Source organism: Phragmites australis, chromosome 19 (genome assembly GCF_958298935.1).
Source record: "Phragmites australis chromosome 19, lpPhrAust1.1, whole genome shotgun sequence".
Taxonomy (NCBI): domain Eukaryota; kingdom Viridiplantae; phylum Streptophyta; class Magnoliopsida; order Poales; family Poaceae; genus Phragmites; species Phragmites australis.
Window position 1 is genome coordinate 22,578,921 of NC_084939.1, and position 72,089 is coordinate 22,651,009.

At 44.4% G+C, this 72,089-nt stretch overlaps 3 protein-coding genes, 2 long non-coding RNA genes and 1 pseudogene across 8 annotated transcripts; 5 read left to right on the forward strand and 1 right to left on the reverse strand.

Annotated features, from left to right (window-relative positions):
• The first annotated feature begins 7,192 nt into the window (after window positions 1-7,192).
• On the forward strand, window positions 7,193-13,748 carry LOC133900415 (transmembrane 9 superfamily member 1-like). The gene is made up of 12 exons (XM_062341548.1): window positions 7,193-7,391; window positions 9,550-9,742; window positions 9,866-9,970; window positions 10,093-10,110; window positions 10,206-10,294; window positions 10,366-10,518; window positions 10,673-10,807; window positions 11,189-11,355; window positions 12,067-12,161; window positions 12,324-12,697; window positions 12,919-13,192; window positions 13,274-13,748. Exons 1-12 carry the CDS (start codon window positions 7,293-7,295, stop codon window positions 13,339-13,341), a joined length of 1,770 nt encoding a protein of 589 aa, XP_062197532.1. The 5' UTR covers window positions 7,193-7,292; the 3' UTR covers window positions 13,342-13,748.
• Window positions 13,749-16,214: 2,466 nt separating this feature from the next.
• On the forward strand, window positions 16,215-19,244 carry LOC133900272 (FT-interacting protein 4-like). Its single transcript, XM_062341378.1, has one exon. It carries the CDS (start codon window positions 16,215-16,217, stop codon window positions 19,242-19,244), a length of 3,030 nt encoding a protein of 1,009 aa, XP_062197362.1.
• An 8,738-nt stretch (window positions 19,245-27,982) lies between these two features.
• Window positions 27,983-29,776, forward strand: LOC133900642 (uncharacterized). Of its 2 annotated transcripts, XR_009906575.1 has the most exons (5): window positions 27,983-28,387; window positions 28,454-28,597; window positions 28,868-29,072; window positions 29,188-29,386; window positions 29,473-29,776. It is a non-coding gene; the product is annotated as an uncharacterized LOC133900642 (long non-coding RNA). The 2 variants fall into 2 exon arrangements; XR_009906574.1 differs by having other exon boundaries at window positions 27,994-28,597; window positions 29,473-29,774.
• Window positions 29,777-30,192: 416 nt separating this feature from the next.
• LOC133900602 (L-type lectin-domain containing receptor kinase IV.1-like) lies at window positions 30,193-31,252 on the reverse strand (annotated as a pseudogene).
• Window positions 31,253-41,700: 10,448 nt separating this feature from the next.
• Window positions 41,701-42,489, forward strand: LOC133901081 (dirigent protein 21-like). Its single transcript, XM_062342374.1, has one exon. The coding sequence runs from the start codon at window positions 41,789-41,791 to the stop codon at window positions 42,320-42,322; it is 534 nt and encodes a 177-aa protein (XP_062198358.1). The 5' UTR covers window positions 41,701-41,788; the 3' UTR covers window positions 42,323-42,489.
• Window positions 42,490-53,074: 10,585 nt separating this feature from the next.
• Window positions 53,075-56,127, forward strand: LOC133900007 (uncharacterized). Of its 3 annotated transcripts, none has more exons than XR_009906486.1 (4): window positions 53,075-53,445; window positions 53,532-53,584; window positions 54,186-54,486; window positions 55,798-56,127. It is a non-coding gene; the product is annotated as an uncharacterized LOC133900007 (long non-coding RNA). The 3 variants fall into 3 exon arrangements; XR_009906484.1 differs by having other exon boundaries at window positions 53,076-53,445; window positions 54,132-54,486; XR_009906485.1 differs by having other exon boundaries at window positions 53,076-53,445; window positions 54,191-54,486.
• The last annotated feature ends 15,962 nt before the right edge of the window (window positions 56,128-72,089 follow it).

Here is a 72,089-nt window from a genome sequence, read left to right on the forward strand (position 1 = left end):
ATAGGATCTGGCCCTATAAAAGATATTCTCTTGTGATGACATGTGTTTATTCTTCTGAAAGCAAATTCTATAGGACACTGTCCAAAAAGACGCTCGTAAGACCCCATCTACGTCATCCATCTTGTGATCTAATAGCTGGGCTGAAGAGAAGAGAAAGTGGACACGTGTCATTAAAGGGAAGAGGGTCTTTCGTAGGATAAGGTCCTATAAAATTTATTTCCACTCTCCCTCTCTCCTCATTAGTTCAGTCGTTGGATTAGAAAATAAATGGTGTAGATAGGGTCTTACGGGGGGTCTTTCTAGATAGAATCCTATAAAATTAGCTTCCGATGGTGGATGGGAATATGGTTTGAAATTCATTCTTCAAATGCATTTTCCTCTTAAATTATGCATCTATTTTTAAATCGGATTGAACCCCGTCGTTGTTTAGAATTAATGAAATACAATGAGATTTAATGTGGATTTTTGTTAATAAACGGCTTTAAATATATTATTTTAATAGTTCGAATATATCATTTCAACATTTATAATATATTGTTTCAACAATTCATACACAAGTGTTGAACTAGTTTTTTTTTTAAATGTCAAACTAAAAGACTACATGTCCAACAGTTAAGTGTAGCAAACATACATATGTGTACGATGGATTTGTAGTCTTACAAGAAATGATCGAATCTAAAATAATGATATACGTGATAGGGTAGTGGTAACATCAATTAAAGAAAAATTTATTCAACATCGGTTGAGATGGTTTGGATGTATCTAATGGATGTCTAAGAGTCACATGCGCATAATGTGATACTAAGGTGCGCTTATAATGTGAAGAGTTACAGGGGTCAACCATATCTAACATGGGAGAAATCTGTAAAGAGATACTCAAAGGAATGAAATATCCTTAAAAAAACTATCCACAGATAGAAGCATATGGAAGTTAGTAATTCACGTGTCGGAATCGTAACTTATGCATCAGTCTCATTCTATCATTATAACTTTCATCTTTTTAGTTGAATCATATGAGTTTCATTTCTAGCCTATCATAATTTGTTTGGGACAAAAGCTGTTGTTGTTGTTAAATTAGATTTTATATTTTTTAATTAAGTTTTAGAAAATGTTTAGTGCATTTTAAAAGTGTTTTAGTGAATTAAATATAAAATGTTGAACATGTGACACCAATTTGTTCAATTAGGTATGAAAGATAGTTGAATCAAATATTAAAATGCACAAAATCATAAAATATAGTGAATAGTAACTTAACCACAAAATGAGAACAAAATGAAAAGGAAAAGACGGCCTATTGTCATGGGCTTCCCGCGATTCTTCGAGATGGGATGTCTGATTTGGTGGAAGTTTCTTAGCATTTGTTGAACAACATGTTGATGGGCCTCGATTGACCAGGCTATTCAAAAGAAACTTTTGGTCCAGTGCTTCATAGGATGAGGTCCTGGCTTAGAGAGCATTATTTGGGCCATTTTTGTTTTGGCGGAGACTTTTGGTCTTTGATTGTTGGTTTTTACGAGAAATTTTTAAGTTCTCAGCACATCAAAAGCTAGAAGAATCACTCTCAATCAACTTCTCGGTTTTAGTTCATTTTATCAAAAACCAACTTTTCAAAACCTATTTGTTTCAGCTTTTAGCTTCTGAAAGGCTTCTCAGAAGCCATCTAGAAGCTGAAACAAACAAGTTCTTAGTCATCTACATTTTAGGTGTGAAGCTAGGATTTGGGGATCGAATGGGGGAGGGGGCAAAACACCAAGTAGAGAAGATCTTTTTTTGCATTATTGTTGTCGTGGATATCACATGTTCTTCGATATGCAGCTTCTATCATTACTGTTATCAAAGTATATGCTAATGTAAATTATTAAAGGTTGAACAATTTTAAAATATTTTTTAAGACAAATCTATCATTATATGCTAATATAAATATTAAAGTTTGAATAATTTAAAAACATTTTTTTAAGACAAATCTATCATTAGACATGTTCCATAGCAAACATAACACTTCTGTGCATTTTAGTGGTCAAAATTAAAGTTTGATTTCATGTTCTCTAAAATAATATCTATTTGAAATTGGAGCAAGTATATATAAACTATGTTATAGTATAGATTACAAAGCATAGCAATACATATGTCATTGGCATTGAAATTTGAAAGAGTGGAACTAGATCCATAATTTATCCATCTATCTCTATATATATATTATCACCATCACATCTAATTTTCCCATGTATATTGTTATAAATAATACCTATTAATGCTTTCTACCTTCTGGATTTCTACACAACAAATTGGAGAACTTGGTACTTACCTTAATGGCTTTTCTTAGTGATAACTATGGCTTGAGACGTAGCCCATTGTGGTCCTCTAGAGTTGCGCAGCTGTGTAACGGAGCATGGCACAAGTGTTGGGCGACAGTGTGAACGTCATGGCATGCTCTGAGAGACGAGAGAGAGAGAGAGAGAGAGAGAGAGAGAGAGAGAGAGAGAGAGAGAGTTGAACGGCAAATAGATGCGGAACGAACGAGAAAGCTGCTGCCTGGCTGTCCAATTGACGATGGGGAAAATGACCTAAAACATTGTTTGATTGGGCTCATTGGGCTGAGAAGTGCATAAACTTTTTTTGAGGAAGCCCATACATCACTTAAGCATGGTGATTAGCGGATGATTCCACCGGGTGCCGCCGCAGCCAACCATGTTGCTACCACCGGCCTTTTCCACCATCTGCAATCGACAACGATCTAATCCCAACCTAGCGCTTGTCATGCGCAGAAGCATGATCACAAGCAAGAGAGTTTGCGGGTGACTACTAAATAATGTTTTATGAACTGGTGTTGTAATTGTACTTATACTACATGCTTGATCTGACTCTAATAACCTCATAATCTCTGATGGTGATTATATCCAGTTGACTCTCGACGGAAACACGCAAGGGGAAAAAACCATTGCTCATTGAGAAAACTCGTAGCTTTGATAAAATTGGATGACCAAACTACCTACAACAATACTGCAAGCATGCATGAACAACGAGATGGTAAGTAGATGCAGTAGTAGCAGGTAGAGGAAATAAAAGTTTTAAGTAAGTTTACCGTGGGATGTAGAAGTGACAATAATACATGACCAAATAAAGTGATTCATCAAAAGTGACAATACTAGTTGTTCCCAAACATATGGGTCGGAGTACTTGATATCCACAGCTCTATTATTGTTTCATTGAATGGCCTTAGTATTTGTTTTGCAAGAGATGTGACACGTTAGCATGACTTATGTTTATTATTTAGTATGTGGCAAAAAAAGGTGCAGTCTTCGCGTAACTATATAATTATTTGCACATACGGTTTGAAAATACGGAACGCCTTTTTAACTATTTATACAAATAATTTGTATATACGGTTTTAGATTGGAGCCATCTGTACTGTAACAGTCTAAATGGCTTAAGCATGTCATTAAGCATCATTGACATCATGTTTAATTGCTTTGAGAAATTATTAACATGCAAATTCAATTAAGCATAAATTGTGAAAATTAATGTTAAGTGGTGCCTTGTGAAGCAACTCACATATTTGCTATACAACATAAGGATGGAAACAATTTTAAAATTAGTCCATGCAATATGAAGAATATAAATGAATTTTTCTGAATTTTTCTAAATTATTTTTTTGCATAAAAATTAGAGAGAGTTAGAAAAACTTGCATCTTTGGAGAATTTTAGATTGAAATTGGCTCAGACATTATAGGTCAAACTAGTTAAAATGGGTTGCACATGAATTATAATTTCACACAAAATTTGTCCCATAATTTTTGGACCACAGGAGGTGTTCTTTTGAATAGAAGAAGTAGAGGGGATATTTTTGCTTCGTTCGTCACTGTTCATTGGGTCCCACCTGCCATTCCCTTCTCCCTCACAGCCTCTGCCGCCAAAATCCTTGACTATGGAGGCCGGCCAGTCCATCATGCTATCAAGTCACGACCGAGCACCTTCCAGAGAGAGCGCCCACGCCCTTATCTGCCCTCCCCTCGCTGCTCTCTCCCTCTCCCTCGTTCTCTCTCTGTTCCTTCTCACTCGGCCCGCCATCCATTAGAGCAGAGCAGCCAAGCAGCAGCCGTCGGCCATTTCCACCATGCAACCAACGAGTTCCACCGAGCCCGAGCCACAGGGAGCACGAAGGAAGGTCGTGGAGCCTCCCCGAGTCTTTCCCACACGAGCCCCATCCTTTCCCCGGCCGAAATCGAAGCCGCACCGCTGTCTTCCCCAAATTCGGTGCCCTTTCCACCACCTCACCATCGAGTTGTTGTATCATTGCTTCTCCGCCAAATCAAAGCACTAGATGAGCTTCACCTCACACACATATACCTTTCGCGTGCGTTCATTTTGTTTTAGCCCGTCACCGGCGCGGTAGTCCGCCATGGCCGAGCCACCGCCGCCGCCTCCCCGCGCACACTGTCGGCCAAGCCGTCGTCGGGCCCTCTCGGCCGGGAGGCAGGCTGTTGTGTTCGCCGGCCCGCGTTGATGCTGTTGGAGCCCTCGATCGGGACGTTTTTGCTGTCGTTTGGCCGCACGACGTGTGGAACCGAGTCGCCAGCGTGCTGTCACCTCTGTGCATCGCTGCTGCTGCCCTCCGGTCATCACCGCTGGCTACCCGTGCCCCAGCCGGGTCCACATGTGCTTGCTGATGCTGTTGGTGCCCTCGGCTGGCCGTTTCCACCGCCGCTCGCCGCCGGCGATGCCAGGCCGTGCCGCCGGCACTGTGCCGTCCCGCCCTCGTCGATTTTGACCTGAGTCAAAATAGTCAGGTCCGTTGTCAATGACTGTAGCTGACTCGGCCTAGGTGCAAAAAGATTTGGGGCCCTTTTAATCCAGATATTCCGAAAAATACCAAATGGATTTAGTATATAACTAATAATTCAGCTGAAAGTTGTAAAATGTATAGAAAATAGAATATTGCTCCAAAAATAGTGAAACTAATTTTGTTGGATTCATCAATCCATAAAATATATGATAAAAAAACTGGGATCTATGAAATGTGTATTTAAATTGCATGGGTTAATAAAATAGGTTTGAGCTTCATTAATCCATAATTAATTACCGGTAGCTCCATAATTGATGAAATCAATTTTGTAAACCTTGTTAATTTATGCCTGTTCAGTAAAAATACACACACTCATGCTAAGCATAGTTAATTTTCTAATTAGGGTTAAGTTTTGTTTTAAGCTTAATTAATCCAGAAAAATAGTAAATGTTTAACAATAAGTAAAGTTAAGGAAATTGTTAATGCTTTAAAACTCATATCATGAAGCATTGCACATCCTTTATGCTCATCATTGCACGCGTTCTTCTTTAAGCGAACGAAGGTCCAGAGCATGACACGAGTGTGATCGCACACCACTTCTGCGAGTTCTGTTCGTGAAGCATCGGGCAAACTCCAAAGTAGCAAGGCAAGCATCTAAGTATACTGCACCCATTGTTCAAATTAATTAGAGTCTAAATTGATAAATTATGCTTTATGTATATTTGCATGTGTTGAGTCTCTAAATTGATAAATTATGCTTTATGTATATTTGCATGTGTTGAGTCCAGTGTTGAGCTGATATGAGTAGAACCTATGTTGATGCATTGTCTCTATCTTAATTTATTGATGAATCTTTATCCTTATAGCCTTGATGATATAGTTGGTGTCTAGCTTCAAGGTTTATTTAAAATGCCTAGCAATGCTTAGATCCTCGGTAGAAGCCGAGCGACGATACTACCGTTGTTCGCGAGCTTAGGGCTTAATCACTGTTCACAGATACAAAGATAAGGTTGAGATGGATGGTTGAGATATGAGATTGAGGCGAGATATGAGCGGTGTTAGGGTATCTTCTGCCTAGGAGGAGTCCTCTGGGTAGTTCAAGAGATGAGCCTGGATGCCATAGACCGCTTGCATCGTTTAAGTTTATCCGTCGATACAGTTGGCTCTAGCACTTTCCGTATTCATCACATGCTGATCTAATGGTAAGGTAAGCCAATTATCACATGCCATGCCGACACTTGTCTTGCGGCTCTATGACGCGTAAGAGAAAAAGAAAAGGAGAAGCAAGGTGGCGAGGAGCTGGAGGTGTTTGGGACACGCTCGCGGTAACCCTAGTGCCATAGGGGCATTGCAAGTGGGTGGTTCCGGGTATGAGAAAGGTTGACCCGAGTACCCCTTGTGTGCACTTTCGTGAGTAGCACAAACCGAATGGTCCTCGAGTCGTGTGGGTAAAGTTGTACCCCCTGGAGGGTGTAAGAATAATTCGAATTGCCGCACTCTCGGTTATGAACATGCTATTATTTCATTTGTATCGATCGTAGAGTTTACGAATTTGAGATAAGGTTATGGTATGATGGTTTTGGTTGGTGGTTTATTGATGGGATACTATGGTTACTATACATACATGTTCAAGTTGTGGTTTACAAGGTAGAAATGTAGTTGTTTTTGGAGTTAAGTATGGATGCTCACAGATATGTGTTTAGGTTGCTTACTGCATATGTTTTACTTAACTTTGTGGCCTACTCTTGCTAACAGTTCAATCCATAATCCTTGGAGTCGAGCTAAGTATATAGGCTCTATATGATTTAAGTCTTGCGAGTACTTTCGTACTTATGCTTGCGCTTTCAGGTTCTGCTGGTGGGAGTGATGCGGTATTTGGCTACTTCATTGCCGCCGATGTAGGTCGTGAGCAAGAGTAGTGCATCCTACTTTGGTGAGATGTAGCTTTTGGAGTGGAGCCTAAGGGCATATGACTCCACTCTCCTTTTGTTGTTGTTAAGGTTTTATTCTTCCGTTGCGTAGTTTCTCTTTGTGTAAACTGTTGTAAATGGTTGCATGCTTAAGAACTTGTAATATAACTTTAACTACTCGCTCATTCTTAAGCTATGTGTATGATATGAATGTTGGAAATGAACGTGTTCTGATCTTAGGCACAAAACACGTGCCGAGACTACTGAGATGTTATTCTGGTTAATCATTGAGATGATATTTATGAATAATGATCCTCTTAATAATTAATTAGAATACTGTTTAGACGATTCCTAATGTACTTAATTGAATAACAAGATGAAAACACAATATTACATGGAGCTAAATTAATATTAAATTAGCTAGATTTTGAAAAGGGCCAAAAATTTCCTTTCTGTCCTCACGAGAAAAAATCCTGAAATACCGCATTCGCCAGGGTCCTCTCCGCAAAAGTGCGGCCTCTCTCCAACCTTCGTATGAGGAAGCAGCTCGTGCTCGTTCGAGACTGAGACACCTCCGCCCAGATCTCGTCGCCGACGAGATGTTCCGCCGCGGCGTCCTCGCCCTCATCCTCCTCGCGGCCGCACTCATCACGGTCGCACGCTCGCCCCTCGCGTCCGCCTCCGAGGCTGACCACAAGGTGCGCGTTCTCACCCACTCCTCCCCAACCCTAGATCTGAACACCCCTTAGTTGGATCCGTCGAGGCGCCGCAACGGATCTGCGCGCGGCGCGCGATCCAGATGTGGCCGTGGCCGTGGCCGGGTTCCATGCCGCGTGGTCGTGGGGGAGCGGTGCGAGTTGGACGCTTAGTTCGAGGCGATGGCTTGATCTGTAGCTCTGTGAAGCGAAGGATTGGACGCTTGCAAATTTGGAGGTTACGAGGGAGCTGATGATTTGAGGGTTGTTTGAGAAATTGGTTGCTTTAGGATGCCGCCTGATCTCGGTTGCTGTGGAAGTGCGGGGAAGAAATTGTGACAGCCGCATTCTGACAAAAAAATGATTTTTGGTTGTATTCAGTTGCGAAAAAATACTACATTTGTGCAGAGAAACAGCTGTTTGTATCATTGTAGGCAGTGAATAAGATTTAAGATACATTGGTGACTTTCCCTCGCTTACCTTGAAGCTTCAAAATTGAATATTTTTTAGGGTTGCATTCGCATTATGAGATGGTGCATGTCATGTTTAGGAAACGGTGCAATGCATGCAATCTTTGTGGACTTTGAAGTCCTTATGTTACACTTTGATGTGGCAATTTTAGTGGGTGTTTCAGTAAAGCCTCCTTATCAGCAATATTGGGGAGAATGCTGGTTGAACATGCTGTATGCCATGTGACTTGATAGTTCAAAAGATGAAAGTACATCTCCACTCGTCATTGGTGTGTCATTTTTTGAGTTATTGTTAAATATCTGAGGTTACTTCACTGTCCCCACTATCTTACTCATAGTTAGGGACGAATTGGGGATTGGATTTAGCACAGCGACATCCAAACTATCTTACTCATAGTTAGGGACCAACTAGGGATTAGATTTAGCACAGTGACAGGTTCTTGAAATAATGTCTTGGTGGTAGCTATTTGATTTTGACATTAATTTATTTTGTGCTGAGTGCAACTGTGTTTAGTCCTCCCAGAATAATTACTTGTATATGCTTCTATATGACGAATGTTCCCGGTTGGAGGTGATCTGTACTTATTGAACTCTGGGGCTTAACATCATTAGCTAGAAACCTGCGACTAGTAAGATAAAAATTCTATATATGTGTGAAACTCACTTGTCCTAGATTATTAGTTTGTTAGAATCCTAGTGTCCGACGAAGTATGGACCATGGCATCTTATGGTGTCCAATTACATATCGTTGATGATAACCCTGCAAGCATAGTTTTATTCAATCTCTTTACTTGAAATTTATATGGTCAAAGTGAAGCTTAAAGTATAGCAGTCCTGTATATCATGAGAAATATATAGTTGAAGGGCCTTTTATACGAGTAACTCCCAATTTCACATTTTATATATCTTCTAAAAGAAAAAAAATGCATAATAATTTTAGATTTCTTAACTAATTGGTAACTTCCTTTTAGAACCTTCGAAAGGAATTTAGCATATTCCGGCTAGAAGGCTTCTTTGTGTCAAGCATATCGAATTTTAAGTTTCCGAAGATTGGTGATCACAAATGATGGAAACCGTGGTAACTAATTGTCAAAATTATATGAAGGATGATTTAGTCAACCATGAAAAGGGAAATGTTTTGAGGACTTACTTTCATAATATATATATATATATATATTTTGTGTGTGTGTGTGGGGGAGGGGGGGTATTATCACAAACCATTGTGATGGTGGTACCTAAGGTTGCAGGTGTTTCTTCTATTCTCATTACGTTCGATAACAATCCCAATTCATTGCCTTTGCAATCAACTAGTTACTCATGGACCTTAAGGAAGTTCAGATTTTTTTTTGATTTGGTCATGAATTCTGCACGAGTATTCCAAAAAGCAATAGGTGCTAGGAGGGTGGATGCCTAGTCGGGCTAGGCAGAGATTAGACGCGAGGTGGGAGTGTGGCGCCTAGTGCCTAGGCGGTCTAGGAGGTATTATCATTAACTGATCATGATCCATGTTCTTCTCTACGGCTTACAGTTCATGTCACAAAATACAGATTCAGAAAACTTAGTTGTTTCCTATTTACCAAATTATATGTTGCTGTGTATCCAAAATAAGTTCCACTTATTTTCCAATCATGCTGGGAACACCATTTTTGCTCTACTGAAGCATTACAACCTCTTATTTTTCTTATGTGCAGTACAAAGCAGAAGAACCGGTTAAGCTATGGGTAAACAAGGTTGGCCCTTACAATAACCCTCAAGAAACATACAACTATTACAGCCTCCCATTTTGTCAACCGTCTGAAAACCCTGCGCATAAATGGGGTGGTCTCGGAGAGGTCCTAGGTGGAAATGAGCTGATTGATAGTCAGATCGATATAAAGTTCTTAAGTATGTTTTATTTTCGTATCGTCCTTGGTTTTGTTTAATTTTGGTTGGATCATGCATCAATTATGTTCTTTCCAATTAAGCAACTTATCTGACTGACTATTTATGTCTTCTTTTTTTTCTTAGAAAATGTGGATAAGGGCTCCATTTGCACAATTGAACTTGATGATAAAAAGGTTCAACAATTTACTGATGCCATTGAAAGCTCATATTGGTTTGAGCTTTTCATAGGTATGGGAATCTGTATTTAGTTTGATGTTGCTGCAAGTGTTTTTCTTGTTTTGGATACTATGTGTTGTTCTGACATTCTCTGCATTCATCTCTCTCCGTCGCTTGCTGTGGTCAAAACCTAGATGATCTGCCGTTGTGGGGTACATAATTCTAAACCTAAACGCCTATTTCTGTTGCTTAACTTCTTCCACCCTTTTTAGTTCTTTTGTAATGGGTTGTGTTGTCCTCTGAGCAGGTTTTGTTGGGGAGACTGACAAAAACAATGAAAACAAGCACTACCTGTACACTCAAAAGAACATCGTTGTTAAATACAATGGTAACAGGGTATGTACTTGCATATAACCCTAAAAGATTAGCTGAGACCTACATGTTGGTTAATTAAATTTCCTTTGTAGATAATTCATGTCAATCTCACTCAAGAGTCGCCTAAGCTTCTTGAAGCTGGTAAAAAGTTGGACATGACATATTCAGTAAAGTGGGTGCAAACAAATGTGGCATTTGCGCGGCGTTTTGAAGTTTACTTGGACTACCCATTTTTCGAACACCAGGTAATTCTTATTCGCGCCATAGGCAATGCAACATTTTTCTAGGATAACTTTTGGTGTTTCTTCTTGCTCTACGTTGATCTGACCTAGAGGTAAACTTTGCATTCTGTCTGAAGGAATCACAAGATGACTAACTTGTTATTTTTTCCATGTCCAGATTCATTGGTTCTCCATCTTCAATTCTTTCATGATGGTTATTTTCTTAACTGGTTTAGTGTCAATGATACTGATGAGGACCTTAAGAAATGATTATGCAAAGTATGCACGTGAAGATGATGATCTGGAGTCGCTTGTAAGTTCTGAATCTGAATTCTATATCACATTTGCTTTCTTACATATTCCCTCTAGTAACAGAACTCATCATTTTTACTTTATGTGTCTCCTAGATTCAAGTTTTGCCCATTAGTATCACATCACATTTATAGTAGTTATAAAATTTTAACACTGTAATTTCTTTTTACACGAATCTATTCATAACTTCCATGGGAACAATCTAATATTCGGAAGGAAATAGTTAGTTTTGAGTCAAACATCAAGGTGAACCCTACATTTCCCTCAGTAACAAGTTTTCTGTGACCGGAGGAATTATCTAAATATTTGTAGAAATTCGTCTGCACAATTTTCATCTTGTTTCACTTGATTGTTGTGTTAAAATATGATCTTCCTTTTTCAGGAGAGAGATGTTAGTGAGGAATCTGGATGGAAGCTTGTCCATGGAGATGTATTTCGGCCTCCTTGCAGCCTAATGTTTCTCTCTGCTCTTGTTGGTATTGGCACTCAGCTAGCTGCTCTTATCTTGCTTGTGATTGTATTGGCCATTGTTGGCATGTTATACGTTGGGTAAGCTCATAACCAGCATTCTTTATATCCCTTTTTATTCATTAAATGTGCAAAATGTAGGTGTTTAAGCGATAAATAGTTTTTTTGAGTCATCTATTATTTGTCTGTAGCTGAAGATCATGAATGAGAAGGACTGGGTTTTAAAATATGCCTTTTTTTTTACATTTAAGTAAAGCATGATTTTATGGGGTAAAATGATATGGTAGAATTTGTATCTTCTGTTTGCTATTAGCCACGTTATTTAACATTTGATTTATGTCCATGCTAGGATCTCGGTGAAATGATTGTTTTTGAATAATCCAATAGCTACCCTAGCCCTTCTGTATTAACTTTTGGAGCAGTGCACTTCCCTGTTAGTCATGTGCACAACTCTAGCTGCCATAAGGCATGTTGCGCAGGAGTGAGTAATCCAAAAGTTTGAAGGAAAAAAAATCATCCATTGTTCAGACTCGGAGATCATGGAAAGTTTGTAACAGGGGCAAAATTACTAGTATGCTGCTTTCATCATTATGTGCGTATGTCAGTAATTTAGCATGTAAAACTATTCTTAGAGATTAGCAATTATGCTTTATTAGTCCAAAGAGGAGCAATCATCACAAACTATTCTTATGGAATTCATTTCTGTGTCAACAGAAATATTTGTTCAGCTTGTATGAGTTTGCATTAGCTTTTTTCCCCTGCCTAACAAAAAAACTGTGCTCTATTTGTCAGACGAGGAGCTATCATCACAACCTTTATCGTGTGCTATGCTCTTACATCTTTCATTTCTGGATATGTTAGTGGTGGCCTCTACTCAAGGAACGGTGGTATGTATGGTCCTGTACGATTTTTTTTTTCTTTGTAGTATATCAGTCGTGGAACTCCCCCATGTTATTTTACTATCCTGAATTGATTCTTGAGTCTGAAATTACCTGTTTCCCTCTTATTTATCTCTAGTTCACTGAATGCTTTACTTCATTCCATTGCAGGCAAAAACTGGATAAAGGCTATGATACTTACAGCATCCCTTTTTCCATTCTTGTGCTTTTCAATCGGATTAGTGTTAAACACCATTGCTATCTTCTACCGATCATTAGCAGCTATACCATTTGGCACAATGGTTGTCATATTTGTGCTTTGGGCTTTCATCTCCTTCCCGTTGGTGCTATTGGGAACTGTTGTTGGTAGAAACTGGAGTGGTGCTCCCAACAACCCATGCCGTGTAAAGACGATTCCACGCCCTATTCCTGAGAAAAAGTGGTACCTTACACCTTCTGTTATCTCATTGATTGGTGGGCTTCTCCCCTTCGGCAGCATCTTCATTGAGATGTACTTTGTGTTCACTTCATTCTGGAACTACAAGGTAAACAAAAACAATATATCGGTGGATGTTCTGCTTCTCGAAAGTACCTTTTATTACAATAAGTTGAATTAGGAAAGATGTATACTACTCTCTTACGCAAAGCAGCTTGGTAGATTCTGACTGACGTTAATTCTCTAAAGTGATTCTTTTGAAAAAACTTCAAAGTAAACGGGTCTATAAATCGAAGTTAATATTGAGTCCATTTGTCGGTGCTTTGGCAGGTGTATTATGTTTATGGTTTCATGCTGCTGGTCTTTGTCATCCTCATAATAGTCACCATATGTGTCACTATTGTGGGTACTTATTTCTTGTTGAATGCTGAAAACTATCATTGGCAATGGACATCATTCTTCTCTGCTGCATCTACCGGCTTATATGTATATCTATACTCCATATACTATTATCACATGAAGACAAAGATGTCGGGCTTTTTCCAGATGAGCTTCTATTTTGGCTACACCTTAATGTTCTGTCTTGGACTCGGGATACTTTGCGGTGAGCTTTCGAACTTACTATTGTTCGTCTCATTTGAAGCTAGCATTGATCCTTGTTGTACATCATTTTATGTGTATGTAGGTGCTATTGGTTATCTGGGCTCTACTCTTTTTGTGAGGAGAATCTACAGGAATATCAAATGCGACTAAATTTCTGCTCCTTGCTGGTAGAGGCTGCTAGCAAATCATGTCTCGATGTCGCAGGTTCGGTGCGGAGTACTACCTATGAGATTCTGATTAACTTTTGAAAGTACACAGTAGGTCGCTGGCCCTTTGTTTATCTTTTCTTTTACCCTTTTTTGGCTTATCTATTTCTTTCATGGAACTGCCCTGATAAATGTATACCTATGTTAGTTTGGGAATTAGTCTGAGCACTGGAAAGTACATGTAGTTTCTCTTTTTGTGCGGCCACATTTGGTCAGCTGTAGGAGTTCACTGATGGATATTACCGCGGTGCAGATTACAGTGGGCTAGATTTGCCCCTCTTATGAATTGCAGCATCCAGTTTTCATGTACCCATGTAGTATAAACGAGTTAATATATTGAAATTTCATATCCTTATCTGGTCCGATTCAGCTGTGATGTGGTTGCAATTCAGCACTGTTGAAGCAGAAATTCCACAATATGTTTGTTTCAGTTTTGAGTTTGCATACTTGCTGGGTTTTTTTTTTTTTTTTTTTTTGCCGAATGACTATTCTAAGCCTACCTTGCCCGAGTTTGTCAGTTTACTTTGCAGTGACTATGTAAGGTCATATAGTGACTTGGCCAATTCGGGATTCTAGTGCACATATTATCGCTGAGGGAAGCGGCAGTGCTGTGCTTCTTTACACCTGTTAAAACTAACTCATGCACCGAAGCAATCGAACCTGATGACTTGAAATATCCACTCATATAGCTTGCTTGTTACTTGTTATAGACATTGTGCTGGGATAGAAACTGAAAATCCAAGGAATACAATCAAAAGGACCGCTGTCAAGTGATATCAAAGTAGTTCTTTTTCACTCCCTCAAAAGTTGAATCCCAAAAATGAATTGAGGACTTCATTTGCAACACCTACTACTGCCCTGAAACTTTTGTGCAGTTTAGTTTCAGCGAGCAAAGGAGCACTGCTCGATATTTTGTTTTGTAGAAAAAATAAATTAGCTGCTGGTGTAATTGTAGTAATGGACTACCTGGAACTCACCAGTGAAGAGAGAGAAAAAAACATAGGCTTACCAACTCTTATGATGTGTCAAACCTATCTTGCCTGATTCTTTAAAAACAATTGGTGTTATGAATGAAACATATATTCATTTCCTTGAATATAGAAATGGAGTATCCATTCGCTTTCGTGGAATTGACTGTCCTAGTAGGATATGCGCAAGAAATTTCTTGTGCCGGAGTGGGCAGCCAAGATAACGTTTCTTTTGGAAGACCAAAGCATATGAGCATATGTCAATCGAAAATACATTTTATATTTTTATATTATTTGTTAAAATGTCGTTGTCCGTCCAGAGTCTTTCGTAGGCTTGTAGATTTCTTGCAGCATCCTCCCCGGTTTATGCGCAACTTATGGTTTTGTTTATTTATGCCTGAAAGATGAGCTAAAATGAATAGCTTAATTCAGTGAAAAGAGTGCAAATGAAGATATTCTAAGTCGGAATTTTTGAACTACACGAGTGGACCTGCAATCTTTACCAGATTGAGAAACAAAAATCCATGATTCTTGAGTAATATTGTTGCCTACTGGTATGTCTACTCTGTGTGATGCAACTCATAACCAAATGGCTTCACATCGAGAAATGGATTTAGAGATTAGGGAATTGGTGAACACACCAATTGACTGTTGTGCTTAGGAATTGTGATTATTCAAATAAAGTTGGATAAGTATCATCACTGTGACGTCACAGAATGACGGCATTTTTTTAAAACTGAACTGGCAGGATAATTGACTGTTATATTAATAAAAAGAAAACTTAATGGGATGAAGTGTTCAGTTAATTAAGAAAAACCAAGTAAAAAACACACAACAAAGTGGGCTAAGAACCTAGCTAAAGAGCTAGACCTATAGCACCACGATAACAACAACAAGCGATTACAAGAGCTAACAAAGAGGAGAAAAACTGCAACAACACCACTTTGGAGCGATACGCAAAATCTGACGACTCAAGTGATTACAAATAAGCTTGAAGGCCGGTAACTGAAATGATCCATGAGAGTATAAACAGTGGAGGGAGGCGCTCCATCAAAAGCGGCTAGGTATTTCCAGACAAGGGGAGCAATTCAACAGACTCTTAACCAACCATAAAACTTCTTGTTGCGTCTTGTCGGTGCCACTTTCGGTAGTGAAGGTCACATGGAGTGTAAGGGGATCCTCGACCCTCACAAGAGGCGAATATTCAGGAACATCAGAGAAGACTAGAAAAGGTGTAGCAAGAGAGTGCAAAGAGTATTCCGGGATCTTCGACTTAAACACGGTGAAGGTTCATTGCCAACAAGGAGAGATAAGCTTTAGATGGTTGCTCAAAAGAGGGACGCAACCTCCGATGAATGATGATCACCACACATGGACAAGACCAATTGGTGTTGACTTGGCTTGATTAGGAATTGACAGTTGAATTAAGATTGCATGATTGAACCCCAGATTTTCATTAGCTGGCCTTTCTTGTCATCAACTGGGTTTCTTGGTTTCGGTCTTTGCTAGTCTTGCTTTTCTATTCGCCACTGTCCTGTCAAGTCCATTTCCAACCTTGCCAACAGGGCAATACACTATGCATGTCTCACCGTCAGAGACATATGTTTTAGCCAATAGATTACGATTGCATGATCAATTTGCATCAGAAAAAGACGTCCGCCCCAATCAGATCGAAGCATCATGGACTCCAAATTGCAGCATGATGTTGGATTGACCGGCAAGCAACGCCCCCTTGATCGACTATACATTTTCATGTGCATGATCCATGCAAAGAGTAACATTTCACATCAAACCAACCACACCTCAATCAAACACTCGATCCGACCGGTCGGAGATGCTTGCACGCTCCATGAAGCTCGTGGTCGAGGTCGTCGGCGCGCACGACCTGCCGGCGAGGCGCAGCCGCGGCGGCGTGAGCCCGTTCGTGCAGGTCAGCTTCCGCGGCCAGCGCTACGCGACGGGCGTGATGCCCGGCCAAGCCAGCCCAACGTGGAAAGAGACGCTTGTGTTCGTCGTCGACGCAACCAACGGCAGCCGCGGCCGCCTCTCGGACCACGCCATCGAGATCGCGGTCTACCACCGGCGCGCCTCCGGCGGCAAGAGCTGCCTCGGCCGCGTCCGCCTGTTCGGCGCGGCCGTCGCGCCGTCCTTCGAGGAGGCCGTCCTCCTGCGCTGCCCTCTCGACAAGCCCAGCTTCTTCGCCCCGGCGCGAGGCGAGATCGCGCTCCGCCTTTACATGGCGCCGTACGCGTCGTCCACTTCCACCGCCGCTGCTGCGGCCAACGCGCCGGCGGGGAACGTCTACTCCACCACGTATGCTACAACCTTCCAGGACACCGCCTCCACGGCTGGCCCAGAGACAGTCGTCGGAGGCGCGAGCACGCAGTCAGCTCCTGTAATGAGAAAGAAGAAGAAGAAGAAGGAGGAGGAGGAGCCTGTGCACGTCTTCCACGCCATACCAACACAGTCCAGCACCGGGTCACTAATCATTCCGCCACCGCCACCGCCACCATTCATGCCGCCGCCGCCCGGAGTCCCAAAAGGCGCCAAGAAGGCAGCAGCTGCCACCGTCGAAGATGCCAAGGCGGCGGCGCATCTCATGGTCGACCGATTGGAATTCTTGTATGTCAGTGTAGTGTGCGCCAGAGACCTCCCTGGCATGGACCTCACATTGGGTGTCGACCCATATGTTGAGGTCCGGGTGGGGAACTATTCTGCGGTGACCCGGCATCTGGAGAGGAGCCATAACCCCGAGTGGAAGAGAGTGTTCGCCTTCTGCAAGGAGAAGCTCCAGGCAGACAAACTAGAGGTGTTCGTCAAGGACAGGAAGCTCGTTGTTCGCGACAGCTTTGTTGGCAAAGTTGAGCTGCCCATCATCGAGATTCCAAGCTTGGCTCCTCCTAATCGCCCTCTGGCCCCTCAGTGGTACCGACTGAAGGGTGCCAAGGACCAATGGACAGGCGGAGAGATCATGCTCGCCGCATGGAAGGGGTCCCAATCCGACGAGGCTTTCGCCGGTGCATGGCACGCCGACGTGCATGACCTGGCTCCAAGCGCCGTGCTTGCCACTCAGACCAAGAGCTACTACGCGCCGCGGCTGTGCTACCTCAGGTGCCACGTCATCGCGGCGCAAGACGTGGTCCACCCTGACCGGAGCCGGTCCAGGCCCAACGTGTTCGCGAGGGTGCAGCTCGGCGCGCAGAGGTGGGAGACCCGGACGTCGCCGAGCCTCAAGTGGGACCAGGACTTCTTCCTCGTCGCGGCATGGCCGTTCGATGAGCCGCTGGTGATCACCGTCATGGACAACGTCTCGCCGGAGCGGCACGAGGTGCTGGGCCGGCTCGAACTCCCCAAGGGAATGATCAAGGTGCAGAATTTCGACAAGAGAAAGTTTAAGCCGCCGGCGCCATCATGGTTCGACCTCGAGCAACCACATTCCGACGGAAACGGCAACGGTGACGGCCGGGACAGAGGATGGCGCCACGAGTTCAGGAGCAAGATACAGCTGCGCGTCTACTACGACGCTGCATACCATGTCCTCGACGAGCTGACGGTGTACGGCAGCGACTTCCAGCCGTCGGCACGGCCGCTCCGGTCGCCGCCCATTGGCGTTCTCGAGCTCGGCGTCTTGCGAGCAACCGACCTCCTGTCGACAAAGCCGCCGAACGGCGGGCGCAGGACTGTCGACGCGTACTGCGTCGCCAAGTACGGCCAGAAGTGGATCCGGACACGCACGCTCCTCGACACGGCCTCGCCGAGCTGGCAGGAGCAGTTCACGTTCGACGTGTTCGACCCCTGCACCGTACTCACCGTCGCCGTCTTCGACAACAACCAGCTCGCCGGCGCCGGGGAAAGCTCGCGGCGTGGTGCGACCGACGCGCCGCTGGGCAAGATCCGCATCCGCGTGTCAACGCTAGCCTCCGGCCACACGTACGAGCAGCCGTACTCTCTGTTCGTGGTGCAGCCCACCGGGATCCTCCGGTGCGGCGAGCTACACCTTGCCGTGCGTTTCACGCACACGGCGTGGGCCAACATGATGGCGCTGTACCTACGGCCGATGCTGCCCAACCAGCACTTCGCGAAGCCGATCCCGCCGCACCTCGTCCCGACGCTCCGGCGGTACGCCGTGGACATTGTCGCCTCCCGTCTGGCGCGCGCCGAGCCGCCCCTCCACCCCGAGCTCGTGCACTACCTCCTCCGTGACCCGTCCGCACACCCGAACCTCGCCATGCCGGAGAACAAGGCGTACAGCAAGCGCAAGCTCCGCGCCGCGCTCGCGCGCCTCCGCGCCGTGCTCGCGGCCGCCGCCGCGTTCGCGCGCTGGTTCCGGGGCGTCCGCGACTGGGAACGCCCATTTACCACCGTCCTCGTCATGCTGCTGTTCCTGACGCTGACGTGGAAGCCCGATCTGATCCTACCGACATTCTTCCTCTACCTGTTCGCCGTCGGCGCGTGGAACTTCAGGTGGCGGCCGACGCCGCCGGAAAAGATGGAGCACTACACCGAAGGCGTGCCCCCGACCATGCTCGAGGAGGAGTTCGACATGGGGCCGGCGTCGGGGACCCCACCGGAGATCGTGGCGGTGTGGTACTGGCGGCTCCGGGAGGCGGCTTGGAGCGTTCAGGATTTAGTCGGGGACGTCGCCTCGCACGGCGAGCGCGTGCATGCGCTGTTCGCGTGGAGGGACGGCCGCGCCACAGTGATCGCGCTCATGGCGATGGCCGCGCTCGCCGTCGTGTTCTACGCGGTGCCGTTCCGCGCGGTGGTGGCTGCTGTCTGGGTCTACGTGATGAGGCATCCCGTGCTGAGGCGGAAGGGGCCGTCGCCGCTGGCGAACTTCTTCCGACGGCTGCCGAGCAATGCTGACGTCATGTTGTGATTGTGATGGACGTTCGCTTCTCTTCCGACGTCATGACGACCAATGTTGTCTGTATATTATAACTATTCGTAATTTTACACTTCTCAATCTGAAATGCAAAATTCTACTCGTATTCTCATACGGAAAGTGTCATCAATGAATTCAACAACTAATTTAGAGCCGCAGTTGAGGTTAGGCTTACAATATTAGGGTTTAGGGTGTGCGTGAGGCTAATACTTAGAAGGAGGGCTAAGGATGACGGCGGTTGGTCAGGGCATTGAAGAAGAAGTTGTGACGGCACAAAGCCGCCGGCTAGATAGGAGGGTGGGGGAGGCTGCTAGTGGCGAAGGTGATAGTGGTGGGCCCCACTACAGGAGGCGTCGAAGGAGGAGGAGGCCATGTTTCCACGGTAGCATATTGTTCCATGGAGGTAAGTAAGATGAGGGTGGAGGAGCAAGGGAAGGTGCCGACAAGTGGAACATAAAGAGTTTTTTGTTGAATGATGATCAAGGAAGCAGTCGATGGCGATTTGTTTGATTTTACCAGCATAATCTTCTTGCCACCACTCCACATCAAGTCAGAGGGTCAACAAGTTACCGATAAGTCACAAAAACTCTAAGACGCTGGCGTACCTCTCGGTATACTATTGGATCACTCATTGATCCACTCTCTAGGTTGCAGTACCTAGCAACACTTCTCTCTATGTCTAATAGCACTAATCACTCTCTAATAGTGTGCTAAATTGCTTTGGATGAACACTTTAAGTATTTTGATGACTTGGATGTCTTCTCAAGTGTATATGAGATTCTCTAGCCTCCAATACCTTCAAATGGCCAAGTGGGTGGATATTTATAGCCTCAAACTCTCCAACTAGCCGTTACCCCTAACGGCTTAGAAAACTATGAACACCGGATAATCCGGTTATAACAGTAGTATAAGCACTGGATCATCTGGTGAGTACATCAGAAAAACTAGCCGTTGGAATCCACTCAAACTCATCTGTGAACACTGAATTATCCTGTGACAACTCGCTGAACATCGAACAAATGTATCAGATTATCTTATGTGCATATATTCATTTTGGAGATCTCTGAAAAAAATAGTCCGATGTGTTTATTTTATGAACACCGGATCATCCAGAGAGACATAAGACTCTACTTCAAACTTTCTGTGAGCACCAGACTATTTTTCATTGTTCTCACCAGATTATCTGGTGCAGCACTAGACTAATTTTGATGTGAGCATCGGATTATCCGGTCAGGCAAATTTCAGCAGAACAACGTTATGTATTTTTGGTATAACTTTTGATTCCGAACTTCGATTTTGATGATGTTGGGCTCTATAGAAAGCTTGTGAAGAGCTCTACAATATTATATAGAAATCCATCCTATCTGATCACATAAAAATTTATGGAACAAGTCTTGTTCATTCCTCTTTTTGTTTCAGCTTCGATGACTTCTCTTTTATTGTATTCATAAGACATACTAAAGCATATACTTGATAAACATGTTAGTCCTATTGAATATGTTATCATTAATCCCTAAAATCACATATAAGTCCTAAAGATGTTCAACTACAATCTTCCTAAAGACATGTTCACTACAACAGCCCATAGAGTCTTTGGCTCTCTCCCTTAGTCCACAATCCTCGTTGTCGTCTCTCTCTCGCTTGCTCGCTCACCGTCGCGACTCACCCAACGCTAAAACTTCCAAGCGGCCAAACCTAGCCCACTGGCTGCCACCTCTCTCACTCTCAACGAGCCTATGCCGCTCCGGCATGGCAGGGTAGCAGCGTCCCATGTCTGTCCTCCATCTATGGCTCGCGAGCCTGACACAACAATGTGAGGAGCCGGCAACCCCGATGGGTGGCGACCCTAGGAGCTCCCCATAGGGTTGGAAATGTAGCTCGATGCTCGCGAGCCAACTCGGGCTTGAAAAGGCTCAACTTGGCTCGGTGGCCAAACGAGCCAAGCCCGAGCCACCTCCCCAGCTCAACTTCAAATCGAGCCGAGCCCAAGCTGGCTCGAGAGCAGCTCGTTGGCTTGCTCGTTGGCCCAGCCAACCGGCCGCCCATGTATAGCCCAGTAGCCCACGACCTAGTACCCCCCACGTGTGTCACTCGCCCACTTCACGTGACTGCATCTGTGTCTCCCGATTTCCGATCTTCGCTAGAGGTGCACCACTGCCGCCGCCACTACATGTCTCCGCCAGGACCAGACCCCCAGAATCTAGAGACGCGCCGCCAACCCATCGTCCTCCTCACAAGCTCTAGCCTCCAGGAATGGCTCCTGCTTCGCCTGTCGTCATCCCTCGCGCATGCCGTGTGCTCACTCGCCTATGAGCATGGCACCGCCGGCCCCTGCCCCGGCCGCCAAGAGGAAAGGCTAGGCCAACGCCTCCTTCTCCTCCTCCTCGTTGCCACAAATGTGCCATCACCCTCCTCAGCTGCCGTCGACCCACTACCACCCATCCGCCCACCTTCATCCCGCATTCCAATCCGTGCGCCATGTGCTCACCCACCCATGGCCACACCACCGCTGCCCCCCGCCCCAACCGCCAAGAGGAAAGGCCAGGTCGACGCCTCCTTCTCCTCCTCCTCGCTGCCACAAATGTGCCAACACCCTCCTCGGATGTTGCCAGCCTGCTGTTGCATGTCCGCCCACCGTCATCCCGCACTCTTGCACGCCCGCCGTTGCTCACCCGCCTGCGGCCATGCCACCACCGCCCCCTGCCCCGCCGTCAAGAGGAAAGGCCACCGTTGTTACCGAGGTCGTGTCGCACATTCATCGTCACGATGGCCGCATTGCTGCTCACGCTCGCTGAGGCGCTCCTACTCAGCATCGGCTCCGGCATCATGGACAACAGATTTGGCTCATGAGCCATATGGAGAAAGTTACGAGCATGAGCCGAGTCTTTTTTCCAGCTGCTCGGCTTGGACGAGGCGAGCCAGGCTCATTTTCATCCCATGCTCTGTAGCACCGCAATGTGTTGCAGGCTTGCAGCTGAGCGGTTCCCTTCCATTCCTCCAGCCTCCACGCTCACTGCTCCAGCCCTCCTATATCCTCCCTGTGAGACTGGTATGGTGTGACCCTGTGATGCATTTCTAAATTCCAAATTGGTTGAACTTTGAAGTCTCATTGGTTGAATTATTGGTTTTATTTTTTCGTATCGTGTTGTGTGACATGTATGAATGGTTTTAGGCATTTATGTTTTGGCCCTAGTCTTACCAAAATCATAGCTCCGTCATTGTACGTGCTAGTGTGTATACATGTGTCATTCCTAAAATCGAAAAAAGAAGTATGGACGGAGTTTAGACACACAAGAAAATATTGCCTGCTGCCAGCCAGCCTTATTTTTCCGTCGTGGTCCATGCACACACATGCCATACGCAGCCGACGACAGATCAATCGATCAAGCGTGATTTTGCTTTCATTTGGCATGCACAACCTCCGAGCGTGCACTCGTCCACACGTGCACCGAAGAACGCACACGCGCACGTCGTTCAGCCATGCACGTCGCCGTTTCTCCACTCACACGCGCGGCGACGCGCCGGCTGCAGGCCCGCGAGGTTTAAAAGCAAGCTTCGTAGGCGACGGTTTCGAGCACATCGACCACCCACATCTCCGGCGACGACCTGGCTCGACGTTGATCTCGCCAGCTAGCTCACACGTGGAGGAGTTCTGCTACCAGCTTAGCGCGTGATGCCATCGCTGACGACATGGTCACCGTGGCGGAGGAAGAAGAGGGCGAGCGACCCGGTGGTTCGGTCGCGCCAGGGGACGTCGTTGCTGCGGGCGCTCTCGTGCACGCGCCAGCCGTACTGCTCTCGATGGACTTGCTGTTGGTTGGCGTATAGAGAGCCAACTACCTACCGAGCGCTTGTGCGTGCGTTACTCTGTTTTCTGGGCGCGCACGCGTGTGAAGTCAAGCTTGTTGCGGCGGTTATTGTTCGTACATGTGTGAGACTGATGTATCTATATCCCGCTCGTATATTTTCGCAGTTCAGTTGTTATCAGTACTTTGTTTCTCTTTTATTGTTATGGCCAAGCAGGCTCCACCACACAAATGTGACCATTATTTCCTTCGTTTTAAAATCTGCTTTCAAAATTTAAGGAACATACAGAGTTTTGATCATTATTTTTTTCTTTTTAAAATTTGCTTTCAAAATTTAAAGAACATACAGAATTTGAAAGCTTGTTTCATAAAAACTTACTGGATTAAAATCATGTTTCATAAAAATTTAAATTGTTAGAGTATACGTTAAGGATCCGGAAGTATCACATTGTTATGGTAGAGTTAGATTAGAGTATCAAAACTACTAACCGGGACATGATAGGATTTGTCGGATTTGATCCTATGTTTTTATCTTATCTATAGGAGGATTTTTTCCCTACAAGTCTTGTAACCCTATATAATTCGGTCTCGAGGCTCAAGTAATACATCGACCACATTAAGCTAATTTCCTACTCTTTCATAGTATTATTTTAGGTTTCGGTCCTCGCTCCAAAACCGCCGCCCTGCCCCTGAGGAGATCAATCTCCGTTGGGGGCTGCACAACTCATAGCTAGGGTTTGCGTCGCCAATCATGTCTATCAGCCACCCTACAGAGTCTTTTACCCATCCGTTAATCGGATTTTTCTCTCGTTGATCGGCATTTTCTCTTTTGTTTTTCCAATCATAGGTGATCGGTTTTTGTCGCCCACCACCGTTCATCGTCCTCGTGCGCCTCTACACCGACATCAACATTGACTACACCAGCCTACTCCTCATCCACACTCGTGTGAGGGTCAGTTACGCGTGGTGCACAAGGGACGCCTTCACGCGCCACTGCCCACTGCCCCATTAGCACACCTCTATGTTGGCTATTCATCGTTGCCACCAATCAGGATGTCATCCAGTCTCCGATCCGGTCATCCCCGACACCACCGCCACCACCTACAATCTATGCGGCATCGTCCATCGCCGTCTCGCTCTGCGCCGAGATGGTTGTCCCATGTACGCGTGCATTGCCTCCGAGCACCAGGTTGCCGTTGCACACCCCCTCTCGAGACGTAGTGACATCGCCCGTGGTCATTGCCTCCAGACTGTTGTCATGCCCTCCCTGGCGTATCCCTATCTTTGATGGCTCCTGCCGTTTCTCCGCCTTGTGTATGGCCGCTATGTAGCCCCCTCGGGCTGTAGCGTCGGTGCACATGGTCTTCATCGATGTTCCCGCACACAACGACCCTCTGTCTGGGCTGGGCCACCTCTCTTGGTGTAGCTTTTGCCACCAGTCGTACACTTGCTTGGTCTTCGTCATGCTGATCGGGTCCTTCTCTGCCTACTTCGAGCACTGCTGCCTTGCTTGTCACACCCTAAAAACCCTAACCCAGTAATCGAGCATGCATACACATCATGACATCATGTTTCGTTCTTTTGGTTTTGTTTTAAGTATTTAAAAATATTTTGGAAATATTAGTCATCAATCAACGTATGTTTCCACCATATATTTTAAGTGAGAATTATTTGAAAATAGTTAGGAAGCCCTAAAACCATTTAGGAATAAAATGGAAAAGATTTGTTAGAAAGAGGGGAATAAAGAGACTTTCGGCATGTAGGCTAGCCCGCGGCCTCATCTCATCTGCGTTCCCCGAGCGAGCGATGAGACAGCATGGCGGTGTTAGCGAGGATCTCCAACAACCATGCGCTCTCCAACAGCCACGGCCGTGCGCCAGACTCGCGCTACGCACATGTGTCAGACTCCGTCACAATGACTCGCCTCGCCACAGCACAAGCGTTTCCGCACGACTCGGCTGGCTAACGGGCTCATAGGAATAGCTGTGTTAGTTGGTTTCCTCTCCATGTTATACATGCGTAAAACCATTGCTCGATGATCAATACAAGTGCGGCTGATCTCAATACTACTCTACAACAGCTTTGGAGCAATACTGTCGGAGGGTGAATTCCTATCGCAGGGATCCGGAGGGACCCCTTTTTGAGATTCGGCCGGGGGGATGATTCTGAATATGTTTGCGGGAGAAATAAATGAGCGTGAATGCAATGACAGGTGGGATGGAATGTTCTAATGCAGAATGCAGTAAATGCACTGGAGGGATTTTTAGACAGGTTCGAACCGCACTGAGCGTAATACCCTACTCCTGTGTGGATGCTATAAATGCCTTGAAAATATCTCTCAGGAATGTTGCTGGTTACAAGAATGTTTGTCTATCCTAGAGCTTCGGGCTCCTTGTTCTTCGGTGGTCTCAGCTTCTGTGCTTGTACTGAGGTGTTCTTCTGTCTTGACGTCTGTGTTCCAGAGTTCCTCAATCTCTCAGAGCCTGTCTCTATTCGTGCCCACCGGCTCTCTTAAATACTCGCCGGCGGTAGCGTGCCCCCAAAGGGAGGGCACGAGTTCCGAGGCGCTATAAATGGAAAAGCAGTCATTATGGGCTGCTGCGCGAAGTGACGGCGGGGTTGAAAATGCGCCCCCCGCCCGGTCTCGGACGTCATGATGGCGTTGGCAACGGGTGCCGTGGAGAGGGCCCACCGGGCAGCCGCAGAGCAGCCCGGCGTGTCCGCCCGGTCTTGTTCGTCTGACACAGCAGGGCGGTAGGCGAGGCGTCTCGGGCCTTACGATGCTATCCCGAGGCGCACCGGATGACGCGGGATGGGACCCGTGCATTAAATGTCCCCACGCCCTTCTGCCAGAATGTGGCAGGGACTGACACCGAGCGTGGCAGGAGCAGTTGGAGGTGACAGGCCACGCGCCCTCTTAAATGCGGTATTGGGCCTTTCACTGGCTGACACCTCACCGCTGGACCCCTATGGGGGCCACCGACAAAGGACTTCTTGGGCCGTCGGGGAACCGAGTGCTCGTGGGTCACTGTTCATATCCCCGAGCACTCTCTCCCGGAAACGCCCTCTCTTAGCCCTCGGAGAACTGAGTGCTCGGGGGCTACTATTCACGGCCCCGAGCACTCTCTTCCGGAATTGACTGTTCGGATTCTCGAGGAACCGAGTGCTCGAGGGTTACTGTTCGCAGCCCTGAGCACTCTCTCCCGAAACTACCTTCCTCGGGTCCTCGGGGTACTTGGGTGCTCGGGGGCCACTGTTCATGACCCCGAGCACTCTCTTCCCGGCACTTGGTCTCCGTAGATCATCGGAGAACTTGTACACTCAGGGACCACTGTTTATGGTCCCGAGCACCCCCTCCTGAGACTTAGTCTTCTCGTACCTCGCGGAGATGAATCCCGCGGGAAAGTGTCACATCGTAGACTGGTGGCCTGGCCTCAAAATTCAAAGACCTCTTGTTACTGATTCACCGACAAATACCATTGGATTTGCCTAAGACCGCATCGAAACGCACAAAACAGATGCTCTTCCTCAGGCTCATAGCCTCCTCACGGCACAACGCGCGCAAGGGGCGCACAGCCGCCCCCTCGCCGTGGCCGCGCGTGCCCAGGACGCCCGGACGCCTCCTCACCGTGGCGCGTGGGCGCGCGGGGAGCCCAGCCGCCGCCTCGTCGTGCCGCGTGCGCGCCCAGGACGCCCGGACGCCTCCTTAGCATGACGCGCGCTCGACCGGCATTCCCGCCTGTCTAGCTGCGGCCTGCGGGTTCCCCGCTGCAGCCTGCAGGTGCCAGACCGCGTGCGCACGGCCACGAGCTCCTCTTCGCGTGCGTCCAACCGGGTTGCGAGCACCAACCTGCGAGCACCCGACCGCGATTGGCTTCCAGCGGGTGCGCTGCAAAGTGCTCTCTCTCTCTCTGTGTGCGTGAGAGGCAAGCAGCAGTGGGAGCAAGGTCGGCGTCGCTGTTTAAAGAAACACGAGCTAGGGCAAAACACCCTGTTAACCTCTATTTGCGCTGGGCCATGATTATGTTAAGATGGTGCCCAACTAAGGGGCAAGGTGGCCAATTTTGGACTCACGTAGAACAAAAAAAAAAAGAACTTTTATGGTGAAAAATAATTAATGTGAATTATCTAATTTTTTTATCAGATGGTTTAGATCAATCTAATAATGCTTCTCTATATCATGATATTATTTATAGATATCATGGGATTATAAAGGTATTTTTGAAAATATAATAAATGATAAACTTATAAATAATAGGATTTAAATATATTAAAGTAGTATTTATAATTTTGACTTATTTTTTACAGGATTCATGTCCATCGGTTTATTGTGCGTTAGGGTTCTTCATAGTGTTAGAGTTTTTCATTTACTTAATCACTTGCCTCACTCCCAAGCTACTGCCCTTAACTCCAATCGGATCATCCGCCGTTGCCTCGCCTCGCCTGGCCGCGATGAACGCGTCGCAGTTCGTGGAGATCCTGCCGAGAGTCGTGGCTGATGCAGTGCGAGCGGCGGATGGAGAAGGAGGAGGATGCGGCGGGGGCGGGGGCGGAGGAGGTGGTGGTGCCGATCGACGCGCAGAAGCACGACCCGGCGTGGAAGCACTGCCTGATGGTGCGCTCCGAGGGTCGCGTGTGCCTCAAGTGTGCCTACTGCGGCAAGCACTTCCTCGGCGGCTGCATCCACCGCTTCAAGGAGCACCTCGCGCGCCGCCCTGGCAACGCTGGCTACTGCCCCAAGTTGCCCAACGACGTCCAGGACACCATGCTCCGCAGCCTCGACTCCGTCGCCGCCAAGAAGATGTAGCGCAAGCTCTCCTCTTCCCTCGTGTCCCACGACATCAGGCGCTTCGCAAACGCCCCCGCCCCCGCCCCCGCCCCCGCCGACGCCACACCACCCTCCGCCGGAGAGACAGAGAATCCCATCCACATGATCCCGCTCAACGAAGTGCTCGACTTCGAGCCGGTACCGCTCGAAGAGAGGCCTCTGGAGAGCACGGAGACGAGGACGAGGGGGAGTGTTAGTAAGAAAAAGAGGAAGGTGACGGTGAGTCACGCCTCTACTCCCCCACTTGCTCCTCAGACTCAGCAGCAGGCTCTTCAGCCTACTCCTCAGTCGATGCAGTTACGCACACCTCTGGGCCTTTCGGTTCTGCTGCCTTGCACAAGGAGCAGGTTCGTATGGCAATCGGCAGGTTCTTGTATGACGCCGGTGTGCCATTGGAGGCTGTGAATTCTATCTACTTCCAGCCAATGCTCGAAGCCATTGCTTACTGGAATATTATTGACTAGAGATGGGATAACCACACACACGGCCACTTCATTCAGCTGGTTTCTTCCTGAACCCCCTATTTTTTGAAGGAATTCGAGGTGACATATCAAATGGAATCTTTTCAGGAATGCTAGACTGCATAGAAAGGCTGGTTTCTGATGTGAAAATCCAAGACAAAATCCAGAGAGAGCTCAACATGTACCGGAGTGAGTCAGCAGAGGATTTTTGCAGGCAAATGGCTGTCCGATCTAGGCGTACTTTACCTCATGGTTAGTATTACAAAATTTCTTACGAACTAGTTTACCTGATTTGCCAATTATGACATCCTTAAAATATGAGTTACATTTGTCAGTTTTCAATCAGCCAAATGAGAACTCTATATCTGTTTTACTTTACTGGCAATCCTTGTTAGCCTTGTTTCAAGAATAGGAACCTTGTTAACCTTGTGTATCCTCTGATCTAGGTTGTTACAAGATGAACTTTGTTTGACCATGCTTGTTGATAGGTTTCATCTTTACTATTGTTAATTGATCTTGCAGCTGAGTGGTGGTATACCTATGGAGGAGCTTGCCCAAATTTGACACGTCTAGCAGTCCGTATTCTCAGTCAAACCTGCAGTGCTAGAGGATGTGACCGGACATTCATTCCTTTCGAACAAATTCATGACGAAAGACTGAATAGTTTTGAGCGTCAACGAATGCATCATCTCACTTTTGTTCAATACAACCTTCGGCTACAGCAACGGTAACTAAATCATCTTGTTCCATATAACTTTACCATTGATTATTAGAAGAGAACTTCTTCTGCTTGGTAATAAAACATGACTGGATTGAGTGATTTGATTAATAATTGCTCATAGACAACAACGCAAGGGGAAAGCATTTGATCCTGTCTCAGTGGACTACATAGACATAGTTGATGACTGGGTTGTGGACTGAATAGAGCTGCACTGTTCCCCATCCCAGCCGAGCAGCCAAACTGGATGGAGATTAATCAACCAGTCATCCGAATCACGTCCAGGGAACCAAATGAAGATGAATTCGAATCCTTCATTGAAGGTACATCCATATATATTTCCTTTCTTCCACTTTATCTGCAGGTAATGATAAAAGCTGAATATCAAAATCTCTGAACTTCCTTCCAGGAGTTGATGACGAAATGATCCAAGGTGTAGCGCAGGGCATCCAGGAAGATGACGATGACCCTGCTTGTGGCTGAGGCTAGCTATAGATGAACTAGTCGGCTAACCTGTAAGGTGATGTTGTATGGACAAAATCTGGCGTTGCCTGTCATGATTTTCCATGTAGCAGAACAAGTATATGCCTCTTATTCTGTAATTTATACTTACTGTCTGTTTTGGTCCTTAAGATATTTAGAGTTCAGATATCTTCCGTATCTTTGGTCAAGTCCATCACTGATAAAAAAACAGGCTTTATCGTAAAGTTATAGGTTCTCGTGATCTTTTTCTCATGGTAAGCAGGTTGCAATATCTTTCAGTTCCTTTTGAGCGAAGGTGATGCTTCACTTCTGCTTTTTCACAGAAATGATGTTACCGTATTCTTCGTTCTTTCGAGGCCGATTAACTGCAAATCTGAACAAAATTCACCTTCAATTGGTTAACATTCATGTGTTCACCTTTTATTGTCATGCAGTTGTCATTTGCAGAGTCAGTTCTTCTGAAAATGCACCAGGCTAATATGATAAATATGCGAGAAATAATTAAAGTTGATTGGTGTATCACTTCCTCAGCTGTCAGGACTGGAACTTCAAACATTATCTTTGGTCATCCCCAAAAATGGCTGACGATATCCTATGTTTACTTTTTTTTAAAAAAAAATTACACAACACCTAATCCTGTACCTATTCCATTTCCAACCCAATCAAACTGTACACAACACTGAAACTCGGAAATTTGGTGACGAGAGAAGGTGGCACTACTCACTACTCAGCCGGAGATCAGCTGCTGCTGCTCGTCGGAGTTTGAAGAGGACGGCTGTGTCGGTGACGGTGGTGGTCTCGGACGTCGTTGGGAACATGGTGACGAACTCGTCGGACGACTCGTTGTACCCGAATATCCTGCCGCTGCTGCCTAGATCTTTCGGCAACGTCTTCGGCAGTCGGCACCGGCGCAGCGCCTTCCAACATCTGTATCGCCTGCCTCATGCTCGGCCGGCGCCGGGGATCAGGGTGCGAGCAGAGCAGCCCGAGCTTGAGCACCAGCTCGAGATCGTCCTCGTCACACTTGCCGATCCTTGGGTACGTGGCATCTTTGATCCTTCCGCCCTTCCAGCACTCTAGGATGAGGTCGACGAGCCCCGGCGAGTCGGCGTTGTCGCTGTTTTCTGTGGGCCCACGGCCGCAGGCCACCTCGAGGAGGAAGGCGCCGAAGGCGAACACGTCGGTGCTCGTGGTGGCTTTGCCAGTCTTGCTCATCTCCGGCGTGAGGTACCCGATCGTCCGGACAATGCGCGTCATCTGCGGGTTGCTGTCGTGGTCGTACAGCAGCGAGAGGCCGAAGTCGTTGAGCTTGCCGTTCATCTTGGCGTCGAGGAGCACATTACCGGTCTTGATGTCACGATGCACCACCACCTGCTCCAACCCCTCGTGCAGGTACAGCAGCCCGGCGACGGCGCCCCGGACGATCTTGGCACGCTGCTCCCAGCTCAGCGCCGGCTAGCCGGCGGTGAACAGGTGCTTGTTGAGGCTACCGTTGACCATGTAGTCGTAGACGAGCACCGGCTCGCCCTGCAGTCGGCAGTAGCACAGGAGCGGCACCAAGTTGCGGTGGTGCAGTCGGCTCATGCTCGCGATCTCCGACATGAACTTGCGCAGCCCATGCTCGCGATCGATCCAAGTATCCGGGTTTATTACAACCACTTTCAGTTCCTACTTATTCGTGGCAAATAATTTCATTTTGTTGAAGGGCTTCCTCGGTCTGGCCGTTTCAATGCCTTGTTGGTTGTTGTTGATAAGTTTTCCAAGTATGAACATTTTATCCCTATTACTCATCCATTCTATGCAGCTCAGATTGCCAAGGTCTTTCTCGATGAAGTCTATCGCCTCCATGGGTTGCCACTACCCATAGTCTCTAATGACGATAGAATCTTCACTAGTCATTTTTGGCAAGAGTTGTTTAAGCTGGCTGGCCCTAAGTTTCGGATGAGTTCAGCGTATCACCCGTAAACCGATGGTCAAACCGAACGCTTGAATCAATATGTTGAAACATATCTCCGTTGCTTCGTCACTTCCTACCCAACGAAGTGGACTTAATGGATTTCTCAAGCAGAATTCTGGTACAACTCGTGCTTTCATTTTTCTCTGGGCAAATCACCTTTTGAAATACTCTATGGCACATCACCTCGCTAATTGGGTATTGACGATGCCACTGAATGTCGTGTGACTGATCGTCTGCTTGGTTGGAAGAGCGCAAATTGGTAAATCGTCTCCTCCATCAGCACCTGCTGCGTGCACAGATGAAATCTCAAGCAGACAAACATCGGTCAGAACGTCACTTTGCTGTAGGCGACATGGTATTCTTGAAATTGCAACCATATATTCAATCTTCAGTGGCAGTACAGGCTAATCATAAACTTGCTTTCAAGTTTTTCGGTCCTTTTTAAGTGCTTCAGAAGATTGGCTCGGTGGCTTACAAATTGGCCTTACCTGCTGCAAGTAATATACATCCCATCTTCCATGTATCTCAGCTTAAGGCAGCAATGGGCACTAAACACCAGGTCATTCCTGTTTTACCATCTTCTGATTAGTGCTTTCAGGTACCTGCAGAGAAGAATGGTGGCGCAAGGACCGTCCACTATTGCCCAGGTCCTGGTGAAGTGGTCATCGTTTCTGACTGAACTGGCAACTTGGGAGGATGCGGAAGCTCTTCGTCAACGCTTTCCTCACGCGCCTGCTTGCCAAGCAGGACCTCAAGGGGGAGGGGATGTCAGGACATCTACCAACTAAGACTCAGTACATGGCGGAGAGCATGCATCCCGTGTGCCGGAGTTAGAGCAGGAGACATCTGAGCCAGGTAGAGAGCCCAGGCGCAGCATGCGCAGGACCAGTCCCGACCCGCGTGTGATGGGCAAGGAGTGGATGGTCAGCTAGGCCCATTGGGCGTGCGTGTGAGTAGAAATATATTGGAGAGAACTCTATCTGAATACAAACTCCTTCCGCTATTTCCTCCTTCTTCCTCTCTGATTCTCTCCGATCCTCTCATTGATCCTCACACGACATCGGCGCCCGACCTCGGCAGCACCCTGTGGTACACGCATCCGAAGCCACCTGCGCAATGGGACGCAATTTAATCATTTAAGGAAATAATTATGAAAATACTCAGTCTAATAGACGGTTAGATTTAATCTATGATACATTAAGCTGTGGGTATCATTTTTCACTGTAAAGTAGCTAAAAAAATGAACATATCATTAGTTCGATTGGAATTAGCCCAGCAAGCAAAGGATGTTCTTTTCATTTAAAAAAGGTGTGATGATCCAACAGCGTTTACTTTATACATCAATGTTCGGGAATCCTCTGCAGATCAGATTCTCCAGTGACTTGGGCATCTAGATTGTCGAATTTCCCATGGCCAAGCGTAGATTTTCATATATGGCCTGAAACTCCAACACCTTGGACCAGGTCCGGGAATTCGTCACGGCTACCAATTTTTCCGCGACTTGGATGCCTCGGATTTTCCTACATCCTGGAGTCCATAATGTTACCGCAACTTGTTAAGTCCGGTCTCCAGGCTTAGTATGTAATTCTGTTTGGCACAAAATTATTTTTCTGTGGCTTGGACGCCGCTTCAGGCTAAGTCTTGATGTTACTGCGACTTGTCAGTCCAGTCTCCCGGCTTAGTCCGTAACTCTGTTTGGGCACAAAATTATGTTTACGTGCCTTAGACGACAGTTCAAGCCAAGTCCTTGATGTTACTGCGACTTGTAAGTCCGGTCTCCGGTCTTTGTCCGTAACTCTCTTGTGACGCCGATGCTCAGCTACATCCTCTATTTTAAGGATAGCTCTTTCCCCTCCAACACTCCTTCCGGACACTCCAGGGGGCTAACGATGGAGATATCTCTCCAGCATAATAAAGCTTGGATACATGAAGGGCCCAAAGGCACGAAGACACGTCACTCGAGGAATTTGATGGGAGACCCCTAAAGACCCGGAGGATTGGAACCTCCGGATCATTCGAGGACTCAGAGGATTCAAACCTCGGGTGTTAGAAGATCGTAAGGGAGTTTGCTGGAAGACACGGACCACATGCCATGGCCTTGCATAACAGTCGAACCTTACCTTACATATTATTTATATTTTATATTGGACTTTTTTTATCCTTTGTCAATAATCGGTTAACCTCATCGACCGGAGAGCAAGACTATTTTTTTACAAGACCATGTGAACAGCATATATATATATATATATATATATATATATATATATATATATATATATATATATATATATATATATATATATATATATATATATATATATATATATATATATATATATATATATATATATATATATATATATATATATATATATATGACCCTCCCATAAGGAAATTCAACTCATATTTAATCATAATACAACACATTCACAAGAACGACCCTAAAGGGCTCTCCTATCATGAAGACCTAGGGGCCTCACTAACTGGACGTAAGTGCCTCACGATCTCAAATCAGGATATATTTCGTGTCCCACTTTGATCCCTAGGCCCATAAAGAGGCCAAATGTCCCTTGTGTTTTTTTGGCTCCATGACATGTCACAATCCAAGTCTAAATCACGTGAACGCACCTACCGATGTTTGTTTACAACAATATGTATTGTTTAATTACCATAATACAGTGTGTCTATAGCTTGTTCATGACATTTAGAGCCTTGTGAGCGGTTTTAACAGAAGTCCGGATCAACGGACCATACAGTTAGTTGGACCTTGAGGAGCATAGGTGGGCGCCGGCGCATCGCACAACCGCACAAGCGCACCACAACGTGCACACGGGTAGACTGCAAACTAGCTCCCCTCCCGTGCAGCACCTCAGCCCCTCCGGGCTCTAGTTGATGCTCTTGCTTAGTTGCTCTTCTCTAAATCGATTTAACTTAGAATCAATAGCACACATTGAATTGAAATTAAATATGATTTTATTTGTATTGCATCCTGTAGTACATTTGTTTTAGAACTACATAATAAAGATGATCAAGACATTGGCATCTTATTATGGTCGTGCTCCTACTCCTGTAACACGGTCCAGCTACCCTCCTCCACCTCTAGAATCAGAACAAGAACCAAAATTAGAAATGTAGGGACCAGAGCTAGCAATTCTAATATCGAGCAAAATAAACTGTAGTTTATTTTCAAGAATTGAAGTGGCGTATGAAGAAGTTACTTTGACTACCTCCTGCTAGTGCTAGTGGTATGTTATATTCTTGATTAGCGGCTTATGTTGACTAATAAATTGTAGTTTTGCATCCCTTACTTTTGTTGACATGTTCAACTTGTCTTTGTAGGTTCAAGTTCACAGGCTATTGTTGATGAAGAAATGAGAGATTATTTGAATCAAAGCTTCATTAATTAGGCATTTAATTTTGTATTGCTTTATGTTTTTATCTAGTTTGTTGTACTGTCAAGAATGCACTTGAAGTATCTTCTCAAATGTGTCCTTTATGCTTTACTTTGACATAAATCGGGGTGTCACCCATATGGGTGCTTTAGACAATTAGTGACTCTAGTCTTGCTGAAAGCATAGCTCCGCCACTGTTGGGTGGAAATGGGCTGCTCACATCGGGGGCTTCGATTCGAGAGGTATTGGATCACCAAGCACCGGTAGAGTATCCGTAGGTACCAGAGGAGCATCGGGGTTATTTATTTAATTTTTTTAAGGCTGAAGCATGAAAATCCAATCACGCAAGGGAAAGAATTAAAGAGCACGAGCCATCATTTCCCTAGCAAAAAACTAAAAGCATGTTCCAACTAAATCAAACCCATCAATAAGTGTGGTAGAAAAAACTATATGTAGTTCTTTCTACCACACTTTAGATTCCAATCAGATCCTTTCATTTAAGACTTAGATTTTTATTTTCTTTAATCCATTTTTCATTCCTTCAAGGATTAATTGGAATTCCAGTTAATCATTTTGGTTGATTGTTTTTACATAAATAATGACATGATGTCTCGAGAAGAAATTCAAGAATTGGTAGCCTCCCAAATCAAACATATATTGGCACGGGTTGCTAACAAAAAGGCGCACTCAAATTGTGAAATATCTCAGCTATAGGATCACAGAAAGCCTTTTTGTTGAAAAAACACGGCAAATGATCACAGAAAACTCATTCCAGCAGTCTTTTTTCATCCCGTAACCAACCAGTTTTCCAACACGCACCATTCCATATTCAAAAGCCATCACCTCAAAGCCCACAAATCAAAAAATCACAGCGAGATTGCATGAATACCAATAAAATGAACACTAGCGAAAAATAACCCGAGACCGAAGTCTGGTAAAATTGACCATTCCTCACAATTCAATAATTTATTCACAAATTCGAAACACATTGGCAAAAGTTATCTATAGTATTATCTGAGCTGACATTATCCAAGAATCCACTGCTCATATCCATATGATCTATAAGAAATTATCCAAGTCATTTTCACCTCCTAACACACACGTCAAAGCTCAAAACAGGAGGATGTTATAGGGCTCAGAGGTGACTTCTCTTACTTAACGCGGACATGTTATTGGGTAAGCAGTCACATTATTGTTATGAGGAAGGCTACTGGCTCCGGCCATCACGTGTGTATAGTATATATAGATTGAAGTCAGGTCTAACGGTCCGGACTAATCAAATGCATCCAGCATTGGTGAGATCTTCGCGGCCTTCACCTTTCTTCGTTCTGGCATCCATTGTAACCCCGAGGGCTCATTATAGTTGAGAGAGCTTAAGATAGGCACGCCGCACGCTGTATCTAGGTTAGCAAGTACTCTTTGCTCCTCGAGTGAGTTTTAAGCTTTTCTTACTAATAGAAAGATTGATTTGATCGTGGTGATGATAAATTCTACCACCGCATGGAGGATTATTCTATGCCATCTTCCTTAACTATGGTTGTTCAAGTTCTATGGATGATCCTGAAGTGGAGAATTGGATTAATTCCACATAGTTTTGCTCATGTGGCTTGAACTATGAATCATCGTGCTTGATGATCAGCTAAAAATTTTACGTGTAATTTATAGATGATAGATATTTGTGAATAATTAATTCAAGGGTTGAGTTTAGAACATGTAAAAGTTATTTATTTGAGACACGTTAGAACCCACAATGATCTGGCTAATTCACTTAAGAGAGTTTCTTTTGCTCTAAGAGCCAATTCTTTTTCAGACGATTTTCTCCTAGGAATTAAGTTTTTCTTTCACATTATTTTGTTTGTTATATCACACAAATTGGTCCTTTCGTGACTATTTGCTTCCTCAGTTCTTTGTTTTTAGATAGAGGGAGTTTATTTCATCAAGCCAATGAAATTGTTCGACCTCTACATCCATAGATGTATCTGACTGCTCTTATTACAAAAGTTCTTGCTTTAGGATAGACTCCACCTACCCAATAGCCAACACACGACACCAAAACATAAGAGATTTAAACAAACAGGCATGTTCATCTTTAAATACTTAATCTATTGCTAAACCACCACCCAAACTTGACGAATATGTCCATCGTGGTGGTCTCCAACCGACAACATGCCGCCTTCATCACATCTCTTCCCTCCTCTTTTAGTAGTAATGACTAGAACCGAATCCAGTGCGTACTCCTATAGATAACCTGCATAGAAGAGTGGTTTGATTTTTTTTGTCAAAAATAATATCATTTCGACTAAGCCAAATTGCCCAACAGATGGCAACTGCTCCAATCATAATTTGTTTCTTGAGACATATCTAAGTTCCATTTAGCCATGACCCAAGCATATTAGCAACATCTGTTGGAGATCGTAGACCAAAATAAATGTGAACAATTCTCTATATGAACTTTGCAAATTCACAATAGAAAAAGAGACGTTGAATTGTCTCATTACAATTACAAAAACAACATCCTTCATTACCTTGCCAATTTCATCTAATTAAGTTGTCTTTTGTAAGTATCAACCTGCTATGTAAATACCACAAGAAGATCTTTATTTTTAATGGAAGGCACAAACACCATAAGAAAATTTCACATTGTATAATGCTAGCATTGATTGTTGTTCTATACATAGTCTTAACAGAAAATTGTCTACTCTGGTGTAAAGACCAGCTAAAACTATTAGGTTGATCAGTGAGTTTGATGGTGTTTACCTTAGCTACGAGGCTGTTCCAAGCTTCTAATATATTCCCAATCAAATATCTCGAAAATAAACATTGATCGGTTCATGACTAAGGACCTCCGATACATTAGCATTTTAATCTATTCCCAATCAAATATCTTGAAATGTGCTTCAGGGTCAGGGCGGGGATCGGAGTTCGGGGATCGGGACGGGGACGGGGAACACTCCCTCGGCCCCGCCCGGCCCCGTTGCCATCCCTAAGCACATCAGAACCTACATCCTTTGGGGCACAATATGATATTTTTGTGGCTAACTAAAAGACATGGTGTGATTGTTAGAGGAGAAGTTCAATGAGTCATGGTGGGTTGAGAGTGCCTCACCATTGTTGGGTCCCCCCTTATATAGGCATAAACAAGGTTGGTGTATGGACTGGATGTAGCGAGGAATGATCATGAGCTGGGGACCAAGGGTATTGATTCGTCTGTGTGGGCTTCTTATCTCATCTGAAAAGGCTATATTGTGCTATTATGGTTGGCAGTGTCCCATCTTGTCATCTGAAAAAGCTATTGATGCTATATTATGATTATGCTATAGGTCTAAAATGTTTTCAGTGAGGTGAGGAGTATTGAATCCTCTGTGCCAAAGCATGGTATTTTCATTTCTGCAGTGCCAAAGGCTATTGATGATGTGGTCATTTGAACTGATGTGGCAAATAGTGGCAGGCCAAGGACAATACATTGCAACTTGGTTACAAGACACTTAGACATTTCATAATGATGTAGATGAATACCTTCTACTATTATGGTACATTTTGGGATTGACCTTTTGTGAAATTGAAAAAATGCGATACAAGAAATTAATGCACAAAGTGAGGCCAACGGGTAGTAAAACAGTGCTTTTAGTTTTATTGACTTAGATTGATCTGTGAAGATGATCTGGACTCCCAGTAGACGGTACCACCATCCTGTGTTGTTGGTGGTGGAGGAGGAGCAACCATTTGTAGCATGGGTAGGGGCACCAAGGATCGAAACATACAGTAAGATCATCGATATGTATGACATGTTCATCCTCATTATGATGAGTTGGAATAGTGTCAACCTCATGCTGGAGGTCCAAGATATGGTCTCAAAAGTGATGGATGTAATAATCTTCGACTGTTTTCACTTAGTAGTCAGAGATCACACGTATTCTAAAGATCTCGAAAGCCAATGTTTCTCATCGTTATTATTCTTTGCTTCTAAATTAAGTCATCATTTACATCTCAAGTAATATCTTCTTTAATGGCCTACGAAGGACTGCATCATTTTAAAAGCAACTATGTTCAAATTAGTTCTGGACGACATAATGTCATTTTTCTCAACATATAACATATGTTCAATTTAGCAACGTTATTTACGTGACATCACGTCGATTTTCCTCATGCAACCCCGTAGCAACGTGCGAGATATTTCACTAGTTTCCTTAAATTAATGTCTCCCAAAAAAAGGGGGCCTAGGCTCTTTGGTACGCGCAGGCCTAGATCCACACCTACAACACCAGGATTCTTTCGGTTTCTGGGCTTCGGACAGCCTGCTCTGCTCGGCTGAAGATTCAGCAGCTCCTGATGCTTCTTACGATGAACTCGTAGCCTGTGGCTTTCGACCTGAGTCCGAGAGTATCCATTTGCCTTTCTTCTCCGAGAGAGATGAGGCCGATGACCATGGTTAACCTTCAAGAGCAAAGGAACATGACATGTGGGGTTGGTCAGCTACAGAACAAGCTAGGAAGAACATAACGAAGTATGAACATGAAAATTTCACTAGTTTATGTGGACGTATGACTTATCATGTCTGTTTATTTGTGTTGAGATTTAGAGGTGAAAAAATCACAAGATAGGTGAAAAAAATCAACGAATAGATGAGTATTAAATGTGTGGGATGGATGGCTGAGATATAACATACGGAGTGACATTTCCTAACGAAGTACATCTATTATTATCATTAAACTCATCAGTTCATCATGATGCGTTTTAGCAAACCTCTAAATCATACGGTGACTTGAGAAACTAAACAGAACGATCAAACACGGGTCTGGCTATAGGACACTTGATGCAAGTGCTTCTAAGCCACCCACCGATTGGAATTTCGGCTATCGAATCAAGATCAACAGCTCACATTCATCTTCAACCTCCGGGTCTTCTTCCTCCTTCCAACTCTTTCTTCATACTGGTGAGCCAATCCACAACGTGACACCCCTGCCCCATCCTCCTCCTTTCGTCTTCGGTAGCTTCGGCTGCTGGATCTGTTACCGCAACTTGCTGCCATGCTAACCCCACGTCGGAGGAAACCCCTCGGTAACCTTATTGGAGAAGGAGGAGAAGACAGAAGAACACAAACCTTGGCATGGATCCGATGCACAGAAAATCAAGTGCGTAATGGGAGAGAAACACTCTAACATAGAAATAGGATATTCCCATTTTGATAAAAAACACACACATGTAAATTGCCAAATCAAGCCTCGGACATATAAATAGGAGCCGGATGTAATTTTTATTTAATTGCATCCGCTAAGACTCGAACTCGATGATACATACACCAACTAATTGCATCCAAAAACTTAAGCTGATAAAAAATATAAATAATTTATTTATACTTCAACTAGAAGAACAACTCTATATATTTAAGCTGTCTTGGTTGCTGTAGAGGCTTGGCTTGGTATGGTAGGTCAGGAGATCCTCAATAGCAAAGACACTACAATACCAACCACTCACTACAGAACAGAGCCTCCAGGACCACATGAGTGATTGGTTAGCTACAACCTACAACGCACAACACACTAACAATGTACAACTATTATATTATAATCATCATCCTCATCATGATGTCGTTCCATCAAACCCCTAATCTGAGCGACGGGACCGATGCGGCGGGCGGTTAAACATAGCGATTTAACAAGATTGCACAGCCCATGCACACGGCGCATCTCGCTGGATGAAGAACATGAATCTTACAGACGTCGCGCGTGTGCCGGCGTGAGTGCGACATGTACTTGGGAGAAAAATGGTAGTTCTGAACACCTCAACTCTGCCGCGCGCGTCAAACGAATTCTCCAATCCCGTTCCAGGCCGCCGGGGCCTGTTTCAGACGTTCACTTCGAGCGCGTTGAAAGAACACCGATTGTTTCAGGCAATAGGTGTAGCTGGGCTTCCATGTAAACTTTAAGCTAGCCATTACTTGTTAATCAGTTCGGTTCGGTTAGACGTGGTCCTATTTGTTTCTGCTGAGAGCGTTTGTTTCTTAGAAGAGTTGATAAATTAATAAGCTGAAATAAACATTAAATTTATTATTGGCTTATGTATTTTTTGATAAATTGGTTTATAGTGAAATAAACTAAAAACTCATAAACAGGCTGAGATCAACTTTTCTAAAAAGCTGATGTGCTAAGAGTCTAAAAATTAAACCTATAAACTAACTACTTTGCTCAGAAGTTATAAGAACTTTTCAGATAAGCAGTTTTTCAACAAAAAAATCTATAAGTTTCAGCTGTACTAAGCAGGACTAGTCCAATATCAAATCGTAGGTGCTTCGTTGATCGAAACTAGCAATCATGCACGGATTTCACACACTGAATTAATAATATTGTGATGGGATCAAAAATTTTTATAGAAGAAATAATAATTAAAAAGCAAAAAGTGAGGATGCACCTTATAGATGGAAGAAAATAATAATATCTTAATATTTTTAATATTGATAGTACATATTAATTGTAGGTTTTTAATTTGATTTAAAATTTTTAAATAATTGAGAGAGGAGGAGATAAAAGACTAATTTTGATCGACCACTTCATCGTGTAAAATATAAGATAGAAATCATTCGAATGTATCCCCACTCGTTTTCTTTTACAGGAGTATAGATGATGCGTGTGGTCACCGCATGTTCGTTAGTGCTGGAACGACGAACGACTTTGACATTTAATAACGAAAGTTGCCATGCAAAGGAAGGAAAAGAGCGAAAGGAAGAAGATGACGATGGTGACAGCACCTACGGGCCCAATTATAGCAGGCCACCTGCCCCGAGACCGACCGGAGGAGATGCCACTCCACCAACCACTCCCACCACCACCCGCCGTTACATATCACCTGTACCTCATCTCCGTGGAAGTATCACCCACACCTCCACCACCAGCATCATGGCCAGCACGGTAGCCATCCTCCTCCTGTGCGCGGCGGCGGCGTTGGCAACGACGACCTGGACGCCGGTGTCCGCGGCGGACGCCGGGTTCACGACGTTCAAGCTCTACTTCCACGACGTGGTGGGCGGCACCAGCCCGACGGCGATCCGCATCGCGCAGGCGCCGTCGTCCAACACCTCCTCCACCTCCTTCGGCGCCATGGTGGCCATCGACGACCCGCTCACCACGGGCCCGTCGCGGTCGTCCTCGCAGGAGATCGGCCGCGCGCAGGGCACCTACACGTTCGCGGACCAGAAGACGTTCGGCCTGCTCATGATCATGAACTTCGTGTTCACCGCCGGGGAGCACAACGGCAGCAGCCTGGCCATCTTCGGCCGCAACGAGGTGCTCAACAACATCAGGGAGATGAGCATCGTCGGCGGCAGCGGCAAGTTCCGCATGGCGCGGGGGTACGTCCAGGCGCACACCATCGACTCCGGCACCACCACCGGGGAGACCGTCGTCGAGTACACCGTCAACGTCAAGGCCTAGCTAGCTACATCCATTTCAGGGACAGAGTCACGGAACCTTGCCATTCTTGCAGGATCACTTTGCTCCATCCATGGCTGCTGGCATTTTTTTTTTCGATCTTCTTTTCGGTTGTACCGTGTCATACTTCTCTGTGACATTGAGAATTCAGATCCACTGTTCGTCCCTTAGTTACCTGAGCAGTTGAGCAGAGTCTTATATATTTGCAGAGCTTAATTCTTGCAAAGAACAGACCGAGATTAATTCTCGTTCAAGTCAGGGAGAACAACAGAGCATGATTCGATTTGATCCATCGAATCAGATCCAGGGGCGGACCCACGTGGTGCACAGGAGACACCATATAGCTTTCATTTTTCAAGGATATATTATTTACATTAGACCATATGATATTTTTTTATCTGAATAAATAGGATATTTAGACGGACCGAACATGACACCTTCTGTCTGAATAAATTCGACACCTAAACGGATAAAATATATATAATCACATATATAAAATAACTGTTATTTTGATTCTGAATCCACCACTGATCAGATCGACAGTACGTAGTAACGCATATGTATGCGGCCGTTGAAGAAGGCATGGATCGAACGAACAATTGGCCAAGCAGAAATCAACATCCCATTCCGGCGAAAAGTAGTACGCGTAGTAGGTAGCGGCGGGTGACCGACGACTGACTCCAAGTCGTGCGTGCATGCCGGTGGTGCTGTTGGTATGTCGCTTTTACAGATGGATAGAGTCCAACGCGTGCCAGGAAAGAGGAGTCAGGCCGTCAGTGTGGTGTGCTGGTTTTTTTTTTCTTTTCCGAAATACTATAGGGTCTGTTTAGTTCTAAAATAGGAGTTGCATTGTATAGTACGAGGAAATCGTATAGCTCTTAAGAAGAGTGTTTTATCTGTTATATAAGTGGATACAATAGTGGATGCAGTGAATTTATAAAGGTGTTTAGTTGTCTGTATGAGTTGATGCAATTACCTTGTGATCTGAGATTGATGAGTAGGTCATATTGACACTGTAGCTCATGCAGTCTGTATCTGTCTAGTCTAAATGTGAGTGAAACTAGGTTTTGACGTATCATATAGTCATGATGACTCACGCAGGCTGCATCCACCATGCGGACAACCAAACAGATTTCTGTACAGAAATGTATGAGCAGATACAAATTTTTGTATATGCAAGTTCAGATGCAACAAACCAAACATACCATATATCATGAAACAATAGGGCAGGAGCTCTGCCCATTCAGAAATACTATATACCACGTGCGTATCCCACAACTGCCATGCTCCTTGTTGCCCTCCTCACAACGACACCGCTAGTTGCTTTCCTCTCTCCTCCTCTCGATCCCTCTCATAGCAACACTGTTGCCCCTCCTCCCTTCCTGCTCTGCAAACTAGCTTGTTCCTTCCACGCCGTTATCCTTGAGTGGATACAAGATTTTAGATCGATGGTGTCACAAGGCAGGGCCTGCTGGTATCACTCACTGCAGAATAGAAAGGGGTACTTGGGTCGGGCTGAAAGCCATTGGTGTCATGTGACACCAGCGCTTGAATGTTGGGTCTGCCCTTGCCGTTATCACAACACCACAATTAGAAGGTTTTGCAGATCGATGGAGTCCAATGCATGCCAGGAAAGAGGAGTCAGGTCGTCCAGTGTGGTGTGTTCTGGACTAGATGCAGCTAGGTTTTTTTTTTCTTTTCCGAAATACTATAGGGTGTGTTTAGTTGTAAAATAGGAATTGCATTGTATAGTCTAGGGAATCGTATAGCTCTTAAGAAGAGTGTCGGGGGAAAAAAATTCCTGACAATGATTCTGGGGTGTATCGGACGATGAATGCGTGAACTTTGTTCGGGAGTGCCTATTAAATTTGTTTGTGTATGTGCAACTCATGAACACCGAGAATTATCCAGGTTCAGGCCTCCCTTAGGGTAATAGACCTACATCCTGTGAATTCTTTTTTTGATCTCAGTTGGTTACAGATGATGTTCTAGCTCTCTCCTTTCGGAGCCCTCTTCTCTCCTCCCTTTATAGCCTAGGGGGGAAAGATCCTTACAAGTGGGTCCATCCAACTAACCTATCCCTATCTCGATGGTCAACAATAGGCTATCATTACGGAGCATTGCGAGGCATGTCCCATCCATCAGCTTCTTCTGTACTTATCAGTCCGGGTCGCCCGGCCTGCTCCGTCCCATCACCAGTTGCCCACACGCACCTGCCACACCCTTAGTGACGTCCGTGAACCCATCGTGTAACAATTAATGCCACGAGAGGGAACACAGAAGCTCTACATCCGCCCCAGTCGCCTCGGCCGGTGGGGTGCGCCTGGGGAAGGAAAACTGCATGGTCATTAGCATTAAATGAGAGTGGTTTGGTTTAGACGAGTACCTGCCCCGCGACCAGTAGGGACTAGTCATGGGAAATCCAGCGGGGGTCGGGAGTGTGGTCATGCGATGCCGAGTGGTCACGCGGTGGACCCTGTTTAGAGAAAAAGAACTAGCCCCGCAAAAACTGATCGTTGACGTCCGTCTTGGCAGGGGACCCCATATACCTTACACCGACAGTAGCCCTTAAGCTCCCCCACGGGTATGTTGGCCTGAACCGATCCTTACACGGATGCCGCTGGGTTTGGTCGTGCCATTCAAGCCCCGGACGAACTCAAGCCATGCCCGAGGAGTGGTCGGCGACGCAGCCCGTTTTAGCGATGGATTCAGAAAACCGCACCCCGAGGGGAGATTAAGTGCCCATAGAAAAAGGATAGTGGGAGAGAGAAAATAGGAAAGCATGCACAAGGGAGAGAATCGTGGGAGAGAGAAACCTTAATGGACGCTGGATTTCGAGGGAATTTCGGTTCCCCAGATGGATCCTCGGGAGCCGAGGCGACGAAACTGAGTCGATCCTATAAATGAAAGGACAGAAGGTCCCAGAAATCTTTCCGCCTTCCGAGCCCTTGCACTAGAGACCATCGCCTCCAATCCTCACCAGAGTCTTTCAAAGAACCACCACTGCATTCCCATGGCGCCGCGCACCGGAAAGGAGGATGATTTCCCCAAGTCCAAATGCATCGCCACGAAGCTGAAGTAGATGTATGAGAATCGACTGCTTCCGCATCGTCTATCCTCTGGATACCGTCCTGGGGGAGAAGTTCCTACTCCCCGCCAGGGGGAGATTGTAATCTTCGCCTTGTTTTTCTTGGCGGGTCTCGTCCCCTTCTTCTCCGAGTTCTTTTGTACCGTCATTTCCTTCTATGATATCTGCCATCTTCATCTAAACCCCAATTCCATTATCATGCTGAGCATTTTTGCTCACATGTGCAAAAACTTTGTTGGGGTCGAGCCATGTCTCGATCTCTTCAGGTTTTTCTATGTGGCCCGGCTGCAGTCAGGGCCGGCCACCAGGACCTACATTTTCTGTCTCCGAGATGGTGTTGCCAGTTCCTACCTGGAGATGAATCTTAAATCGCCGTGGTCGGGCTGGAGGGAGGAGTGGTTCTACCTTACGACCGACGACTCCTTTGACAACCTTTGCGGGCCGGAAGTGCCAGCGCGCCTTGCAGAGAGTTGGGCAAGCTCTCCCATGTCGACCGCCGATCTACTATCCCTTGCTGACTGGGTCAGGGCGCTTGCGAAAGCCGGTCTGTCGGGGTCAGATGTCGTCTGTGACTTCATCAAGCGCCGGCTGTGCCCCTTACAGCGAAGGGCGCACCTGGCCTACCTGTACATCGGAAGCAATGATGATACCCGGGAGAGCTCCGCAGGTAACATTACAGTCGTCCTCTTGCCTCGAGAGGCTTGATCAAGTGGTATTTTACTATTATTATTTTTAGATCTTCCCGATGAGGTCATCGACCTACGGGTCAGATCGCTGATGGCAGCGGTCGCTAGGAAATGTGGCCCTCTGAGTGTCCCTCTATGTGAGCTCCCCCCAGAGGAGAGGGCCCAAGTTAGGCTGGTATGTTTAGCATTTTCCCAGAATTTTCTATTCCAAGTTTTTCACTTGGTCAGAGTTTTATTTTTTGAGCTATCTTCAGCATCTTCCTGAGGTCGATGCCCTGAGGCCAATAATCTACGAGGTTGATGAGGCCCTTCGGGAGATTGATCGTGAAGTGTTTGCCCCTACCCCGGACATCCCCCATCCTGGTTGCGCTTTGCACCCGACTGGGCCGGGAGGCAGCCAACCTTCGCAGGGTCAGGTGGTGGTCAAGGGAGATGGCCTCATGAGTGATGTCGGTCAGTAGGAGGCCGACCAGGCACCCCGTGACCAGTCCAGGACTGACCTGGTGTCTCCCGACCAGACCGGGACCGACCAGGCGCCCCGCGACCAGCCCGGGACCGACCTGGTGCCCCGCGACCAGACCCACCCCGGCCAACCGTGGTCTGACCCCACCGCCGTGGGCCTAGCATCTACACGGCATGGGAAGAGGGCGGCGGAAGAATCATCGGATGCGGAGGCGTCAAAAAATCCCGTGAGACCCCGAGCGCTGGCGGCCCACTCGCAGGGTTATCATCTCTGACTGGCCAATCTAGCAGTTTCGTGAGGGCCAAGCTGATGCTCTGTCCTCCGTTGCTGAGGTAAGCTTTTTTGGGCAGGTGTAGATACTTTGAATCGCTCTTTTCTTCTTGATTCCGCAACTCTGCTCGTTTATCGTAGGCCCTTGGCGACCACCATGGCAACCCCTCCGACGGTGCCCCAGCCAGATACCTCGGCCCCTCTGCTAGTGTTGGCCTTGACCCTCGGAGCATCGACGGTGGCTCTAGGCCCTATGGTCTCGGTCGAGGAGTCCGTTTCGACTCCTGACTTGCTCTCATGGGTCGGTCGTTTCCCGACTGCTATCCGCAAGCTGGTCGAAGAGAAGGAGACGGTGACTAGCAGATGCGCTGAACTGGAGAAGCAGCTGGTCGAGCTGCAGCGGAGGTGCGGTGAGCTCTCCCAAGAGAAGGCCGCACTGGCCGCCAAGCGCTCTTAGCTCAAGGAGGATGGATGCACTACCCTCAGCATTCTCTGGGGAGCCTTCGAAGTGCTGGTGGATCCCTTGGGTAGCCTCGGACTGGGGGTTGCCGAGCTGAAAGATGACCGCACGGCCCGCACCTGGGCCTACGCCCTTAAGGTCCTTATGGAGCACTTCACTGAGCTCCTAGCTACCCTGGCGTTGAGGGGCGCAGAAGACGTCTCGCAGGCGGTGAGAGCGACCGCGGAGTATATCTTCTCGTGCTACCGCAATCGTGACCCCAACTTAGACCTGGACTTGGTCCGGGAGGGGGCTATGGTTGCTGGACCTGAAGCCGAGGAGAGACTACAGCGGGAGTGCTAGGGGGCGGTGGACTACATGACGTCCATTTTTCGGGTGGAGGTCACCGAGGAGTAAAAAACTTGATTGTAACTTTTGTTCTGTAACTTTTTTGAATGGAGGCCCCATGCTTTTGTTTTCTGATAAGTTTGTGTCATTGTGGTCATAGGGTTCCTAGGGTGTTCGAACCTTCTGCCCGAACTGATCCCCCGCCTATGCTGATTAGCTCCCCAGCCCTCACCGAATCTCCGACCATACCTGTCGACCACCCTTCCGACTGACATTTCTTGGAGGCGGCGGCCAGATGTGTGCGGGGGTCTGCGGTCGAGCAGGCGAGTACATTGAGAGACCTTCAAGGTGTGTTGCACCGACCACCTGCATCACGTGATGGTCCTAGGTTACACATGTAGGATTCGACCGGCTGACACCGGTGTAGCTTACGATCTATTTTTTTGACTAGCCTACCGGGAGGAGTTACTCGGGGTGCAGAGAGACCTAGAACGGGTGACCAGGGAAAGCGCCTAACAGAGAGAGGAATTCTACGACCGCCTTCGCCACTGCCGGGAAGATCTGCATGTGGTGCAAAAAGAACACGAGCGGCTGACCAAGGAGAGCGACGAGCGGCGAGTGGCGTTCTATGACAAACTCAACTGAGCTTTTACCCCTTTTGACTCATTGCTTCGGTCCGCCGGTGTCCAGGTTCGCCTGACCCCTGGGAACACCGTGACCGGTCATATCGAGTGGTTTATGGCGGCCTCTGAGGAGACAGGTGGCCTCGAGCAGAGGATTCGCGAGACCGTCAGAGACCATCTTTTCGAGGTCGGAGTCTCCGGCGCCTGCCTTGCCCTTTCCTGCATCTGTGACCACTTCCCTAACCTGGACCTCTTGCCAGCAGTTGGCGCTGGTTTTGAGGGTACTCGAATGACCACGGAGGAACTCGGTGTCCGTGTTGATTCATTTTTGTATGCCGTTCGTTCCTGTCTTTGGACCGTTCGGTTCGACCCTCTCAGGCGTATTTTTGGGTCCTAGTAAGAATGTCATAGGTTTGTCTGGAACCAGCCACCGGGCTTTGTAATGACAGGCACTGGCCTTTATGCGGGTCTTTTCCGTGTTCGGATGATGAGTAGCCTTCAGAGTGCCTGTAGCGCTTAGGGAGGAACGCATCAAGTCGCTCGCAAGCAACATTCCTGGTGCTGAGGGAGACCCTTAGCACGACAAGCCTTTCGGTGGCGACCAACGCTTGACCTGAGCTAGGACTTGTGCCCTTATGGTCGTTAACCCTCGGGCGCTTTTACCCTATCATCGTGCGAGTGGGTTAGCTTTGGATCTTATCCCATCAACACGGGCGAGCGGGCTAAACAAATCTTGGAATTTGGCGGGAGACCGCGTTTGTCCGTGGAGTCCAACAACATAGAGAGTTCGATTGCTTGGATTTGAAAAAACTTACAAGTCATGCCCACGCTCGTCCGGAAGGTCCTGCAAAATAGACAAACAGGCTCATCGTCGATCAGCCTTATACACAGAGCTGGCACTCCGCGAGCTGTATGATCAACGGCTGACCACCCCGACAAACCCGATCACGTGAGGCCAGGAAACTGGAGGTCGCTAGTGACCTGCAACCAGTTTTGCGCGTGGTGGTCACGGCCGTGCCTGAGGCCCTGTTAGGACCTGGCTGCCCGGGCTATGGAGTATGCTCACAGACCTATTTGCTCAAGTTTTCATCGTTGTCTTCGTCGGGGCCAACTGGTCGGGCCCGATTGGCGAATCGGGTTCTGTTGTCCGTATTTATACGACTTGGACTGCTAGGCCGCGTTGCCAGCACTCGTTTGAGCCTTAATCGTTGCTGTGGCGGTAATATTCCTAACAGGCTCGGCCTCAAACCTCCTTGTGAATTTGTTGATTGCCACGAGTAGAAATTTAGGATCGCGTGGGGCTTCAGAGAACGGTCCTACGATGTCCAGCCCTCAGATAGCGAAAAGCCAAGAGAGTGGTATGGCTTGCAGTGCCCGGGCTGGTAGGTTGGTATTCCGGTCGTGGTGCTGTCACGACCTGCACCTTTTCACCTGCTCGCGAGCATCCTAGAGGGCGGTATGAGGTTCGGTCTCCACATCTGTCTCCGAGGATGTTAGGGAGCGCTGTGCTCCCCCCATCCTGAGTGATGTATTTTAGTAAAAGGTCGTTGCTCCCTTGGTGGTAGAGGCGTCCCTCTACCAAGGAGGATTCTCGCGGTTAGCCTGTGTGACCTTTTCTGCTGACACATCGTGGTCAGGGGTTGCTTGATTCTAAAGGTAGTTCGAGATCTGATCCATCTAGGTCGTACCCGAATCGAGCAGGGCGACCACATGATGGCCACCCGAGATCGACGGCACTGAGGGAGGTGTTGCCTCCAAAGGTGTTGCCTCTGGTGTTCCGTTTCCAAGTGGAGCATCCCTTCCACGTCGGCCCGAGACCGCAGCGGGTGGCCGTGTGAGTCTTTTTTCCTCAAAGACTTCGACCGGGACAGGTTCACAAGAAGAGGCTAGACATGCCAGCCCATCGGCCAGGGAAGAAATCCTTGTGAGTGACGTGTGTAACTTCCCGACCGACCGATGGAGTGTTGCTCTAGCTTTCTCACTTTGGAGAGGTATGTCGCCATCGTCTGGTCTGAGTACTGAAAACCCCTTGGTGACAGGGTTATACCTAGTAGTGAGTCTCTCATCGCTAGTAGGCGTTTTTCCCTCATGCGGGTGATACTCGTGTTTCGGTTAAGAGGCCCTCATACTCCTCTTCGCATTTAATAATTGGAAAAAACAGAATTGAACCATGTACCTGACGATACATGGTCTTGTGCTCGCTCCTTCCTGGTCGGGGGAAAGTATGCCTCGCTTAGCGACTAGTACCTCGTCTGTGGCCCTTTGAAATCCTACAAGGTATGACAAGGATCCCCCCTTCTAATCGAAGGGTGGTCAGCATAGGGAAAGGAGAGGGTTACCTTTCTAAGATTCTGGTAAGCTGCCTTCCTTACTAGTACGCAACGGGGAGTGGTCATTACTCATACCAAAAGTTCGAGGTGTAGACCCTTTTGTTCGTCCTTGGGTTGAACCTGCTCGGATAAACGACACACGCGATTAGTTCCCGGATACTCTTTTGCTGGATCGAGTCATATCTACCCGATGATTTCGGTTCACGTCACGGGGCTAGGGGGTGGCAGTCCCGGCACGGCGAGCACTCTTCCGGGTGGGGCTGCCACCGAAGAAGCCAGTTCTCCCTGAGCTTGCGGTCCATGAGCTCTCCTTGGTGCCGGGAGCATGGATGCCTCTACTGCCCCCCGTCGCCTCCCGAAGCCTTCGGATCCTGATCCAATGTCCTGAGTTTGGGATATATCGGATCCGTCTAGGTCGTACCCAACGAAGAACACATCACAACAACTCGAATCCCAAACTCGGAAACATGCCCCCCTACCCGGCGCACTAAATGTTAGAGGAAAAAAAATCCTTGACAATGATTCCGGGGTGTATCGGATGACAGGTGCGTGATCTTTGTTTGGGGAGTGCTTACTGAATTTTTTTGTGTATGTGCAACTCAAGAACACCGAGGATTATCCAAGTTCAGGCCCCCCTTAGGGTAATAGCCCTACATCCTGTGCATTCTTTTTTTGGATCTCAGTTGGTTACAGATGATGTTCTAGCTCTCTCCTTTCGGAGCCCTCTTCTCTCCTCCCTTTATAGCCAAGGGGGGGGGGATCCTTACAAGTGAGACCATTCAACTGACCCATCCCTATCTAGATGGTCAACAATATGCTATTATTACGGAGCACGCACGCGCCGCGCCAGCTCCGGAGTGCTGCAAGGCCTATCCCATCCGTTAGCTCCTTCTGTACTTATCAGTCCGGGTCGCTCGGACTGCTCCGTCCTATCACTGGTTGCCCACGCGTGCCTGCCACGCCCTTAGTGACGTCCGTGAACCCATCCTATAACAATTATTGCCACGGGAGGGAACATGGAAGCTCTGCGTCCGCCCCAGTCACCTCGGCCGGTGGGGTGCACTTGGGGAAGGAAAACTGCATGGGCATTAGCATTAAATGAGAGTGGTTTGGTTTAGATGAGTACCTGTCCCGCGACCAGTAGGGACTGGTCGTGGGAAATCCAGCAGGGGTTGGGAGTGTGGTCGTGCGATGCCGAGTGGTCGCGCGGTGGACCCTGTTTAGAGAAAAAGAATTAGCCCTGCAAAAACCGGTCGTTGACGTCCGTCCTGGCAGGGACCCCATATACCTTACACCGACAAAGAGTATTTGGTCGGCTATATGAGTGGATACAATAGCGGATGAAGTGAACCTGTGAAGGTGTTTGATTGTCTGTATGAGCAGATACAATGACCTTGTGACTTAAGACTGACGAGTGGGTCATACTTACACTGTAGCTCATGCAGCCTGTATCCGCCCAGCCTGAATGCAAGTGAAGCTATATTTGGGTGTATCGTATAGTTATGATGACTCATACAACCTGTATCCGCCATGCAGACAACGAAATATATTTCTATACGGGAATGGATGAGCGGATGCAAGTTTCTCGTATATACAAACTCAGATGCAACAAACCAAACAGACCATATATCATGAAGCAATAGGGCATGAGCTCTACCCATTCAGAAATACTATATACCGCGTGCGTATCCATAACTGCCACACTCCTTGTCGTCCTCCTTGCAATGACACCGCCAGTTGCTTTCCTCCCTCCTCCTCTTGTCCCCTCTCATAGCAACACTGCTGCCCCTCCTCTCTTCGTGCTCTGCAAACTAGCTCGTCCCTTCCATACCGTTATCCATGAGTGGATCTACGATTTTAGGTCGATGGTGTCACAAGGCAGGGTCCGCTCGTATCACTCACTGTAGAATAGAAAGGGGTACTTGGGCTGGGCTGAAAGTCGTTCGTGTCATGTGACACCAGCACTTGAACATTGGGTCTGCCCTTGCCGTTATCACGATGCCGCAATTAGAAGGTTTTACGATTTGGTGTGGAGAATTCTAAAGTTTAGAGGGAAGGCCTGGGCTAGCGGCCAAACCGGTAGTGGACATTGGCAAGATGGAACGGTGAGACGACGGTGGCACCATAAGAGCTGTGGATGACAGAAACATCAAATCAACTGGTCGTCAATGCCACTAAAGATGAAGAGGCGAGCAAGATAGGAGCGAAGACAACGAGAAAGGTTGTCGGGGGCGAAGAATGAACGGAAGAGTGCATATCGGATCAGTGAAGAACACGAACAACTTCACAAAATACTACGCGACACATTCAAATATCACATCCAAAATATATTTACTACTTAAAATTTTTTCAATGAATTCTTTCGTCGGCCCACGTTTTTTCCGCCCGCTTCTCGTCTGTCCGCATCCTCACATATACAGTGCGCCGACAGGTGGGCCCTCTGCGTCCCGTACCGTGCGCGTACGCCTCCCCTGCCAACACCTCGACGCTCTCGCGGTCCTCCCCCTCCCCTCCCCCGCGCATCCCGTCGACCCCGCCGCCACCTCTGCCCGCTCCCCGCATCTCGCCCGTCCTGGCACCGAATGCGCACACTTCCGCGCGGTTCCCGTCCTCCCCCTCCCCTCCCCCGCGCAGCCCGCAGGCACGCCGACCCCGTCGTCACAGCTGCCCCCTCCCCCACCTCCCCCGTCATGGCGCCGCACGCGCACACCTCAGCGTAGTATCCTAACTAATTTTGCTGCGCGCCGCTGCCCCCCGAACTCGCCGCCACCGCATGCGCCCAGCTACAAAGGTCATCTCTTCGTGCCATTTTGTTGTGCGGGATCGACTTCCTCCTTCGCAGCCTTCTCCTTGGCTCGGCCATGGTCTGTGCCACCGAGGTGAGCTCCACCGCTTGCTACCTTCTCATTCCTTAGTTCTTCATGTTCTTCAGTTTTCCCAGTTGATGTTGTGAGATTTGTGCAAGGTCATCTCTGGAGTGTGCGGAGCTCTGGAGAGTGCTTGAAACGCAGTGATTTGGTGAGTATTTATGCTTTGAGAAATATATAACTATTCTCATACTTGGATGTATAGAAAATGGCTTGGAAAAATTGATACGGTTGCCACTATGAAGATAGGAAATGCTTATAATTTGTCATATACCATGTTTATACTGAATGGCACTGTGCCTCCATCTCAGCAAGCATCACAGACATCGCCCTCTGATACCTATTCCTTTTTGCTGATATTGCCGATATGGCTGCAGTTGATATTTAGTAAGTTTCAGATTCAGATTGCCTTCAAGCGAGTCTTTAGTGCAGATTCATGAAAAAAGGATTCCACAGAAATTCTATAAGCTGGACCAGACCTAAATGAATTTTTTTCTAACACCGATAATTTGCTAGAATGTAGATAGGAGCCAAGATTAACACAAGCAAGTATATATCTATCTTGGATCTACTAGCATGGTATGCTGAGCAAATAATTTTGAAGATGTCTATCCTTCTCCTTTAACACTGTCTAATTGTTTGCATGGCCTACATTGTTTTCCTTTTCCTGATCCTTGACTTCATTTTTTTTACTGCAGCCAGTTTCCATTCCAAATACCAGCAAGGATAACACATTTCTTGGTATTTTCTAGAGCAGTTGGGACGAAAGGATACGGCTTTGGAGCTGGGAAGGACAGTTGCTTAACCATAAAAATCAGCCCATGCTCACTGAATCTGTTTACTTCTGTTTGCATTGATTTCATAGCATCGTTTCTGTACAAAACCTTCTACATGTAAAGAGCTTTAATGTTATGGTTGGTAAGCGGCTTTACCATTTAACTGCAGGGAGGGCAGGTCGACGAGGAGGAGGGGAGAGGGGTCTTCTTCTCCATATAGGCTACTGGCCACCACTCGATTCTACTGGTCTGATTTGTGAACTGAGAAGTTCCGCAGGTGCAAATGCATACCTTCTGTTTCAATTCTTCTTTTCTTTTCTTTTTTGCATAGGTTCTATAATGTGGTAGATTTTGTTTCCTGTAGAATTGGATGAATGGTAGGCGTGAAGTATGCTGCATTTCTTCTTACTTTTTCCCCTGACTTCTGAAAAATGACACTTGATTCCCTTTCTTCATTTGTTTTAATCATTTATGTCCAGAGTTCTTAGTTCATTTGATATTCTCATGTAACTGCAGTTTTGATATCGTATCTCAGTGTCCTGGTTCCAATCATGTACATGTACAGTAGACCAATGCAGAAAAAATCTGGAAACCCACACCATGGCCAACCATACATGAATGAAGAAAGGGAAGTTTCTAAAATTTTTTGGAAATGATGGTTGATTAATGTTCTGCTTTCTGGTTCCCAGTTTAGTATACTATATGTTTCGTAGAGATTTTGGCATTTGCAAAGCAACCAAGTGCTGCACTTATTCCCTTTCTCCCTTCCCATTCTCTGCTGCACTTTTTTGCCTTGAACATTGGATACGGTGTTTATTCTCATGTAACTGCAGTTTGATACCATATCTCAGTGTCATGGTTCCATTCATGTACATGTACAGTAGATCAATGAAGAAAAATATGGAAACCCACACCATGGTCAACCATACATGAAAAAAGAATGCAAAGTTTCGAAATAAAATTGTTTACACTGAGAGACTTCCTTATTTGCTGGATGAGATCATGAGAGTAGCTAAGTTGAAAGATTGTTTACACTAATGCCTCAAGTATACCACTGGCTGAATGTAAATTATTTGTAGCCCAACAAGTTGAGTAGATTAATATAAGTGAACCCATTTTCGATTGTTGGAAATAAGAGTAGAATATGGTGAGTGGCTTTGTTAGATCACCATTTTTTTATTATTGGATTTGCCTGAATAATTTTCAGTTTTGAGTGCCTTTTTATACTTAATGAAATAATAATGGTCCATCTTAGATTAGACCCTCACTAATGAAATTTGTTACTAAGATTGTCATGCAACACGTGATTAGTTTTAGAATTCAAGTAGCGCTTAGGTAATAATTGTTATTACCTTAGGTAATAGTTGTTATCCACTTCTTCTTTGTAGTGTCAGCATGTACTGATAAGCATTATGGAATTTTTGGTTTTAAGGAGTCTATGCAAAAATATTGTTTCATGACACTTTGTACGGCATCTTTTATTGCAATGAGTTAATCATCATAATAGATCGCTTTTTCTTTTAGCATAGATCAAAATTATATATGTTCAGATTGGTACAATAATTTGGATTTGTCCTGTTTTTTTCAGCTTGTAAGGGAATATAACACTTAAAGTGGATTGACAAGAGAGTAAGGAGGGTCCAGCTAGGAGGTAAGCATTGCCTTCTATGCAAACCAGGCAGTGATTAATTTGAACCTGTATCAAGATATATGTAGTGTGAGCATTTGAATATGTATTGCTTTTATTTGAAAATGTAAAGCACATTACAGTGTATACCTAATTCCGTCTATGTTTATAGTGGCCTCTATGATAGTCTAATTGTCGAGGATCTGCTCTTTCCTATCTTAGAAAAAGTTTCATGATAGGAAAGAGAACACACGGTTGCATAAAGCCAAACTAAAACTTTTTACTGTACTATTTCTACCAGAGCTTTCCATTTTGATTAATCATTCGGTTCTTATACTTTCCATTTTGTGCTGCTTTCTTATTTCATAATTGTCACATACCTATGGCATATAAGTGTGCTAATTACATAATGTGTGAGCTAATTTAATTTGTGTTGTGCCTAAATATGATTGTAGTGCATATACTCATTCCTCTTATCCCCAAATATCAACGACTTAGTTTATCAACTCTTTGTCGTTAAATCTATTCTTTCCCCAAATCAATTGTGTGCGATCGCCAGTGAGTCTTAGTTGAAAGAGAACGTATGCAGACTTCTTTCACTGCCTGGTGGTTAATAGGTGAGTTCAATTCACTTGTATCACCAAGTTTATAAAAAACTGTAAAGAAGTAAAGCTAAAATAAGTCTTTTCTATAGATTCAAATTATTCGATGACATTTAATATTTGGACTTGGAGATATCATGGAGTGTCGTTGTTAGGGTAGATGTCAAGTTTCCGATCCACTCCTCATTGTGATAGCCAACACTTTATCCTCATGGATATTAATGCAAGTCACTTGTATAATGGAGAGAGATAACAATCTTGTTATAAGAAATTTTATCACGACCTAACTTTATTTGTTATTAAAATTTAAGGGATTTAAAATAGAAGCAATTGTATCGAACAACGATGTTGAGAGGTTCAACACTTTACTCATAGAAGGGTGTGTTTATACCCTGTATGAAGCAAGATTCGATCCTAATTGGGAGGAGGCGGTGTTGTTTCAGAATATTGGGCATCGATACGAGTGCATCTTGAATGACCATACTAGGGTTGAGCCGTATACCATGCCTATTCAATTTTCGCTCTACCCGTATAATCTTATACCCTTCTGTGAAGTGTACAAACATCATAATAAAACTTTTGTAGGTAAGTTTTCAAGCTTCCCATCTTCCTACACTTAAATCAAAGAAAATTTGAATTTTCATACAAGCAAAAGTTGACCGGTAATAAATGTTACAAACATAGCTGAAATAATTATGCATTGGACACTAATTGAGCATATTGGGCGAAGCGCTTATAAAGAGGTCATGCTCATGGACATAAGGTACTTTTTATTTTTGTTAGTAAAAAAGGTACATCTAAATAAAAATGCTATATCTTATATGTAGAAAAAATTATGAGTTTTCAATGTTCAATTTGTAGGTGCAATCTCAGTGTTGTTGGGGTTTGGTGCAACCATTTGACCGAACACATGTTTAGTTGGTCATTGGCTAATGCTAATAATGATATAGTTTTGGGAACTATGCTTCGAAATAATAGGAGGCACGATAATTGGTTTCTTTTTATTAACTGTTGGAGAAAATAGATCAGCCTGTGGACAATGGTTAAGGATCGCTATCAAAGGTTCCTCCGGAGGTTTCGGTCTTCGGACTCTTAGCAGGAGGTCTGGCCTTTGGAGGCTGTAGACCCTTTCGGACCCACCCCTCCGGTGGCTATGTGGCCTTCTCGAAGCTCGAAGATGCAGCAGGTCTCCGGAGATAATATTGGAGAAGAAATGACATCTCCTGCAACCGATTGACACGAAGTGATGGGCAATTAAATGTCAGTGCAAGTGGTACTTATCCTGACACTCCAGTATAATGGAGGTCATCCTGACACCCCTGGTAGTGCGGCGCTAGGCCGTAAATGGCGATCGGCTCACTCCTCAGGGTTGCTTGTACATCAATAGTTGCTATGATAGATATTTGTCTTCTATATAGAGTTAAAAGTAGTTATCCAGGATAAGACAATGTAATTCGGCTAGGTCCTAGATATTTGTACATATTGATAACTTGTATACCAAGCTATGTACAACCCTATAAAAAAGGGATCATGGTCATCTGGGGAGGGAGAGAACAGATAGACACAAACACAAAGACATACAGTGATACTCCTCCTAGACTGATCTTTTCTACTGTCAATACATTTTTTAGTGTCTCTTTCTCTCAAACTTCGTCTCCAAGCTTGAGTCTCCTCCTTAGAAAAAACTCTCGCTGTACTTGTTATCGCAAGACAATCTCTTACGCCAAAATTAACCATGGCATACTTCAACATATACATGCTGAGTTATTTGTCTAATTAAAAAATTTCAACTTAACAACAGGTTGCTTGAGACTTCATTCCACACGACTTCTACATTCAATCCAAGTCATCGCGTAACACATGCATTGCAGAGTGAGTAGTTTTAACACCATAAATAAAAGTCATTACATGCAAAGGTATTATGTTTAAGAAATTAATAGAAAAATATTTTGGACAAATACTAATTGAACATTCGTACTAAAAAATGCAGCTTTAAGATGGTCGGTGATCATTGGAGTTTTGAATCTTTGTTTTGTTAACATATTTCTTGAAAATAGATTGCCGTACATGGCAATCGTGGTTTGAATGTGATGGCTACAAGTGCTATGGGTTCAGACATGCTAATGTGTATATCGGTTATGATGTGTTTTTCTTTTGTAATATTTGTGTTGTTTAAATAATCACCAATGGATACTAGCAGCTACCAATAGACAATATTTCACTTGCAAATTGTTGATTTTTCCCCTCTTGAGGTAAGACAAGATGCATGCATCCTAAACATCTATCTATGTTTGCATTCATAAAAGCCTCTTGCCGACTGTTTTGGATTGGCATGGCCTCTTTTGGAGCTTTCTTACTCCAAGAGAATCTGTCAAAGTTCCTACAAAATATATTATCTATTTCCAACAAGCTGAGCAGGGTTTGGTGAATGTTTTACACGGGACAAAATGATGTTTCAATTATTCAAGTCTAGGGAAGTGCATGCGTACAACATTTCACGGCCGCAGGCAGCTTTCTTTGGTTATTTCTCAGTGTCACTTGGTGATTTGGAGCTTTTTCTAACCTAGATCTCATTTGCTTGCACCACAGTCCATTCATGGCAGAGTTGGCTAATTCTGTTGCTCTCCTTGTCACGCGCGGTCTCGAGACTACATTTTTGAACTGGATTTCAAAATCCATCATGTTCGGATGACATATTCCAAAGCCGATGTATACTTTGAGAAACTAATTCCGGTTAACCTCAGATTTGTTGGTAGCAGCATGCCACCTAATTGATTAAACCTCATGTTTGTTCGAGCATCATCATGCATGCGTACGACCAGATGGTCCTACCCACCAGGGAACATACTGCAAGATGTTCAGGCACAAATTTCACTTGCAAATTGTTGATTTCTTATGCTGAATTCAAATAGTTGTCACTTCGCTCAGGAAATTGGTAGCCTGATAGTTGATTTCTTACGCTGACTTCAAATAGTTGTCACTTCGCTCAGGAAATTGGTAGCCTGATTGAACTTAATCTTTTACCCTTTGTTTCACATTGGGGTTATAGATGCTTTCTGTTTGCCAAAAAATGCTAAGAAACAAAGTTGAAATGAGCCTTGATTTATATGTGATAAGTGATTGACAAAAGGTTGCTTTGGTTCAATGATGTTTTGATTGCATAAACATGTATATGTGTTGCAATTATAATTTGACTAACCAAAATTGAAGAAAATAAAGTTGGCATAGTTCTGTCAAAGTCTAGGAAAAATTGTACTCACCGGACGCACTCTTCAGCGGTGTGACACACCCTTCCTCCGCGGACGTAGGTCATTCGTGCTCTCGTGTCCCCGACGCAGGTACGATACTCGTTTCATGCATGCCATATTGTTACGTATATCACGGTTTACCGGTGGTAACTTGATTTCTTTGTTGTTCCATATGCAGAGTTCGACGATCTCCTGGAAGTAGAGGCACAAGGTAGCTACATGGAGCTGCTTAGCAGAGACATTAGTCAGGTCCCTGCTTACGACTTCATCATTGGATAGAGCCACGAGCTCAGTGCGTCACAGCTACTTGGTGTGCCACTCCCGAGGACTCAACCCTCCAGGACGACGACGCTACTCCACCGCCCGCTGGCTGACCTGAGCAACCAGTCGTTCCACCGGACCGGTTGACGTACTCAGGTCACCACATGCGAGTGATGAGGCACAGGGTCCCCAGGACAGATGCGACCAGGGGCATCCCTAAGAGGGGACGTAACCTGTAGAATTCTATGTCATTGTTAGTTTCAAGTGTTATGTAGTAGTACTCCGTGTTACTGTTTTACATGTACTTCGTGCTAGTATTTATATTATATGTCTGTCATATCATGTTGGATGTTAATGTGAGATCTTTATTATCAGCCATATTTTTATTAACTGTGTTCTCGATCGATACCAAGAAAGACCTTCGTGCGGTCATATCCCCTTTCAAATCGTTCACTTGCAAACTTTCAAAATAAGAAGCCTTCGCATAAAAAACCCATATTACTATAACACTTGCAAATACAATAAAACGTTACATGACGGGGTATATTACCTTAAGTACTGTAGCCATCGATAGACAATAAATGCTTACGATGACCTTTATACGTGATGTATTTTACTTTCTTCAATAAAATAGTCAGGATTTATCATTCTACCAATACATTTTTTTAAGCCCAATGATTTCATTGGATTTCCTGCCTTACATGCAGAGACAATAATAACTACTTACTAAACTTTTGCAGAATGAAATGACCACACCAAGCAACAGCTTCCGTAGGGAATCTCTGCTAAGTATCAATGTCATAACTTTTACAGCTTTCATAGGAAATCCTATGCTCCAGCCCCTCAGCTGAGCCCATGCACTCAGTCCATGCACTAGCCCCTATTCATTATAAATAACTCCAACCTCATCCATGGATAGACCACTCATTCCTCAGCTTTCTCAACTGCAATGTCTTACTCAGCTCCACCAAACCCACCCAAGAAATATTTGAGGATTTTCATCCCCCAGGGGGTCAAAACACCGATGTGCTTCTGTGGTGACTCTTGCAGGCTTCGTGAGTCCTAGGACATATCCTACACATATGGCCTACGCTTCTTCATATGTGCCAACTACCAGTACGACAAGTCTCGACATGGACCGTATGAGTACCCATTGGTATAGCGACATAGATCACTTACGTGGCACTTTCCACACCATTTTCATGTACTCTCTTACTAATCTCCTCTCTTATTTCTTTTGTCTAGTCTCCTCCACCTATCTGCGACATCATGCAATGGTTCAACATGGAGCAAAATAAGGAGCCAAAGCGGTGGGTGGACATGAAGGTACGGTGGAGGAGGGTAGCTTACCAACGTCATGAATAGGAGCAACAACAAGAGGAACTAAGGATGAAGCGGCAGGAGGAGGAGCGCATCAAGAACGCTGCGAAGGAGTGTGTCGCGGCTCAAGCACGCAAAGCAGAGAGAGAAAGGAAGCGGGAGAGGGCCCATCGCGCTAGAGGGGGGGTGATACAATAAGAAAGGGTAAATATCCTAGGTGCACTCAGTAGAGAACATCTATTGTACCCCGACCTATTTTCATTCTCTAAGGCATGTTAAATTTAGCAGCGACACGCTATTAGGCTAGTCTTTAGGCATGTCGTACATACCAGCGTTTATTCTCATCCCTTTACGATTATGGTCCATTCGCGCAGTGATAAAAAACCCATGTCCCATTTAATGTTTATCAGCATATTTAAACTTCGTGCCAGATTATATGATATTTGTGCTTTATAACTACTATTGTTCAATAAATTAGATTTTGTATTCTTACAACGTCACTTCGTACAAAAAATTCCACACACTTTTACACCAACTATATAATTTTTTTTGAGAAAACTAATGTGCAATATTTTTCAATTTGCCGAATACAAATTCTATTAAAAAACTAATTATACGAAGGTATCACCCATTCAACGGGCGAGAGAAAGGTATCGCCCATTGAACGAGCGAGAGGAAGGTTAAAATCTGCTCGGTGAAACTGATAGCCCATCTCGAAATGGCCCGTTCAACGGGCGAGATTTTGTTATCGCTTGTTGAACGGACGATGGTAGTATAGACTTCATTATTTTGAAATGGACATATAATCTTAAAAATTTGAAAAAAATATTTAAAAATATTCAACCATCCGGTGCTAACGCCGAAACTGAAAGCCCATCTCCAAATTGCCCATTGATTAATAAGCCTTTCTGGGACAGGCCGCAGCAGCTGGAGCTTCAAATCCACGCAGCGCAGAGCTGGTTTCCGTCCAGCCATGGGCCTTGTGTTTATTCTTGCCTGCTCTTTGATGGGCTATCTATCCACACACACCCCGTTACATCTTACACTATGATCTACAATGTAAAAGTTAGATAATTACGTACTTGTCTACATTATTATTAATATAAATCACAAGTTTTTTCTATATAAAAAAGGAAGAGCACCCATTCCCCACCACCCCGCGAGCACGCTCCTGAATTGACATCAACGATGCAAAATTGACTGCCAAATCACAATACATCCCACATGATCGACATGGCTTGAGAGTCGAGAGGAACTCCGTCTATCTTGAGACACTGGTAGATAGTTCGAGCTTGCATGCATCTTAATGCAAATCTGACTCACAAACCACTATGAGGAACCTACTTCTTGCAACAAAAATTATTTGTCAATAGGTCAAATATTGTTGCAATAGGTACCTATTGCAACGAAGTGAACTTTGTTGCGAGTAGTTGTAATAAATAGCATGGTAATAGCATGTTGCAACAGTTTTTAAATTGTTGTGTTAAATAGGCATACTTCAATAATTTTAGGCTATTTATGTCAGGACTATCAATGTTGCACAAAGTTTTGTGGCAATATATTATTGCAATGATTGAAATTTTGTGACAATACCATATTACAACAAGAGTTTTCCATTGAAATAGCATATTGCAAGGCCATTTTTCTTGTGGCAACATCCAGTTGCAACAAGCAATTTGTTGCAATAGCCTAATGCTACTGCCATATTTTGTGGTAATATCACATTGCAACAACTCCTATTTTATGGTAACACACTATTGCGATGGTTAAATTATCATGGCAACAATACATTGCAATACCGTTATTTTGTTATAATATGCTATCACAATAAACAAAATTTCATGGCAACAACCTTTTCCAACAAGACTTCAAATGTTGCTATATCATATTGCAACAACATTTCCTTTGTGGTAGTTGCTTATGAGAACAATTTATTCTTGTTGCAATAGTTTAATGCAACAGCCAAATTTTCATGGTGATAGCTTTTTGTCATAAACAAAATAGTACTAATATTTGTAATATGCATACATTCAGCTTCCAGCATTACTGTACATTGAATATTCTCATCACATAGCATACAATGCTTCAAGCAATTCACATGTTGCTTATGCCCAAACTCCAAATTAACCATTTCTTTAATCAAACAATGTTGAAAGCAAATATTCAGAAGTACATATTGGTCAATGCATATATGGAAGGTCAAAAAAGAACATCCATAGATTTCATGAAACAAACATCCACGGGAAAAAGCAAATCTAACTTCAACTAGGCATTCAAAAAAGTGCATCTCCTAAATTGATCCATTCGATCCTTCTCTTCGCTTCCTTCATATACCACCACCCTAGAAAGCACAAAGCATAGATTGAAATTAAGTTAGGGAAAAGGTTATTGGCTAAGACATGGTTGGTAGACCATTAAGTAAATTGTGGCATGTCTTATAGTTCATGCTTGCCGAATTTTATGTCCAGTTATTAAACCATAGAAGCTTCATTTTGATTGAAAAACTAGTATTAAAAGCTATAAATTACCATATTAACTTCAAGGCGTTGGTAGCTTTTAGCAACTTGCTTAAGTTGGTGAGAGGAAATCACTCGAGGCAAAGTACCATAGATCACATTAGAACTTGTGTTTCGAAAAAGTGAATGTTTCACAGTAGAACTTGGACTTCTTGTAGTATCCCTTTGTTGAGGTATCTGTGTATAATAGATATTATTATAATTTGATTTCCTAGAGGTATCCGTATGGGTCCCATTGGTCTTAAATTAATGTTCATATTTGATGGAAAACTAAAAAGAACAATATAGTGATGCGACATAAATAAACATAAATAAATACTTTTATGTATCTGTTGTATGGTCGTTTGTTGAGTTGCCATCATCTGCCTCATTTCAGCCATCATTGATTCCTTACGTGACTCTAGCTTTGACAGCATGTCTCTACGCTCCTCCTCTAGAAGCATGTCCCTTTCTGCAAGCTTTTGATCAAACTGTTCTTCAACCCTCACTCTTTCAGCATGCTTGTGTTCCAAGTGTCTTTCTCTTTGCGCACACTCAGCTGCTAGTTGATCTTGTAAATCATGAACCTGGAGATTGAGCTCAACATTTTGTCTTAGGGTTTCATCTATTGCATGAGATTGCTCATCAAGCTCAGTGCGAAACCTTTCAACACCACTAAAAGGTTTATCCATGTATTCAAATCCCTGAGGCTATGATGATTTACAACCCATTGTTGCTCTATAGGTATCCTAAAAAATAGTGTTCCTATCTTGAACTAAAAGAGGTTCTCTAGTTTCCTCTTCTATCTGGCTAACCTTTGCAGATGCATTGTCCTAAGTAGTTTGCCAATTAGAATCCTCATGTGACATCAAAATTACTAAATGATGCATAGCAAAATATGACAATAACAACAGGAGATTATTGAATTTTAAATTGTAACTCACATGCACTGCTTGAGATTCAGTGTTAGACTATGCTCCATTAATCTTATGGGTAAACCCCAAAAGTTCTATTTGATCAGGCTCTTGTCTAGTCTCTAGGTCTCTCTAAGTGTTTAGAAGATGTCACACATATGTCATGATTGTACAATTCATACTAGAATAGCTGAATGAACTACTTATACCTTCTCATAACTAACTTGTGCATATGACTTCGGACCAACCATGTGCTTTGCCTTCCGCTCTTTGCGAGAGTTCTTCTTGCTAATTTCCTAATCAAAAATCAATTAATAAGAATCAACGAACTAAAGTAGTAAGACTAATTTGGATTAAGCAAATAATATCGAATAAATCATCCAACTGACAAGTTCTTGCTATTCTTTGTTGTTGCATATTCCTAAAGGTTAGTACTAGCTTTCATGCACAGAAATGACATATGTGTTGTAAAGGCTTGATCTTTCCACATTTTAAATAATTTTTAATTCACATCAATAGATAAAGGTAAACATTGCTAAACATGACATTTTCTTCTGAAATGGCATACGTGTGGTTGTACTGCTATCAACTGATTCTTCTCCTTACTCTGAATTATTCTTGACATTATTAGATTTGAGTGTGCTTAAGTAATGCCAATAGCTAGCAAAGCAGGAACCACAGTCCATAATATGTAATTATTTATCAGCAAAAGAGACAACATGCAACATTTTCAACTCAGGTTGAATAAGGGTTTAGTAAACTGATCACATAGGGTCAGTATACATAACCTTGAACTTTGTATGGGTGCCGAAGAAATGAATTAGCTATTCCCACTGTTCGAGTGACCTTTCTTGTGGCCTATTTGCCATTCGTACAACATCAGTATGATATGTTTTGTAAGTGGAATGCAGAGTTGAACACCATCCTCTATAGTGTTCTTTAGCAATGTCTAATATTTTATTTCGATTTTCTCTTGTATCCTCAACATCTCATCTTTCCTGAAAAGAGTAGAAGGAATCAAATATCATTGGTAAGTAAATATTGGAAAACTATGAAAAATAAATGGAAGGTGCTGGAAACTAATACTAACCAACACATCATCAGCTATGCTTTCAAGAGTAGTGGAATGAATGTCAGACCACTTTCTCACTCCAATGAGTGGTGCCTTTCTTTTCATTTTTACCACCACATCATCCACAAAAAATCGATAGTTTTCTCCTACTGATCCACCCAATGTATTAGAGAATTTGACATGAAGCTTTGCAGAACCATTTGCATGGTGTTTTTTTTTTATACTTTAAGTATTTTAAGAACACCTCTCCCTTCCTTCTTTTGTCCACCATTTTCTAACAGGTAAAGCAATGACAACTTTTTATAGTTTATTTAATAACATGCATCCAGAATACTAAGGTGAAACACATCATTTTAAAATATTAACATTCTCATGTAGCGTGCGGTTGCGATGGGTATGAGATGGCCAATTACTCTGTGCACACATAGCGTTGGCTGTTGTAAGAAAGTTTGTCATATTTAAAATGAAAAATAGTTACAACAATGTGAATTTGGGTTGAAGGCAAATGGTGTTGTAAGAAAGAGAAACACATCAATCATATTACCCTGGAGTGGCAACTCCATTAGGTGCAAATATGCCTATGAATAGTTTGTCATATTTAAAATGAAAAATAGTTACAACAATGTGAATTTGGGTTGAAGGCAAATGGTGTTGTAAGAAAGAGAAACACATAGATCATATTACCCTGTCCTCTTCATTGGTTTCGGTAGTCAGCTACAATTCCCTCCCTCAATCCCGTAACTGATCGTTTTCTTACCAAACCTAACATGGTCACAATATAGTGTAAAATTATTCATACAAAAAGTATAACATATACATGTATGAGAAAAAAGATTCTCTGATCCAGTCACACACAAGTAGTTTTAGATTATGAGGTTAACTGTGCCATCCAAGTGTCTAGCTGCTAAGAAAAGAAAAGGTGCATAATCTAAAATTTGTACCGCCTTGTGTTGGAGTCTAGTTGCATGGAGTATTTGCATGCAGAGAATGTGTAGACGAAATGTTTCCATGTTGTTGTGTGCTTGCACAATGGCCTGAGTGCACAAATTTATAAACAAATGCCAGTGTGCAACATTTATAAGTTAATGCTTCTAATTCAAGAGTGCATGCATATAAATATTATTACTAGACTCATGCTGCACGCTACTTGGACACTAGTGTGCTGTGATTACTGAATCCATTGACAACCTGAAGAAATATTCAATGAATACAAATATCATTTTAATTGCAGCACGTAGCGAAAGCCTCTTACACAGAAATGCATTGTCACAAACAAGAAATATGCAGGGGGATTCAATTTATTAAAGCAAAATTCCATAGCTTTAAAACCATGCAACATGAATAGAATAGTCCTTCATTCTACAAGAAAATCAAATTAATGTACAAATTGAATTTAAACAAAAAAAAAACTCATCATCACCGTCAGGGTCTTCATTCACCAAATGAGCAACGTGACCATCATTTGTATATGTGTCATCCTCATCATCATCCTCATCAGATTCTATGTGATCCTCTTCTTCAACAGATACTAAATTTTGAATAGTTGTAACATCACCACTCACTCATTCTATGTCAGATCTCTGCCAATTTGTGATATCCTCATCCATATTTGGTACATTAATTTCACTAACTCCGACATCCATCAAGTCAACATCAGCTTCATCAGGTTCTTTGCTATTTTCTTTAGAAGGAATGGCAAATAGATTCCATGGCTTCATCTTAACAATAATCAATCAATTTGGCTTCCTCACATCCCTCACATAAAAAACCTGTTCAGCTTGAATGCCTAGAATGTAGGGCTCATTAATAAATCAACGTTGAGTGTATCAACATCAATAATCCTATACTGATCCTTTCGATAGCCTCTACTTTTATTTTTAGTTGGAGGAGGTACATCAAACCAGTCACATTTAAATAGCACTACCTCCATGTCTGTGGCAAAATCCAAGCTAATTATTTTCTTAATTACACCATACTAGTCAATGCTCCCTTTACTTTCTTCACCCTTTACTATGACTCCACTATTCTAGGTATTAAGGTCTCTTTCTACATGCACAGTTCTAAATAAAAATCCATTGATAAATGTGTGATTCAAAATTCATGCTAGATGTTCTGGTCCTCTAGACAACATATAAATATGCTTACTGACTTTCCCATCATCGTAAAGTTCCTTGATTTGTACCGACACATGTTCAATATTAGGAAAGACAGAAACTAGTATTTTAGTAACATGAATATATTTAACAAGTATAAATTATATCCTTACACATCTCTCAAACCAATCTACAAACTCATCTTTGTGTCGCTTTGAACATTGTGAGGACTCTTTCTTGTGAGCTCCTCGATATGCTCACTGCACAAAAGAAAATAATCACTTAGGTAAGAATGATGTGGTTTATACATATGTTAAAATAAACATAAGTGTCCCCATTTTTACTTACTTGGCCCATGAACTAGTTTCTTCACAATTTGTTATAATGTAGTGCCTGATTTGTTGTATATCCTTCATAGGAAGTGAATCAAATGTGAATCATTTCTTAGAGTAATCGATTGTTCCAAATATACTTAGCCCATCAGACGGTTCATTTCTTGTTGCACTGTCATGATGCTCTGGCTGATTAAGCTTGGTATCCACATCAATTAGGAAGCAACTACAAAATGTTAGGCACTCCTCTGCTATGTAGCCCTTAGCAATAGAACCTTCAGGGTGAGCTTTATTCCACATATATGCTTTGAGTGTTCGCAAATATCGCTCAATTGGATACATCCATCTATAACAAACAGGTCCACCGAGTCGAACTTCTTTAGCAAGATGAACTAGAAGTGCATCATAATGTCAAAGAAGGCGGGTGGGAAGATCATCTCAACCTAACAAAGGGTTTCTGCAATTGAGTTACTCAACTTCTGTAACTCTTCAGCTTCCAACTCCTTTGAACAAATTGCAGCAAAGAATTGGCTAAGCTCTAGCAATGGCAAAACCACTTTCTCGGGCAATATGTTATGTTTCACAATGGGAAGTAGCTTTTGGAATATAACATGGCTATCATGAGTTTTCAGGCCAGTTACTTTGCAGCCCTCAAAGTCCACACATCTCTTGATGTTTGATGCATAACTATCAGGCATTTTCACGCCTTGCAAAAACTTGCACAACATTTTCTTCTCATCTTTATCCAAAGTAAACCAAGCTAGTGGTAGATCATATTTATCATTTCCAACCAATGGATGTTGATCCTTCCTTATCCCCAGAAGCTGCAGATCAAGACGAGCCTTCAGACTATCCTTTGATTTACCATCCATGTCGAGCAATGTCCCTAAAATGCTATCACATATGTTCTTTTCAATGTGCATCACATTCAAATTATGCCTTATAAGCAAGGTCTTCCAATAGGGGAGCTTGAAAAAAATACTCTTCTTCCTCCATTTGTGACATCTACTACCATCATTATGCTTTCTCTTTCTTATTCAGCCAAAAGTTACTTGCTCAAAGCTCTCGTACTGCTGGAGCACTTCATCACCAGAAAGTGGCACATGAGCACTTCTATTCTTTTGTCTTGTTGTTGAAGCTACTCTTGTTTTGATGCCACTTGTGGTTATGAGGTAGGAAACAACAATGACCCATGTAGCAGTGCTTGCACCCATATTTCAACCAAGAATAGTTTGCATGTATGTGGCAATAAGGGCATGCTAGCTTGCCTTTTGTGCTCTAAGCTGATAGCATTCCATAGGCTAGGAAATCATTAATCGTCCACAAGAGAGCTGCATGCATCTTGAAATTCTCCTTCTTTGCAGCATCATATGTATTAGCACCTTTAGACCATAGTTCATTTAGTTCATCTATCAAAGGCTTCAAATAAACATCAATGTTATTTCCTGGTGACTTTGGTCCAGGAATTATCATTGACATGATCTAGTAAGGTTGTTTGAGACACAGACAAGGGGGCAAGTTATATGGAATTAGAATTACATACCATGTGGTGTATGAAACATTCATTAGGCCAAATAGGTTGAACCCATCAGATGCAAGCCCAAGCCTAACATTGTGTGGGTCTAATGAGAACTCTAGATGTAGATCATCAAAATGCTTCCAAGCAAAAGAATCATCAGGATGCTGCATTACACCATTGTTCACACAACCCTCCTTATGCCACCGCATATGAGATGAAGTATCACCCATCATAAATAGCCTTTGCAACTGTGGAGTCAGTGAAAAATACCACATAACTTTATGTGGCACTGGCTTGTTGGCCCTATGATGTGGCACCACCTCATCTGGATTCTCGTGTGCAGCAGTTTTCCATCTAGACTCACCACAGATAAGACAACAATCCAGACAAGAATCAGCAGGAAACTGCACACAATCATTAATGCATGCGTGTATCTTCTCGTACTCCAGTCCAAGATCCTGAATTACCTTTTGAACTTTCTTGACCATATTCGGAATGCAATGGCGTTTTGGAAGCACATGTGAGAACAGTTGGAGTATGTCCTCACAGGCTTTGTTACTCATCCCATTCAAGCACTTAATCTGGTAGAGCCTCACAATGAAAGATAACTTCGTGACCTCCTTGCAACTAGGGTACAACTCCTTTTGAACATCCTTTAGTAAATCGAATAAGGCTTTGGCACACACATTTGGCTCCTAGGTTACCTTCCAAGGTATCTTCACCACCACCCGATGCATCTTCTTGAATACCATTAGCAGCTCCTTCAGAAGTTGTGCTTGTTCCTAGGTCGGCCCCCTTGATAAGAGTAGACATCATATCATGAACGAAAGTGCCATCTCCTGTAATGTTTCCATCATCAAATTCTTCAGACATGCTTTCATCATTAGATTCTTCCACTACTACAGAACTTCCCTTATATGCTGGTCCATCACTGCCGGTTCCTAATGGGCCGGCAGTTATGGGGCATCACTGTTGGTTCATAAGCCGCGCGGGAAGAATTAGCCATCGTGGCTTATGAACCGGCAGTGATAAGTGTCATCATTGCCGGTCGATGGATTGAGCCAGCAGTGATGCCCTGCTCCCTCATCACTACCGGCTTAATCCACCGATCGGCAGTGATAGCATAACATCACTGTCGGCTGGTTAAATGAGCTAGCAGTGATATCCCGGCTATATAAAAGTCACCCTCTCCTTCTGCAAGCTCGAGCACAATAGAGAGGAGCTCTGTTCTTGCTCGGTGGCGGCCATTTTTGCTCACCAAAATCTTGGGCTTCAAAATTTTGAGGAATCCTCATGACCTAGGTGTTCCAAGGTGTGTAACTTCCTCTCCAATCCATTTCTATTTGAATTTTATTTGCTAAATTGCTCTAGATTTTGAAATCATGGAGATGAACCTATAGCCATGATATTTTGAGACATTGTAGATGCAATTATACCTCATTTATGATATGGAAGCTTCAATTATGGTGAAAAATGTCTTTATTATTGATTTACATTAGCTATATGTATGAGCATATTTATTATTAGTTTTTAATAAATTAGAAAATTTATCCATGATATTAAGGTATATAGGGAACTCCAATTATATTTTTTATATTTTAATTAATCAGCAAGCTCCAATATAGAAACTTTAGGTATGAGCATATTTATGGTTGATTTTTAGTGAATTAGAAAAATTAGCCATGATATTCAGGTATGTAGAAAGCTCCAATTATATTTTTTCTATTTTAATTAATTAGCATGTTCCCAATATGGAAACTTTAGGTATGAGTGTATTTATTTTGATTTTTAATGAATTAGAAAATTTCGCCATGATATTTAGGTATGTAGCAAGATACAATTATATTTATGTATGAGCGTATTTATTTTTTCATGTTTCCTTAATGAGTCATAGATAAGGTGTTAAATAATAAAGAAAATTTCTAGTGATGATAGCAACAAATACTCATCGGAAGCGGACGCGAAAGCATGCAAAAGGCGGCTCCTCCAACCCGGGCCAATTGCCGGTAGGAGATGACGAGGTAATTTATTTGTTGGTGATCACAAAATGTTTTAGATGTTATGAATTTGGAATTACTATAATGATATAATTGTAGATGGACTGAAGATGGATGTACGATGCGAGCCGTGTGAGCGTAGAGTACAAGAATGGCGTGGATTGTTTCCTGGTACAAGTTGCGACGCACAAGTCTAATACACAGTCTCAATACATGTGCTGTCCATGTGTTGATTGTGAAAACAAGAAGCAGTTCTCCACCACCCTGCAGATACATTCCCACTTGATGCCAAGGGGCTTTATGCCTGGCTATACCCGTTGGACCGAGCATGGTGAAGCTAAGATCGTACAGAAGGGCAATACATTGAAAGAGAAGATGGAGACATGTGCACTGATATGCC

Coding starts and splice junctions, on each gene's coding strand:
- LOC133900415 (XM_062341548.1), top strand. CDS start 7,293: ATGTTCCGCCGCGGCGTCCTCGCCCTCATCCTCCTCGCGGCCGCACTC. Junction 7,392..9,549: donor CCTCCGAGGCTGACCACAAG/GTGCGCGTTCTC, acceptor TCTTATGTGCAG/TACAAAGCAGAAGAACCGGT. Junction 11,356..12,066: donor GTTGGCATGTTATACGTTGG/GTAAGCTCATAA, acceptor TCTATTTGTCAG/ACGAGGAGCTATCATCACAA.
- LOC133900272 (XM_062341378.1), top strand. CDS start 16,215: ATGAAGCTCGTGGTCGAGGTCGTCGGCGCGCACGACCTGCCGGCGAGG.
- LOC133901081 (XM_062342374.1), top strand. CDS start 41,789: ATGGCCAGCACGGTAGCCATCCTCCTCCTGTGCGCGGCGGCGGCGTTG.